The sequence below is a fragment of the Sylvia atricapilla genome, chromosome 16 (genome assembly GCF_009819655.1).
Source record: "Sylvia atricapilla isolate bSylAtr1 chromosome 16, bSylAtr1.pri, whole genome shotgun sequence".
Lineage (NCBI taxonomy): Eukaryota > Metazoa > Chordata > Aves > Passeriformes > Sylviidae > Sylvia > Sylvia atricapilla.
The window spans coordinates 13,065,986-13,136,247 of record NC_089155.1 but is presented as its reverse complement, the minus strand read 5'-3'; the positions used below and the strand labels follow the sequence as shown (position 1 = coordinate 13,136,247).

Genomic DNA, 70,262 nt, shown 5'->3' with positions numbered 1-70,262 from the left:
ACGTGTGACTCAGCTCTAATCCCTTTAATCTGAGGGTTTTGGGAGCAGAGTGTGCAGACAATGGGTGTGCTGGACAGAGCACGATCAGGAGATGGGTTTGACACATAAAGCACACGTCCCGAAGCCAAACTAATAACAATTAAAAAACCAAGGCAGCGGTGATTAGCAGAGAGAAAACTTACAAAAGAAAATGTACACTGCAGAATTTTTCTGGGGGTTTTGTACATCCCTCCCAAGTGATTTTCTGCAATGGGATCACCCTCTGTGGGCCACAAGGTCAGAGCACCTCCCAGGCAGGCTTTAAAGTTAAAGTTCCTTCAAAGGTGTATTTTTTTTTTTTTTTTTTTTTTTTTGGCGGGGGGGAACACCACAAGTGGACAGTGTGTGATTTGTTTGCTTTGAAGCTACTGAAACACACCTCTCTGTCCTCGCAGGCAGCTCAGGCTCCATTCACTGAAAAGTTCTGAGAGACCAGGCAGGAGGAGACAATTTGTGCACTCTGCCTATTTAAGGAATGAAAATGAACTCATTTGAAGGGTCACAGCTTCGTGCCTGTGAAACGCTGCCTTTGAAGAGTCTGGAACAGGCAAGTCGAGGCTAAACTGGGCACAGGTCAATTTTTCCATGTTCTTCACAGCTCCGGGGAGGAAACCACCCTGTTAATATGAAATCTTCTCCCTCCGAAGCTGTTTTCAAATGACAGGATGGAAAAGGTTGGGTTTCACTCCCGTGGCTGTGATGTGCAGCCCTGGCAGGGCAGTTTGCTGGGAGCTCAATCAAATCCTTCCTCAATTCCTGCTCAAAGTCAATCAAATCCTTCCTCAATTCCTGCTCAAACTCAATCAAATCATTCCTCAATTCCTGCTCCAACTCAATCAAATCCTTCCTCAGTTACTACTCAAACTCAACCAAATCCTTCCTCAATTCCTGCTCAAGTGCAAGTCCAAGTCTGCAGCTTCCCCTTCTTCCCTCCTTCTTGAGAGATCCCAAACCCAAGTTTTAATTTGCATTTGGGACCTTTAGAGCATATCAAAGGTTATCCCAAGACCAGTTCAGAGTTCTTGAGCTGAGTTTTGGGTCTATCCCTCCACTGGGGCTCCTGGAACTGTGAAGGTGTCACCGATGTCCATCCAAAAGCCTTCCCAGTATTTTCCAATGTAACAGCAAATGACAGCTGTGAGTGGAAAATGAAAAACCCCTTCTCACTTCTCCACTGTGGCAAGGAGGATTTTTTAGGTCAAAGACCAGGAGATGGCTGAAGATCAGAATTAAAGAGCTGATTGTTCTGTGCTTCTCTTTTCCTCTTGGTTTGACTTCTGCTCTCTTGGGTGTCAGGACAGAATATTCCTTGGAAAACCAGGTGCCAGAGGGATGCTTCTGTGGAAGATTTGCTGTGCAGCTACACGCAGCTGGCTCAGATGTTTTCACCACTAAATATTCCATCAGTCCAAGTTTTAGAGGTGTTTTCTGAGCTGATTCAATTTCCAGTCCTACCTTTTGGGAAACAGTAGTAACATATTTTTGGATAAAGGCTGGAAATCCCAACAAACTCAGAGCTCCTCCCCTGGATTTAAGGGACTGAGGTGTTCTTGGGAAGCTCATTAAAAACAACATCTCCACTTCCAGATCAAAACCTCAAGGCTCCTGCAAAGTGACCTGAGTGTTTTCATGTAGTTCCCTTCAAATAGCTCAAATATCACCGAAATAACTCCTCAGTGGGGAGCAGCTTTATGCTGGGAGTGGATTTCCATCCTTAATGCCTGTAGCTCCGGGAGGTTTGCTCTGTGCCACATTACACATCTCCTCTCTCCTGAGCTCTGCTCCTTCTCCTGGCTGGGAAAAAATTTTTGCTAATTTGGCCTTAATTTTTTTTTTTTTTTTTGGTGAAAACTCTTGAGTTTTCAAAATCGGTACAAACCCCTGGAGTGCCACAGGAGAACAAGAGGATTAACGGGAAAAATATTTCACAATGTGGGAAAAGACAAATTGAACTTGCAAACTCGGGTTGTTATTGCAGGGTTGGCTCGTGATTGTTTATGCCCTTTTAATTCTGTGTTAATTCTCTTAATTCCTTTTCCAGCTGAGGATCTTTGAGTTTCATACATATTGATGGGAAAGCAGAGTAATTCCCATTCTCCAGAAGAGAAACTGAAATGGCTCTGGAAACTGAGACCTCCAAATTATTCACGTTCGCCCGTGAAATGAAAGCGAAAGAAGCCTTTATTTTTTACTCAAATACAGGTTTTTAACACTAAACTCCTCTTCTTACCTCACCCTCTGGGTGATTGCTCCTCTCAGCAGGGTGAAGGTAAAGAAACTGAGGAAACTGAGCCCAAGGCAACCCTGAGAGAGGGATGCAGACAAACAGAGGGGCAGATGCAAACCCAAATTCCAGCAGCTCAGGAATCTTCCAGCTGGCCACGACCTGCGGGGAGATAAAGGCACAAACATTGCAACACTCCACCTGCTGAAGGAGCCCCTCCGTCAGTGCATGGCTCCAGACAATGAAGAGGTTTCTTGACTCAAATCGAGCAAAGCTTGCTTAAAAAAATTAAAATTGGACCATCTTTTGTTGTGAATAAACGTTTATGGTCTGCTTTGGAGGAGCAAGCAATGCCTCGTGCATTGCATCCTCTAGAGAGGAGCTTACGGGGAGAAAGTGGAAAGAAAATGAAATGAAAATGAAAGAAAATGAAAAGAAAATGCAAAGAAAATGAAAAGAAAATAAAAAAAAAAAAAAAAAAAAAAAAAAAAAAAAAGAAAATGGAAAGAAAATGAAAAGAAAATGAAAAGAAAATGAAAAGAAAATTAAAAGAAATCGAGATCCAGCACAAGATGCTCTGACATTCAGCTTGGAAATACTCAGAACTTGGCAGGTTTTGCATTTTTTTTTTTTTCCCTAAAAATGATAATCACCCTTTGGGCTGTTACAGTTCCTTGTCTCTAAACATGGTTTAGGTGACACCAGCCCCAGCCCCAGCTGCTGATTGTGCCACTTGGAGAGAATTCCTCCTGGATAATTCACCCCCGCAGGGGTTTAGAGAGGAGGGGTGCTGGTATTAATATTAATATAATCTAATATAACGACATAAATAAATATAATCTAATTTCATAATATTACATAATGATGATATAATAATTGCATTATTCTATAATGTTCTAATGTCATAGTGTTATGATGTTATAATATTAAATAAATATCATATGATATTATAAATAAAATGATATAATATTAATATCATCATCACCTTGCCCACAGTTACTATTTGCTATGAATTCCTGGTCTCTCAATTTCCAAAAAATAGCAAATAAACTGGGGATTTTTAATGTTTCTCACTATTAAGGAGCACTGCTGTTCAACTCGGTGGCTCTGGGGTGTTTTCTGCTGAAAATTGTAATAGAAATGTAAAATATGCCATGGATCCATCCTGTCAAACTCCAAGGACATGAATTTGGACTTTAGGCAGTGGATTGCTGTGAGCTGGGTGCATTTGGCTCCCTCTGTGTCCTCCAGAGCCAAAAGATAATAAAAATAAAAAAAAAAAAATTAAAATAATAAAAACTAAATTTAAAAATAATAGAAATAAAAAATAATAAAAAATAAAAATAAAAATAATAATTAAAAAATTAAAAATAATAAAAAAAATTAAAAATCAACCCATCCAAGCCCTGCCTGCCTTTGCCATGAGTCAGGCACGAGGCAGCAGGGCCACGCTTGGCTGAACTCAATCCCCTCTGGGCCACATCCTGGTTCCTCCTGTTCCTGCTCCTGGAGAGATTAGAGCTGCTTCAGCAGGTAAAAACCCTGCCCTGGATCTCAGCTCAGCCCTCTCCTGGGCAGGGTTTGCTTCCAGGTCCCCAGTGCTGAATGAATGAAAATGGGAAAATGAGAAAATGGGAAAATGGGAAAATGGGAAAATGGGAAAATGGGAAAATGGGGTTTATGTTTGTTGCTCTGGTTGGTGAAGCAGCAAATGAGATTTTCCCCGAGGGAAAATCTTCCTTCAGGGACTGCCAGCACCTTCCCCATCCAAAGGACAAAAATACACAGAGATAAAAGAATTAAAAACCAGATTTGTGCACGTTAAAAAATGCTGAGTAACGCCACAGGCAGGACACATTCATCAGAGACCTCTGAAAGTTTAGAAGCTTCAGATCCAGTAGGAAAAAACCCCTAAATTTGTTGTGTTTTAAGGTGATGGCTGTGCAGGGAGCACTGCTCCTCCTCAGGGGCATTTCGCAAGGAATACAAATTGATTTTGGAAACGGCACTGCCAGGGCTGCTCTTAGAAAGGAAATGATTTCTACCTGCACGGGTGGGACCGAGGTAGAAACCAGTGGAGAAGTGAGAAGGGGTTTTTCACTTTCCACTCAGGAGGCTGGGGAGCAGTTTTCATTGAAGATGAAGCACAAAAATTTAAAAAAAAAATAATAAAAAAATAAAAGAATGATGCTGCAGCTTCAGGCCCCATAGAGATATCTCCAGTAAAGGCCAAAAAAAGTTCCTGGAAAACTGAGATGTTCCAGCACTGGAAATATCGATTGAACAAGGTGAATTGTGGAGTAAGGGAAATACAGGGTTTAATATTTATATTAAATAGTTTTAAGGGTTTAATATTTATTAAACCTTTATTAACGCTTTCATATTAATATTAAATAATATTTAATATGAAAGTTAATATTAGACTTTGGAACCTGGAATATTCCCTGTTGATACTGGGAAGCCAAGAGCTGGTGAGGAAGGGCAGAGGCAGATTTTCCCCTTTTATTTGAAACAAAAGCAGCTCCCATCTGAGGCACAAAGAGCAGCAGAAACTCCCCTGGGCTCCTCAGGACACTGCACAAGGAGAATTTTCCCCCACCAGGGATAAAGTTTATTGTGGTGCCTTGCAGAAAGAACCGACTGGAATTTAATGATAATTTAATGATTATTAGGATAATAATAATAGGTATAGGTGTGAGTATAGAGGAGGCTGGGGTGGTGAAACGGTGAGGTTGTTTCTGACCAACACGAGGTATTTTGAAAGAATGAGGGCGGAAAGGTGAGAAAACCTGCCTGCCTTCCCTCAGATTACAAAAGAATTAAAATATTCTCATGAGGATTCGCCATATAAATAACTAGGAGCTGTCCCACTAAGATTTTTTTTGGAAAAGATCAACACCCTGAGAAAAGGATCTTTATTTCTTCAACCTCCATTCCCCCCGCAGTGCTGGTACAAGAAGGGCAGACATGAGAAACTGAACACAATAAATCATCAAATATTGGGAATGTCCATCACTGCCACCTCCTTTACCATACTGGCACAACTAAACCAGGACAAATTCATGTGACTTTTGCTCAGAGTGACCCCCTTCATGCAGGCTGAACCTGGAAAACCAACCACGTCACCCCCATGAAGTTCTCCCCATTTCCAGTGCACCTGGAATTCACAAACCCTGTTGGTGTGTGGGGGCTTCAAGAAAAGTCTGTGGGACTTCAGGGAAAGGGGAGAAGAGTTGGGGCACTCCAGAAACCTCACTGAGGCAGCAAAAGCACGGGAATGCTCTTCCCCACTGAGCTGGATGGCAAAAGGCTCCAGCAAGGACGGAGAAAACGTGTGAAAAGCCTCAGAGGAGACGTGAGATGTGAGATTTGAGATGTGAATGTGAGATGTGAGATCTGAGATGTGAGATGTGAGATGTGAGATGTGAATGTGAGATGTGAGGTGTGAGATGTGAGATGGAGGGCAGGGCATGGACGGGATCCCAGCGAGGTGAAGCCAACCCCAACAACAACAACACCAAGGACCAGAGCAAGAAGGAGCAAGTTCCTTTTATGCAACTGGGAGAGAAACGAGGGCACTGGGTTCAGTGGGTTCCTCTTACTCCACGCCGGGCTGTTTGCACTCGTGAGCTGTTTTCACTTTTATTTACATAAGAAAGGTCTGCAGTGAGTTGCTCTTGGCAGTGCTCACCACACAGAGCTTGCCTGAGCATGAGAGGGGAAAAAAAAAGAAAAAAAAAGATTTATTTTCAAAGCCTTCGAGTCATCGAATTCTTGTGAAATGCACTCCTTTCCTCTTGAGGGAAATTGCACTGGCTCCGTGGATTATGCAGTTAATCCAGCCAGGGAAATCACCAGGCTTAGGCTGCGTCCTTTCCTTGCAGGATCCTCAGGGAAGGGCAGGACAGTGGCCAGAGAGATGAGAGCTTCTTTTCTGGGGAAAAGAGAGGTTTAGAGCTGGGATTAGGTTTCTATAGAAATTAATAACAAAGTGCTTCTCTGAGGAGAAATCTGGTGATTAACTTCTTCCCTCAGTGGGAAGCAATTCATGATGATGATGCACCAAAATAAAATGTAACATCAGTCTGAGGGCCACCTGAAGTATCTTTTATTATTCTGTCTTTCCTACTGATTTGGAACAGGAGTTTTGAAATGAGCAGGCATTCAGAATAGTAAAAAACCCCAAAATTTTATTTCAGGCAATGTTAAGAATTAAGAATTCAGAATGAAGAATTAAGTATCTCATCCTACTCCATCCCATCCCATTATCCTTTCCCATGGATCCCATTACCCCATCTCATTATCCTAGTATCCCATGGATCCCACTATCTCATCCCATCCCATTATCCCATCCCATTATCCCACGGATCCCATTATCCCATCCGTTATCCCATCCCATGGATCCCATTATCCCATGGATCCCATTTTCCCACGGATCTCGTTATCCCATTACCCCACGGATCCCATTACCCCAGGGATCCCATTATCCCATTATCCCATGATCCCATTACCCCACGGATCCCATTACCCCACGGATCCAATGATCCCATTACCCCACGGATCCCACTATCCCATTTACCCCCCGGATCCCATGATCCCATTACCCCACGGATCCCATTATCCCATTACCTCAGGGATCCCATTACCCCAGGGATCCCACTATCCCATTTATCCCCCGGATCCCATTACCCCATTATCCCATGATCCCATTTACCCCATCCCATTACCCCCCGGATCCCATTACCCCATTACCCCCCGGATCCCATTACCCCATTATCCCATTACCCCATTATCCCATTAGCCCCCGGATCCCATTACCCCATTACCCCATGATCCCATGATCCCATTACCCCATTCCCCCCCGGATCCCATTACCCCACTATCCCATTACCCCATTCCCCCCCGGATCCCATTACCCCACTATGCCATTACCCCATTACCCCCCCGGATCCCATGATCCCATGATCCCATGACCCCACTATCCCACCACCCCCCGGATCCCATTACCCCATTACCCCCCGGATCCCACTATCCCACTATCCCATGATCCCATCACCCCATTATCCCATTATCCCATCACCCCCCGGATCCCATTACCCCATTACCCCATCACCCCACTATCCCACTATCCCATCACCCCCCGATCCCGTCCCGTCCATTCCCGTCCCCTGGCGCCCCCTGGCGGAGCAGCGCCGCCGCCCGTCTCGGGCCGTACCAATGGCCGCGGGGGTGTCCTCACCGCTGCCCTGAGCCGGGACATCCCGCCGCGCCCACAGCGGGCCGAATACAGCTCATCCCCGATTTCCACAGGCTTACGGCCGCTTCCTGCAGCTTCTCCTCGCCTTTTTTCGTCTTCTTCCGATGCCCGCTGCTCCTCCCCTGCGCGGCGGCCGATGGTGCAGCCCCGCGGGGAGGCTTCGGCGACAACATGGCGGCCACCATGAAGAAGGCGGTGAGTCCGGAACGGGCCTGAGGGGGTCATTTATTCTTTTTGTCGAGGATTCGGTCTCTCCCGGGGAGGTTCCAGCCCTCTGGGCCTCAGGGCCCGCCGCCACCCGCAGCTCCGTGGCCGCTGGGCTCGGCTCTGTCCCGGCGCTGGTGCCGCGGCCTTGCGGAGGGCAGGGGCACGGCGGGTGTGTGGAACAATGTATTCTCTCAGAGGGTGTTAGCTATGGAATCATCATCACGGCTTGGGTTGGAAAGGAGTTTAAAATTCATCTCGTTTCATCATTCCCCTTGCCGTGGCAGGGCCACGTTCCAGTATCCGGGCTGATCCAGGCCCTGTCCAGCCTGGCCCCAGGGCTCCGGGGGCAGCCGCGGCTTCTCTGGGGAACTGCCAGAGCCTCACAGCCTCACAGGGAACAATTCCTGCCCCAGATCCATCTAACCCTCCTCCTGTCAGTGTGAAGCCTGTATTTGCTCTATATGTCACTAACTGCGGCTGTTAATAGCCTCTCTCCAGAGCAAACTCAGAGCAGGGTTCAGCCTCAATGGCAAGGACCCTTTGGCTTTAGGCAGGACAATGTTTTAATTGAGTGTTACCCAGCTAAACATGAGTATTTCTGATCTCCTTGAAGAGGCACGTTGAGCAGTCAGCAGGATGTGGTGACTGTCAGATTTTTTTTTCCAGACACTTTGTAGGAGTATCCTTGCAGTGAGACTCAAGTGAATGTAAGAAACTTGAAATCCTCCTTTTGACCTCTCCTCCTCGCAGGCTGCAGAAGATGTCAATGTCACCTTCGAAGATCAGCAGAAAATTAACAAGTTTGCCAGAAATACCAGCAGGATCACAGAGCTGAAAGAAGAAATAGAAGTGAAAAAGGTATATTTGCTTCAGAGCTCATTAACTTTTCGTTGGCCTGAATTAATTTTCAGCTGGAAGGTGGAAAATGAGCAGGAGTGAGTTGCTGTGAGTTTAAGTAATACTTGGGTCTTGAGATGAGGTTTCTGAACTTACTGCTTTGGAAATAGAGAATGTTAAAAGTAGATCAGGTATTAGTGACATTTAAATCTGCTGTATTGCCCTTGCCTGGACAGTTAATTAGTTTGTTAATGATAGATAATGAGTGCTGACTAGGAGTTTCCACTGGATTGAATTGCTGAATCCCAGATTTCTTGGATATCCTGGTGGTGGGTGGGATTTTTTTTTCCCCAAATCCATTCTCTCTGAGTTTCTTATCCAGCTGAGTCCAATGAAAAGCTTTTACAAAGGAGCCTCTTCTTGTGTCTTTGCAAACAGAAACAGCTCCAGAACCTGGAGGATGCCTGTGATGACATCATGCTGCTGGATGATGCTGATTCCCACATGATTCCCTACCAGATTGGGGATGTCTTCATCAGTCACTCCCTGGAGGAGACACAGGAGATGCTGGAGGAGGCAAAGGTTTGTCTGGAGCTGCTCTCAGTGCTCTGGGCACTGGCCTGGGGCTGATCTGGGCATCCTTTGGAGCTCCCACAGCCTAAAATTCACATTGGATTTAGGATTTGAGTGGTCCAAAGTCACAAATCCTGCAGCCAGACCTGGGGATAAGTTGGAAAAGAGGCAGCTCTTTGTGGGTTCTGTGTTGCTGTCGGACCTGGCTCAGTTTATTGTACAGAATTGGTTGATTTTTATTTGTTATTTCTCTTTTTCAGAGGAGTTTACAAGAGGAAATCGAAGCGTTGGAATCCCGAGTGGAGTCGATCCAGAGGGTCTTGTCTGACCTCAAAGTTCAGCTCTATGCAAAGTTTGGAAATAACATAAATCTGGAGGCTGAGGACAGTTAAAGCTTTTCTAAACACAACACCCAACTCTTCCTTAGGTTATTAAATGTTTTGATAACATTGCTGCAGTTACATTCAAGAAAAGGAAATCCATCCCTTTCTTTTTATCGGTTTGATTTTTTTTCTTTTTTTTTTTTACTTTCCTGTAAAGTTCTGTATATTTAATAAGAACTTTCTTATTTTGGTTATTGCAGTTATTTATTTATTCAGGAAAACTCTGACTTCACACCGTTGGTAAAGCATCAAGATTGGAATATTTGCATTGTTAATTAAGGCAATAAAGGCAGGCATGTATTAGGAGTTTCCTGGGGTTTGTTTTCCACTCATGAAAAGGTTTAAAGCAAATGGAAAGAAGGAATTTTGGATAAAAGGGGACATGATGAAGGAGTAATGCTGTTCAGGTGTTTTTAAGAGCCCTCCTGGAGCTCCTAAAGTCATCCTCTGTGTTTCACCCTTAGCTCTGGTGTCAGGAATTTGCCAGGGGACAAACAAGGGCTCTTAAAAACACACTTGGGTAGTGAGGAAAAGCTTTTGGAAGCCCCATCTTCATTCATTTACTGCTTTATATTTGGGGATCCCCAAAAATGCTGCAAGTCACAGTGGTGAGTCTCAATCCCTGATTTCCCTGAACAGTTCCTAAACCCATATCTATGCAGCCAGTTGATGCCACAGTTGTTTATTGGTTTTGTTGCAGTGTCGGCATCAATCTGTAATCTGTGCCTCCATCACTAGGAGGAGCTGAACGTGATTTTAAAACGTCTTAATTGGCTAAATTTGTCTTTAAAACCAAAGAAAATACAAAACCAGGGTTGTTTTTTTTCCGGGTGAAAACTGCTGGAGTTTGACCCTGAACGAGGAGCACCCAGCAGATGGCATCAAAGATCTGAGAATCCCAAATTTGGGCCAGGCTGGCAGTGCCACTGCTGCTTGGAGTGAAGGAGCTTTGGCTGCAGGGATCCTGGGGGCTTTAATTGGAGGGTGATTTAATTGGTTCCAAAGTCACTGCTGTGCCGAGCATTTCACAGCCCTGCAGGAATTTCAGATGATTGTCACCTCCAGCCAGGCCACAGTGTGCATATGGCATCACTGGAGGGGGGAAAAGAAAGGCTTTTGGAATGGTTTGGGTTGGAAAGGACCTTAAAGATGATTTATTTCCAACCCTCCTGCCATGGCAGGGTGGGGAGGGTTTGCTGCTCTTTGACCCTAAAACTGGGATGGGCCAATAAATCATAAGCACATAAATCCAGTGCTGGTGTTCAGGGGAGGTTGCTCAGTGCCACAAATCTGATTTTTTTTTTTCTCCCGTCAGGGTTTTTATGTGTGTGATGCATTTCTCCTGTTGGCTTAATCCTTGCCACAAAAACCCGAGGGCATTTTTGCCCCTGGGATGTCCAATTTTCCTCCTGTGCTCTGGCCAGTTTTGTTTGCACAGTCACTACAGCTCCGAGTTTGTCAGCTCAGCCCCTGAATTTCTGTGCTTTGCAGAGCTCCTGTGCCAAGCTATCATTTGGTATTTTTATATGTGTAAAGCAGAACGTGCAGAAAACACATTTTTTTCTTTTTTTTTTTATTCTGGAGTTGTCATTGTAGAAGTGACTTTGCAGATGGTGCATCAGCTGCTTAGAAGTATTTGACAGCATCCTGCTTTTGCCTTTTAATAACCTTTCTGTCAGGAAGATTGGCAATTTGCTTTTGAGTTGGCACTTACTCTGTTCAGCACCCCGTGTTCTAAGGAGTTTTTATTTTTGGTAGATTGGAATCTGTTATCTCTAATAATGTTTCTTTTACCTGAACAAGAGAAATGCACCAAACCTTGGTTGCTTTGTTCACATCTCAATAATCATTTAGGTGCATTTGGCAATATAAATGTTTAAATATTTCAATATCCTGGTCAGAATGGCAAGAGTTTGTTGTCATTCTCTGTGTTGGTGGAGGTGAAATGTGTCCCAAAGTGCTGCTCTTTAATCTCAGGGCTTTCAGGGTGCTGGGCTGAGCATCCCTGACTGATGGAATCACCTCTTCAGCTGTATTTTTGTCTTAAAACACGATTTCACTTTTGTTGTGCAAGCCACAGAGTCCCTCATGGCTGGTTTTTCACTTGGCTGCAGCAATAAAAGCAGTAAAACACAGGTGGAATTCAGCTCATTTTGGGGCCTGCTCCCAAGGAGATGCCAGGTTTTTAAATCTTGATAAACCTCCGGCAAACACGGTGGGATTCAATTCCTGCCTTTAAGGTTTGTTTGGGATTCTCTGTCTCTGGGACAGAAATGTTCCCCCCAGGATGACAACCTTTATTATAAAGTGGAACCTTTATTAATCCCCATTTTGTCGAGCAGATCTGGGATCCCTTTACACTCCCCAGTACCAATGTGGTGGGTAATTATTCAGTAATTACAGGAAATGGTGTGTAGCTGAAGCACTGATAATTTTGTGGTAGTAAAATCACATCCAAGGGCAGGAAGAGACTGAAATCTGAATACTGAAGGCACATTTTCTGTAGGAGCAGCAGAACTGAGCAGTTTGGTTTGCATGAGTCAGTGGTTCAGATAATTTATCTAATGTTATTCTAATAGTCTGATTCACGAGAGAGGAAAAGAAATATGAATATATATATATAGGCATAATAAAGCCTGACAGAAATTATTTACAACCAACTTTGTCTTTATTTAGATTGCATGAGTCACGCAGAAAACCAAATTATTTTGTAATTTAACTTTAGCTGCTGGTGGGGCTGCACAGACACCAAACACAGGCCAGGGAGGATTCCCCCAGCAGGAGATATGGAGCAGGTTTGCACTAAGGGGAATTTCATCCAGTTGATAAAAGGTGGAATAAAAAACTGGAATAAAAAAAATTACAAACATGAGGAGAAAAGGAGTTCTCAGACTCCAGGCAAGGCCAGGACTGCTCCCAGCTGTTCCTTTAAGGAAAAACTCCTGTTGGGTTTCTCAGCAAAGTGAGGAAAAACCTGGTTCAGCAGAGTTTGAGAGTCTGACAAGTTTTACCCTTTAAGCACAGAACAGAATTCCATCAAATCATCACTTTTGGGTGTTTTTTCCTGCCTTTTCTGTGACACACCAGACTTACATTGCACAGCTTTGGGGGTTTTTTAAATTCTTTTTACAGTTTAAATCTCTGCTGCCTCTTGGGCTTCTGGGATAAATCTGAATTTAACCAAGCTCCTTTTGTAAGGCCTGGCCTTTGACCAACAACCTCCAGCACACAAATATACATTTATTTATGAGACAAAACCTGGCTGCCTTTGGCTACAACCAACTCAGAGGAAAATTATTAATCCCAACACACGTGGCCAAGGAACTGCTGGTAACTCCAGCACTGCTTTTTATTAGCACTTGGGGGGAAAATAATAAAACTTTCAGTTCCATCGCTGTTGTGGAAGCACTTTCCCCCCACCCTCCAGTTTTTAATCTTGCTGTTAAAAGTTCAGCCAGCAGAGCTTTGGTGTGCTTCTGAAAACATCTCCCAGCACCAATGTTGAACATCTCAGGGATCAAAGAGCCTCTGGGAAAGGGTTTAAAACTAAAGCTTGTCTCAGTTTGTAGATGTTCAGGTGGTTTTCATGTGTGTGCTGCCTGAAACAAATAACTGTGGCCATTTCAGCTCTTGCAGAGTCATGGGTGAGCTGGAGATGTTCAGGATGGCATTTACAGGAGTTAACTCTGCAGAAAACGCTGCTCCAACACCTGTGCAGACAAATAGAAATATTAAAAATTACTATTTAAAAATGGAAATATGAAAGGTCACTATTTTTGTCTAAAGGAACAAAATGGACTTCACTGGAGAAGAGTTTTGGTCCTAGTGACACGTTTTATTGCAGTCACGATACTTAAATTTGAGACAAGTGGTAGGAAAATCAACCGCAGAGTTTATTTTAACTCCTCATTTATCTGTTAATTTGACAGGTCTGCAGTTGAAGAATATATTTCTAAATATCTAAATGCAAATCTGTGTTTTCATCTACTGCCTGAAAACCCCGAAGGCGACACACAGGGTGCAGAGTGTGGGATCCTCACCGCCCCTGGAGCTTGGGCTGGGGTTTTATCTGGGTTTTTATCTCTCACCAGGGCTGTGTGAGCACTGAATGCACACTGAGCCTTGGCTGCCTGATTTATCTGCAGCTCCTGAGTGCCAGAGCTGGGCCCAGATTGATCAAAGTGGCAATAGAGAGAGAGAAAAGGGCTGGGCTGCAATCAGGGCTGCAGCTCCGGGCTGCTCACACGCCCAAATCAAACCTGTTCCACGCCTAAGCCAAGGCAAAGCAACAGTTAAATATTTATAAATGAAGAAAAACCACCACGGGTTCCTCTGGGCAACCTCCTCACCCTCAGAGGGAGGAATTTCTTCCCAAGATCCCATTTAACCTCCTCTCTGTCAGTTTGTCCATTGATTTGCTGAGGAGTGCCCCACCAAAACGAGAACATTCACAAAAAATAAACCATGAGGCTGCTGCTGAGCTCGACTTTAAACCGAGGCCTTTATCCCTGGCATTTTGTACCCCAGGCTGGCATTAGTCATTGGAACTCACAGGGAAATCTCTGCTGTTTGGAAATACATCATTGGAGGGTGTTCTCTTGCACAAAGAGCTGTCAAAGAGCATTAGCACAGCCTGTCCAGATTTTGTGGTTTGTTGTTTTTTTTTCAAGATATAAAGCTTGGAGCAATATGGCATCAGTCTGTAGATGAAATTAAAGGTTGCAAAGTAGATACTTTATCTGATTTTCTATACAAGAAGAAACAGATTTGCTACTGATAATTCTCAGGGCTCTGGAGAGATTTCATCTGCTCATCACGCCATGGATTGAAGAGGAAGTTTTCCCTTAAATCGTTGTTAAAAAGCACATCAGCATTCCAGGCAGCTGAAAGCACGAGGATCATTCCAGCTCTTCCCTGGGCTGGTGGATGTGCAGCGCAGGACGAGCTGAGATTTCCAAATCCGATGGCATTTGGTGAACTGGAAGAGGGAAATGTCAGCAGGGCAGAGGCACAGCAGAGCTGGGAATTCCTGACAGCAATTCCCCACAGGAATTCCTGCTGGGAGCAGAGCAAAGGCTCTGCCAACCCCCGGGGCAGAGGTTCCAGGACTCCGGTGGAAAACAAGGAATGCCATTCCCAGTGGGCACACCCTGGGGGTGATTCATGCCACTGATCCCACAGAGAAAAGGTCAAACCCACCTTCATTTATCACTCCAGTTTCCCCCTGCACACTCAGGTTGGGGTTGGGGGCAGTTAAAGCAGAGCAGGAATTGATTTTCTGGGTGCAGAATTCTGCTGGACAAAAAAGCAAATTCCCACTGTCACACACGGGCTTGGATTGTGCCCTTCATCCTCCTTTTGGGCAGCCTCCATGCCTTTGGGTTATTTAGAAAAAGCTTTGGTAGTTTTGCTGACCGAATTGCTTTCCAGTGAGAAAATGCCAACTTTTCCTGGAGAAGGAGAATGTATTTTTCGCCCAGTGCTCAGTTATGAAGGCAGAGTTTCATATTTCAGATGTTACACGGCCACCAAAAGATCTCCACTGGAGGAAGAAGTGTCAGTAACAAATGGTTCCCTGCAGTAAGAATCATTCTATTGCCTGTGGACTGTTTTAAAATCTGATTTTGACTTTTCTGGAAATAATTGTGCTGCAGGAGATCAGGCACCGAGGCAGGAATGGCAGTTCTGACACCTCAGCATCACCAGAACACTCCTGACTATCCCAGCTCCCACTTCCAGTTCATTATTTCACCAACGGTGTCACCTTTATTTCCTTGGGGACTGAAGTGATTTAGCAAGTTCATTGACACTCTTGAAATGCTGTGTTCAGAGAATCTGCAGATAGGATGGATTTTCTGTTTGCTGCTTTAATTATCAAGTTTAAAAATCTGTCTTTTCCTTCAAACACAGAACTTCTTGTGTTTGGTATGCAGGGCTTTAAAAAAACCTCAGCCAGCTACAGAAAAATCTGAATCCAGAGCTGGATTATTTTCATTTTTAGTGTTTGAGTTCAGTTGATGGCAGTGTGTCCATCGCAGATAAACAGATAAATATGCAGATAATCAGCTCCAGTAAGCTCAGAGCATTCAGCAGCACAAAGCTGGTGTTTCCAGGGATCTCATTTCACCATTTAACATTTTCTGCAAACCAGGAAACTGCTCCTGTCCTCTCCCTTTGCTCTTTGAGTTGCTCTGCTGTCTTTGCCCACTGCACTTTCCCCATCCAACTTCCCTGAGCCACTCCATAATTGAGCTGATGAAATGTGCAATTAAAGCTTAAGCACTATTAGCACGAGGGATTTGGAAATTAGGGGTGAGGCTGTCCCACTGACATCAACCTCCAACAGTAGCAGCGCAGGGACACAAACGTGACTTTCCTCTTGCCATGCAAATTCCTCACAGCGAAGAAGCACCAGGAACCCCCTTGAACCAGCCCTGGAATGGGTTTATCCACAGTAATTTCTGGAATTATGTCCGTGCTGACAGCACACAAATGGCACAGAGCAAATTATATTATTTTAACTTGTTTATCAACTTGTCATCGCTGCCCTTTTCTCTTATTTTTTTTTTCCCCCTCCCCAGTACAGCGGTGTAAATCTGACTCATGCAGAGAAAAGTCACAAAGATGCACTGGCCTGTGTGGATTCCCAGCAAGATTATTATGAGAAATACATTAATTTGTCTGTACGGAGAGGATTTAAAGGTTGTTGCATTCATTTGTTCCCAGAGCCTGAGCACTTAATCACACAGACTCGCTGCAGCAAGAAAATTATCTCTTCTTCTCAACTCCATTAACGGCACTTTTACAGAGTCCTGAAAAATATCAATATTGGAGGATGTTAATGGAAATGACACCTGTAGCTGAGGTATTGGCGCCAGGAAACGTGATTAAGTGCCCTGTTAATTAACTCCTTTGCTCTGGTGCTGGCAAAAGTGGAATAATTTTTTAAAAGGTAGCTGAACTGCCTAGAAAAGGGCACTGCTCAGATCTGGAGGAACGTGGGGGTTTTACCTGGAGAATTTCGCCTGCTTCTGATTTAAAACACTTCCCCTCAGTTGCACACGTGATTTCCAAGACCTCAGCAGAGATATAAAGCTGGAAAATCAGTCACAGCACCTGCTTCACTGCCTGCTTATATCCTTTGGCTGAAATACCTGAAATACTGTAAGGATCATTTTAAAACGTCCCATTGCTCCCTATATAAAAATATCTAAGATGATGATTTACTCTCAAAAATGAGATTGATACCATCAGGATTCCTCTTTTACTGCTCCTCCTCTGGCCCTGGCAGGTTGCAGAGCTGGGGACAATGACACTCATCATTGTGTGTAACTCGTTATTGGGTATAAATCATCCCAGATTTTCCACTGGATTTTCTGCCCAAGCTCTGTCCGTGTGTTTCAGAGTGTTATAACCTCCCTGAAGAGACACAGGCGTTTTTCCTGTATTAAAACAGAAAAAAAAAAAGCACTTTTTGGTTCAGGATATCAGAGCCAGCAGCGTTGTGAGTTGTACCTTTCAGAATAGCAATTTGTTGGCTATTTAACAGGGGAATATTAATTCCTGTTAGGGGTTTTTTTATTATTTTTTGAGCAGTTTTCACTGACAGGAGCGCTCTAATAGCAGCAGTTGTAAAGAATTATCAGCCCAGCTCCGAGCACTCTTCCCAAACACGACATGAGCTCGCCTCTGGCTGCCCTCATTTGCATCCTGCAGCTGTTAATGAGTTAATGATCGCTGCGGTTTAATGAACAGGGCACCAGTGAAGAGACAGGGCAGTGGATGGCAGTTCATGAAGCCACTGAGTGAAGGCTTTAATTACCCCGTCTCCAGGTCATTAGCTGCATAATTACCTGTGCGAGCTGATCATTAATTATCCTCCCATGGCACTGATGAGTTTGGGGTTGGTTTGGATCGGGAAAAAAACCTCTGAGATCCTTCCCATGAGCAGCTCAAGGCTGGAGCAGAGATTGAGAACACTTTGAGTGTCTTCCTTCACCCCTCATGCTGCTGCACGTTGGGTTTAATGATGATTTTCCGGCCTGACTTTCAATGAACTTTGCTGCAGGTGGACAGGGAACGCTCCAAATGTCTGTAAGGCAAAAAGAATCCGGCAAGGAGCGTTTCATTTTTCATCAAGGAGCTGCCGAGTGCTCTGACACTTTCTAGAGGCTGATCCTGGTTGTGTTGTCCTTGAACTCTCAAAATCACGTGTAAACCATAATCCCTGATCGCTTTGGAGAGGATTTTTTGGCAACTGTAAGACACTTCTAAAATAAATGGAGTTTATTTCAGCTGCTCTGAAAAAGGGTGGCTTTAAAATGTGCACGGGGTAATTTTATTTTTTTTTTTTTTTCTGAGAGGTTGCAAACCTGTTTAATCCATTTTCCCCTGCACTTTACACGTGTAATTGCACTCGGTTTGAGTGAATGCACAGATCAAAGGAGCTGACAGCTCACACAACAAATCCTGTTTGCTCCTAATAGAGCTGCAGGGCTGAGCATTTGCATGAGACAAATCCGGGGAAATTTTAAATATCTGAAGTTACACAGCACTCAAGTGGTATCAATCTCGTTTCTAACAGATAATCATCATCTCAAGTATTTTTATATGGGGAGCGATGGGATATTTTTAAATTATCCCGATAATATGTCAGATTTTTCAGCCAAAGGAAATAAATAGGCCGTGAAGCAGGTGCTGTGACTGATTTTGCAGTTTTACATCTCTGCTGGGGTCATGAAAATCAGGTGTGCAACTGAAGTCTTTAAAGTTGGAACCAGGTAAAACTGTTACCTGGTAAAACCAGGTAAATCAGGTCACAGGCCTGAAAGGTAAAGAAATAGTGACATCTCCAAATTCCATCTGACCTACACAGGACAAGAACAATGATTTTCAGCACTGAGTAACAACCCCCTGAGCAGTTTCCACAGGGGCTGAGGTTCATCCTTGGTGTGTGCTGAACACAGAACACGGGATGCTGAGGAATTGCTTTATTCCCTGTTCTGCCCTTCTGTTTCCCATTCTCCTGCATTTACCTCCAAAAGCAATAATTAAGCTAACGAACCTCTCTGCCTATTGCCTGTCTGACAGGGAAATCACTTTCAGACCCTTGCAGAAGTGAGCACAGGGGTTGCTCAGCTGGCTCCCAGCTTGGATCTCAGCTGTGCCTCACTTTTAAACACCACTAGGAAAAAACTCTTTGACACGTGGAATATTCGAGTTGTGACCCGATGAGGAGAAGCAGCAAAGCAAAGACAAGGTGCAGTCTGGATGCATTTACTGCCAGGGCTAAGCTACTTTTCAGCAGCCCTCATTTCCCAGAGAACAGCTGGTTGAAGTCCCTGAGCCAGCTGCTGATGAATAAATGCAAAATCAGGGGTGAGGATTGAAATAGGTGTTAGGCACCCTTCAGAATTCCACAGGGCAATTCCAGCCTCAGGGAAGGGATTTTTCTCCCAGGCTGGAATGCTCACAGCCTCGAGTTTTGGGGTGTTATGAAGCTGGGTCTTCAAAACGAGGTGAGGGAAGCAATGAAAAGACAGAGCAGAGGAGTTGGGAACTTGGTTTTGCAGCAAGAACTTGAGGCTCAGATGTTATTTCCAAAACTAACCCCGGAGCTTGTTGTCCCCATAAATTCCCATCTTCCCATTCCCTTGTGCATTGAAAATCCTGTTGTTGGTTAAACAGCTAATTAATTAATACAGGAGATAAATTAATAAAGGGCTGGCCTTCTCCAGCCCTCCAGGTCCAGGGATTTGCTGTCAAAAAGGCAATTTCCAGCCTGATTGCTCCCCTCAGTGTGAGAAACTCCTTTGCAGCCCCACAAATCCTCCTGGTTTTTGTTCAGGATGTCCCTGACCACATTTACACCCTGCCCCATCCCCGAAGGGCAGCACACAGGGCAACATCCCCACTCAAATATCGCAAATATCTAAAATCCATGAGAGAAAGGGCTGTTTGTGGGGCTGGGGGAGGATCAGAGGCACATCCACCTCAAACAGCTCATTCTTCACCTCAGCCTCTTGCTCTCTGGTGCTGCCTGCCCATCCTGGGAGGGCAATTCTCTGGGTTTGAGCCCATTGCACCTTTGGAGCAGCGCTTCTGAGAACATTCCTCTCGATTCAGCCTTTAACATTTGATTAAACTGCTCCCACTTCCTCAGCTCGCTGCGTGTGAGATGCTGGCTGGTTAGCAAAAAACACCAAAATTGGATTAACAGAATGCTACATCCATTTTTTTTTTTCTCGAACTTCTGGGTCAAATTTAATCAGCTTACAAGTCAAAGAACGCTTTCTGCAGTAAACACAGCTGGGATCCAGAGTGGAGCTGTTGGGGCAGGAGAAAAGGCTCATGCAGTCGAATTGTCAGCTAAATTCTCCTTTCAGGCTCTTTCTCGCTGCTTTGGTGACCCTTGGGAGAAAGAGGGAATTTTTAATTTCAGCAGGCCAGGCTGCCCAGGCCCCAGGTAAAAAATTTTTTGGGGAAAAAAAACTTTTTGAGGGAAAAACCGATTTTTGTCAAATATTGACGACATATAATACATTATTCTTCAGGGATGTATGTTTTTTTTTTCTCTCCAATTGTTTGTAAAGCAGTGAATTGTACAGCATGTTCTGAATATTAGAAAGCATTTCCTTGCTTGGTCAGGAGCCAGTAATAAAGGAAATTATAATGAGCTAATTTCAATTCCAAATGAACTCGTTCCTGTGCTGGCTGCTGAAAATGCATGAGCCACTGGCACGAGCAACTTGGATTCTCTCTTTTTCTTCCTGCAAGCCCACAGGAAAAAACCATCCAGGCTGGAATAGTTCAAAATGAACAGGCTGGAGAAGAAAATTCATTAACACCTGTTACAGTATTGGCGTTGTCTGGCCTGGTTTTGAACTCCTGATTCACCCAGAATGCTGCAATAAAAGGTTTATAGGCACGAGAGCAGGAGTGTGGTGCCTTGGGCTGTTTAAAATCCATCAGGGGTAAAGGATGAGGAAAATCCTGCCCTGTGCCAGCCTGGGCTGGGGGCTCTGTTCTGGTCAGGTCACACACTGGACAAATGCAAAAATCACTTTGTCAGCTCAGTTTGTCTCTGATTCAGGTCTGACACACCAGAAAGGAGCAGAAAGGTGCTTAAACCTTTGAATTCCTCCCTCTAAAAAAAACATCATTTGGGGTAGTGGTAGCTGATCCTTTTTAAATTGAAGTCCCTGAAGGAGCTCTTAAAAACCCACAAAATATCCCCCTGCTCCTGTCACAAAATTGCCAAGATCGAGGTAAAAAGATACCGACTCTGTTTTCTGCTCCCCTGTTTCCAAAGTGCTTCAAAGGATTTTTCTGTATCAGTATTCAGTGCTGCAACACAGACTTTAAATGCTTCGAGTTCTTAAAAGAGCTTCTTTTATCTTTGTTTTTTTAGTTTGGGGAGTCTTGTGGCAATCAAAACGTGGATCTGCTGAAATCTCTGGCAGCACAGCCTGGTGAGTGTCAGCAAGGCTGTTCTCTGTGGGACAAAAAAGTGACTGGAGCTGGTTAAATTGGGATGCAATTCCATGCAATAATCAAATGTAAAATATTCTGGCGGAAGGTGTCCCTGCTCATGGCAGGGGGTTGGAACTGGATGGTCTTTAAGACCCCTTCCAACTCAAATTCTATTATTTTGAGGATTTTTTTCCTAAGCTAAAACTCCCCCAGAATCCTCTTCCTGCTCCTTCCCTCAGTGCTGTCCTTCCCAACCTGCCCTCCCCATTTCCTCTACATGCTTTTAAACAGACACCAAATATTAATTTTTGAGAGCGTTCAAACCCCAAACTCACTCGTCCCAAACAGCTCCAGGTTCTCGTGCTAAAGCTGAGACAAAACTGATGATGAACCAGCCAAGCCAATGACTGGAAATGTGATTTTTGAGTCAGCAGCCTCAGTTTCCTACGCTCAGAGAGGAAAATAAATCGACCTTTCTACCTGCCAGACCCCGGGGCTGATGTGCCCTGCTGGAAACACAAACCTGGGCTGAAAATCCCTTTTTGTTTTGCCTCAGCGTTTCAGATGGCCGGGGAAGTGCCCCAGGCTCCTCCTGCCTCATCCCGTTATTCCCCAGCACTGGGAATGTTGTCTCCAAATAAATTCCTCACTGTGGGGTGAGCTGAGATGACAGCTGGAGCTGGGCTTTGTGCTGGGGGGGATTGGGAATTTGAATTGTGTCCTGGAGGTAACTGGGAATCTGGGCTTTATCCTGGGAGTAAAAGCTGACTGGGAATCTGAGTTTTATTCCGGGGTTGATTGGGAATCTGGGCTTTGTCCTGGAGGTGACTGGGAATCTGAGTTTTATCTTGGGGCTGATTGGGAATTTGGGTTTTATCCTGGGGATGACCGTGGATTTGGGTTTTGTCCTGGGAATGAAAGCTGGCTGAGAATTTGGGGTTTGTGCTGGAGGTAACTGGGAATCTTGGCCTTATCCTGGGTATGATTGGGAATCTGGCCTTTATCCTGGGAGTGAAAGCTGGCTGGAAATTTGGGCTTTATCCTGGGAATCTGCTGGGACACAGCAGGAACCTGTCCCTGGGCACTGCTGGGATGGGTCAGGGTTAGGTCCCATCCTGCTGTCCCTGATCCCACTCCCTGGCTGTGGAAGAGGCAGAGAGGGAAGAAGCTGAGGGATGTCTGTGCTTCTGTCGCTTCTCTCTTCTTTTTAAGATTAATTTTTTAAAGAATCAAATTCTGCCAGAGTTGGAGGGGAAATTCAGGCAAAAAGCAGCAGAAAGAAAAATTCCCGTTGGCAGCACACGCCCAGAGCAATCCAGAACACCCTGAGGATGCTCTGGCACCCCAGGCTGGATTCAAATATCACTTCTGGTCTAAAACAGAAAGCAAAGCAATTAACCTGCAAAATGAACTGCTGGGGTTATTCAGTGGAGCAATCCAGAACTCCCAGAGGTGAGGATTCCACACCCCGCTGTCGCCCTGATCTTTTTCAGCCTTCTGATGTTTGCATTTTTTGTAGTAGAGTTTTTCCACAGATTTTTATATAAACAGAGTGATGTTATTGCAAACTGTTTTCTTGTTTATCGTTCCTCTCTTGAGGAGGGACAACTGATGGACTTCTAGTTTGACCAGCGGGGTTGGAGAGGTGGAAACTTCATTTGTCCAGTCCCTGGTCATTGTCCAAAATCTCTATAAACCAAAGTAAGAAAATAAACTTCCCTCTTTTTGCCCTGATGACCTGTCTGCCTGTGAATCATTTATTTCGTGTCCTATAGAGACACTCTGCTCCATCTCCAGCTGATCCCAGCAAAACTTTCTGGAAAGTTTGGGGTAAGAACACTCTGAAAACATGATTTTACAGCACAGAATGTTTTGGTCAGCTCACTTTCCCTCTCCCCTCTCTTCAAATCTGTGATTTAGGTGTGACAGGCCAACGTGCTGAGGTAAAAACTCCAATTCCAGCTGAAGTGAAGGATTCTTCCCTTTGTTTCTTCTAATTCAACTTAATGGCAAAAATATTTGGTGCGATGTTAAGTTTGGCTTCAGAGTGGTGTCAGGGAAATGGTTTTAATTTTCTCTCTCAGCTTGAAGACTCATAAACACCAGCTGACAGGTGCATCTTCCATCTCCCTGACAGCAAAACTGATCTGTCAAAAATCCCAGTTCATATTCCGAGGGGGAGGAGAAAAGTGATGCCATTCAAATCAGGTTAAATCGCTCAAGTTAAGATTTGGGATTCCTCCCTCTGAATCTCTCAGGTGCCTCGTGAGGGTGTCATTGTGCACGTGGGGTGTCCAGCTCCAGTGAGACTCTGCCCTTTTGTGCCTCCAGGAGGAGTTCAGGGGTTTCTTTGCAGCATCCCTGTCACTGCCCAGCTCTGCCCTGCCTGCCCAGTGCTCCTTTCCTGGGTCCTGCACTGCTGCTTCCGTCACTCCTGCCTTTCCCTCATCCGTGATTTCCATGCATTCCGTGAGCTGGAGATCTCTGATCATTCCTTATTTCTGTTTTAAACGCCCCCAAGTCCAACTCACAGCACTTTCTGCACGCTTTGAAGAGGCTTTTCTGTGCCCAAACCGCTTCTCTGCTGAGCTGGGGATGAAATTCGGGGATTGCAGAGGGCCAAGTGCTGCTGCTGCTATAAATTTCCTGGCCTTGTAAGGCAGCTGAGCGCGGGGTTTGAGCCTGTTGTTAATCACCATAATGGTAAATAAACCCTAATGTTGGGAATGCATTAAAGGCAATGGAAAAACAACGTTGCAGAGGAAAGTGGCGGGTGGTTGCGTTTGCTCATTATCCACTGAATAACCCCAGCAGTTAATGCCTTTGGAGGCTAATTGCTTTGCTTTCTATTTTAGACCAGAAAAGTCATATTTGAATACAAATTGGGCTGCCATGTTTATCGTGGAGGATTTTTTTTTTTTTTTAATGACTAATTAACTTTCTTTCGCATTTAAACCACTAAAGCCAATTGAACTCCGGGCTCACAAGCGCTGCTCTCTGCTTTGGGGAACACATTTAGAATTCCAGCAAGGGATCCCAGATGATCTGAGATGCTTTACTGGCTCTTAGACCCTCACTTCAGATCGCTCAGAAATCAAAGTGATGCCGCAGAAGATTGATTGCTGTGTGACTTGCAGAGTTCTCTGCTGTTTGCAGAGCAAACCGATGAAATACAGACGTGGCTGTGAAATGTTGTTCAGGAGAGATCATTTCAGACTCTCCAGTTAAACCTCTCTATTTGCCACAGTAATTGTTCTTTTACAATAGCAGTGGGGGGTTGGAAAAGAGCAGTTTGGTTTCTGCAGATTGAGTTTTGGGTTGGAGTTTTTTTCCTCTGTAAATCACAGAATCTCGTGGCTTTTGCCTTATCCCCACCTTGTCCCCAGCGCAGAGCTCTGAGGGCCACCTCCAGGAATTCCTGGGACACCTCCAGGGATGTGGATCCAAACCTCCCTGGGCAGTTCCAATCCCTGCCCACCCTTTCCATGGAGAAATTCCTGCTGCTGTCCCCCCTGAGCCTCCCCTGGCCCAGCCTGAGGCCGTTCCCTCTGCTCCTGTCCCTGTTCCTGGGAGCAGATCCCAAATCCCCCCGGCTGTCCCCTCCTGGCAGGGACTTGTGCAGAGCCACCAGGTCCCCCCTGAGCTCCTTTTCTCCAGGCTGAGCCCATTCCAGCTCCCTCAGCCCCTCCTGGGCTCCAGACCCTTCCCCAGCCCTGTTCCCTGCCCTGGACATGTTCCGTGTCCCTTCATGTCCCTCTTGTGAGGGCCAGAAGTGGACACTGTGACCTCCCCAGTGCCCAGCACAGAGGGACAATCCCTGCCCTGCCCCTGCTGCCCACCCTTTAGCCCTGGTTTGTGCCTGAGATGTCTTGGTTTTCTGAAATTCTTTTCCCAAGGAATTTTCTGTAAACAGGAGAAATGTTTTTGTAGCTGTAACTTTGTTACTCGTTCCTTTTCCCAGGAGGGATTTCTCCTTGATGTCCCTCTGCTCTGACCAATGGCAGTGAAGAGTTTTGCCTTTGTTTCACCAATCAAATTTGTTTCTGTAAAATAGTATAAAAGGGATATTTTGTAGTTTGATATCCCAAAAATAAAGGAGTCATTTTCAACCTTCTGAAAGTTAAAGTCTGCGTTGTGGTGTAAAACAGCATCACCACACCATTTCTGATAGTTTTATATTATTTGTTTATTTATTCTTTTTATGTTTAGATAATTCTTTTTATTTTTTAGGCCCATGGCATCCTGGCTTGTCCACAAAGGTGAGTTCAGTCCCTGCAGATGGTTTTCCCGTGAGGGAATTCTGCATTTTTAACAAATTGTAATTGCAGCACCCATTTCCACGGCAGAGAGCTCAGGCACAGCTCAGTGCCTGAAGACACTTTCTGATTTTAGTTCATCTTTTGGTAACTCTCTTTTGCAGCTCCAAATGCACAGCACTGAAAATCCTTTCAAAGAGGAAATTATCCTTCATTATTTGTTATCCTCTCCCCTACACAACTTTGCTCACTGGTGAGTTTTATTGACCGAGAGGCATCTTGGGCATGAGGAGGATCCTGCATTTATTTAAAACCCCCAAACACATCCCAATGAGGCGTATCCTGAGATGACTGCCACTTTTATTTTTTCTGTGGGGTTATTTTTTGGGAAACGAGTGCCATAGGGGCGGCAAAAGCAACCCCTTTTGTTCTGTTTAATTCTGCATTTGCTGAATTCCAACATAATTCCTGCCAGGTGTTGCCAGAGAACCTGGACCTGCCTGGGTGTGCAGATGTTCCAGGCTCTGCTTGCCAACTTCCAGGAAGATTTTCCTCTCTCGCACTGGGTTACTAAGACAACAGCTCCACTCGATTCTTTGAAGCCAATTCATTATTTGAACGAGCAGAACCAGTCCTTCTGCCACTCCTCGCAGTTTCTCCAGCCTTTTTTAGCTCTCCCTTTGCCTCGGGGTGGTTGCAGGGCTCTGACTTGTTCTTTGTGCAGCCTCTGTGTTCTCCGGAGCTGCTCAGGAGGTGCTGCTGGAGCAGCTCTCAGTGGGATGCTGCTCTGGGATGCTGCTGGGTGACAGCCCCAGGAGGAGCAGCTGGGGCTCAACAGGCAGATTCCAGGTTTCTGGTACATATTCATGAACAAATCCATCCCAAGGAGGCGGCAGCACGTTGAGGTTTCAGGTTATTGTGGTTCACTTGGCTGTGATCTTTGTAACGTGTGCTGGACTGAGAATCAGACTCTGGGAGGAGAACAAACACATTTGGCTTGAGAAGAATTCCTTTAAATATCCTGGAAAACAAAAATGGATGATCCTCAAGGAGCTCAGGAATGAGGCTGAGCTGCAGTGTTACAGAAATTCAGCATTCCTACATCGTTCTCACTGCTCCCTGAGATGGGTCTGTTAAATTACATTATTGAGCCATTAGGAGGGTTTTTTCCCCCTTTCCTATATTTATCACTAAAAATATTTCTCAACTCAATGAATCCTCTGCATTAAGCTACAAGGAGCGATTTAGTTTCCATATGTGCAAGGTATATTTTATTAATAATTGATTTTTTTTTTTAATGTGTAGTTTGTGCTTCCTTAAATCCTGGGCTGTTGGGGTTTTTTGGGTTTTTTTTTTTTTTTTTTTTTTTTTTTTTTTTTGTGGATTTTTTGTGGGGTTTTTTTTTGTTGTTCTTTTTTTTTTTTTTTTTTTTTTTTTTTCTGACTCAGCTCCAAAAGTGCACCCAGAGTTTATTGCTTTGCCTTCCAATCCTTCGGTGTAATTGTTTCTCTTCTGGAATGTTTGGGAAATCTCTCCCTGCCAGATAAGGACACATCAAAGCCTTAATAGTTTATTTTACAAGGATACTTTGGAGTCTCTCTAATCTGCTGGCACCATTGCTTATCTTGTGCACTGCCACTTGTTGAGTGAAAGGATAATCTTCTTTTGGATTAGGTTGGGAATTTTAGAGCAAGAAGTGCCCATGTGAGAGGAGTTTATTGCTGCTCCTGCTGAAGTCCAGGGGAGTTGCTGAGAATAGATCAGGTTTTCATACTGCTCAGCCCCAAAGTATTAGCTCTCCCAAAAGAGTCAGGAAAGTAAAATCAACAGAATTTTATAGGAAAAAAAAAAAAAAAAGATTTTCTGCCTTTCTTCCAGAAATGAAGGTACAAGCAAAAAAGTGAATCAGGTGCAAAATGTTTTCAGGGATTGCTGAGGTGCTCTGGGCTGAGGTGTCCTTTAAGGAATGTTAAGGACTAAATCAAACCTCCACTCACATATTCTGATTCTGATAACTAAAAGCTGCTTTAAATCAAACTGTCCTTCAATGTCTTATTGTTATTCTGAAATTAAAATTCCTAGAAACGTAATTTATAAAATTAATAAAAACCAACTGGTGATGTTAAAAAGGGGCTGGGGCTTTAAAAAAGTCAGATTTTCACCTTTTGAATCCAGTTTTGAGAGGTGGCAACAACACCTGAATGTATCTCAAATGGACTTCGAGATTCCACTGGATATAAATTTCATTCTTTCCTCTCAGTGGTTTCAAGGGTTTGTTACAATGCAGTGGAGTCAAATTCCTTAATTTAATTTGGATGCAGGGAAAAAAGCTCCAGGAGAAAAGCCACTAAAGAACTTTATTCACCCAAATCATCAACTGCTTACACTTTTAAAGCAAGAGATGTCACAAACCCTTTAATAATAGCAATAATAGGTTTGTGTTTTGCTCACTAAAACACCCGGTTGCTAAGCACATTTATAAAGACAATCTGTGTAATTCGATTTGCAATTATCCATTTTGTTTGGTGGCAAACAGTGGGAAACAAAGCAGAAAATGTGATGGCGACATGAAATATTACCCAGAGATGCCTTTTTAGCAAAGCTGCCCAAAGGAGGGCTGAGAGAAAGGGCTGATTCTCATCAGAGGAAAGAACATTTGTTAGAGTTCGGTTAAAACCTGGTTAAACCTCCCAAATCCACTGCAAAATGGGAAAAATCCTGCCCGTGGCAAAGCCTCATTGCAAATGTTAGGGAAATGAAGTGTCCCAGGGAGTGAGGAGAGGTGACAGCAGAGCCCAGCGCTGCTCCAGTGCCATGGAAACAAACACTCATCCATGATTTATTGCCGTGCCTCCATCCAGGCATCACTTCTGTGCCCTGGGCTGAACCACAGCTGGGAATTGGAGTTGTTTTTCACCAGAGTTGATCCATCCGATGCCTGTCCATCCTGCCAGGGTGAGATCAACCCTCCTGCAGCCCTGGTTTGGGCCTGAGGTGTTTTGGTTTTCAGAAATTCTTTTCCCGGGGAATTTTCTGTAAACAGGAGAAGTGGTTTTGTAACTGTACCTATGTTTTTATTCTTTCCCTAGGAGTGACTTCTCCTTGATGTCCCTCTGCTCTGACCAATGGGAGTGAAGAGGTTTGTCTTTGTGTCACCAATCAGATTGGTCTGTGTGGAATAGTATAAAAGGGAGACACACCCCAAAAATAAAGGAGTCATTTCAGCCTTCTGAAGTCTGAGTCTGTGTTGTGTACAACAGCGTCACCCTCCCAATTAACCCTCCCAATTAACCAAGTGTCCTGGTTTAGGATAAATTTGGGAGAAACTCCCCAATAAGGTCCCTACAGGAATCAAACCCAAATGGTTTCTCCTCCCCAACCAATCCAGGAAAGAACCTCCAATTAGAGTTACACACAAAGTCTGTAAAAACTGTACAAAATAAGTTATAATGGTAAAGAATTCCCTTTTCCTACACTAAGATAACAGAGTCTCAGCTGAATTATTACAATAGTTTTCCATCCTGTGGGAATTCCTGCAGCAGAAGATTAACTGTGGAGAAGAACTTCACGTGGTGAGAGCCCACCTGGATTCCTGCACCCAGCCCGGGGTTCCCAGCACAGGGAGGAGCTGGAGCTGCTGGAGAGAGCCCAGAGGAGGCTCCAGGATGAGCAGAGGATGGAGCAGCTCTGCTGGGAGGAAAGGCTGGGAGAGCTGGGGCTGTTCCCCTGGAGAGGGGTGGATTGGAGAAGATTTGGGGTGAGCTCAGGGTGGCCTGGAGGAGCCAAGAGGAAAGATGAGAGAGGATTTCCAAGGGATGGAGGGACAGGACACAGGGAACGGCTTCAAACTGCCAGAGGGGAGGGCTGGATGGGATCTTGGGCAGGAATTGTTCCCTGCTTGGAGAGCACGAGGAAAACTCCCACAACAAAGGACAGACTGAGGTCTCCATGAGTGCAGGTTGGGCTGAAGGGAAGGAAATTCTGCCAGTTTGGATTTACTGAGCCTCCAAACAAGGGTCACAACAAGCAGACAATAATTCCCCCAGAAAAAATAAACCCAAAACCCTCATAACTGCGGTTATTGATGGGGAGTGAAACCAGGGCTTTGGAATGACTCATCCATCACTCAGGGAACGAGGCGTGGAGCAGCCACTGCTCAGGCATCATTCCATGAGTAAAGCCATTAATTTGTAACGTCACCACGGGAGTGCTTTAATTGAAGTTCACTCCTGATGAGTCAGAGCTGCACCTTCCAGTGCTCATGGTCAGAAATTCCCAAAAACTCCAGGAGAGGAACAAATCCCTGCCCTCCTCCTCCTGACTGAGGGCAGGGCAAGGCCTGGCACTGCTGTAAGCACAATAAAACCCCCTGCAATCTGCTCTCCTTGCCCTGGGAAATATTAAATGTAAGAAGACTTTCAGAAAGCTGTGAAAGCCCAGAAACAGAGAGAGCAGAACTTGGAATTAGCTGCAACTGCAAAGCTTGGAAATAGAAGATAACAATAAGTACAGCAAGCAAGGACATGAAACAATAGTTCGAGTTTTTAGGCTTGGCTAGAACAGATCTTGAGCCTGCCGAAAAATCTGCTAAGGAAGACAGTAGAAGGTTTTAAACTTAATAATGGAATATTGTGTATTGTTAATAGAAAGCATCCAAACAAGGATTGTTTGAAGCAGGTGTATGTGTGCTTTCAGTGACTGGCTGGAACACTTGTCTGTGAGCTTTAACATTATATTATTGGCTGGAAAACTTTTTAAATGTCCCATAACAAAGAAATCTTTGGCTGCTGCAGTGAGCTGTTGCCATCTCTCAGTTGTCTCGCCCTGTGATGAGGCTGATGGTGCAATAAAGGCACGAGGAACACCTCTGTCCTGTTCGTGCAAAAACCTCCAACACACTCTGTGCTTTATACCTGTGCCCAAAACCTCCCCAAATCCACTACAAAATGGGAAAATCCTGCCCTTGGCAAATGTACATCCAAATGTAATAACCAAACTCCCCCAAACCCTGCAGAGGGAGGCGGCCAAGCCCCAGTGAAAGTTCATTCAGAGCTGGGTTTCCTTCTGAAAATCCCAAAGCACACAGGTGATTTCTGGAGCAGCACAGCCCTGCCCACACATCCTGCAACAGTGCCAGGAGCAGGATTGCTGCCAGATTTTCCAGCCCTGGAATATCTAAAGGGGCAGATAATATTGCTACAGCTGTGATTTAAAATGACTTCTCCCATTCTCATCTTCTTTTTGCTCACGGTTTGTTTTGAGAGAGAAGGCTCTGAGTGTCTAAATTCACAAGGACTCGCCCTGAATGATCAAAATTTGAATTTCAATACACTTAAGTAATCCTTAAGTGTCCTATAATAATGACATTATGTGGTTTTAACACAATATTTGAGTTTCAGCACAATTTGTTGTGGGTTATGGAGAACACAGGTTCAGTAATTCCTCAGCACTGGATTTCATAACCATTTCTAACCTTTTTGCCTCAGTGCTTTTTGCCACCCAAAGTCACTTGTTATTAATATTCATATAACATTTAAACTGCTTTGTAAACTACTGATTGGAAAAAATGTGAACATGAAGTGAGATAGATGTGTCTGGCCACAAAAAATGACAGAGTGAAATTTGAATTAATGTAACATTTAAATATCAGTGAGGAAAGAGGCACTGCTGACAGGACTCATTAATGTTGGGCAGGGCAGGTTTCTCAGGCTGGCTTCGTTGGTTTAATTCAGGAATTTATGAGTGCATATTTTGTATTTTTTGTCCATTTATTTTATATATCTATAGCTGTGTGTCTCTGCTGCTGTGTGTGTTCCCCCAGGACAATGCTGAGTCCCCAGAGCCAGGTGAGCAAAGTCACCTGTGTTAATGAACCCTCGTTTGAAATAATTTACAGGAGACACGCAATTTGCAATATTTTGTGTCAGCTGCAGGGAAATCAAGGATAATTGGGCACTGAGTGGTTCTCCTGGAAAGGGAGGGGAAAGGAAAAAGGGCTGCAAATCCCACCCGCTCCAGGAGAACGCTCAATTCATGTCAGCTTTGTTGGAAAACTTGGTAAACTCTGGGAGATAATAAAAAATAATGCGATTGAGATATTCTCCAGTCAGAGCCCCTGAGTTCATGCATTGCTTTTGGATGACCTGGCACAAAATTAAAATAAACTCTGGCAAAATTTCTGTTTCCTGCACCTTCTGTGAGGGTAGGAAGGCTTCCTCTTCCAAAAAGAAAAAAAAAAAAAATCCACCTTCCCATTGGGACAGCTTTGGCTTTTCCTGCCTGGGCAATGCTTTTTGTTCTCCAATTCATTCCTTTCATTCAGGTGCCTCGTGCAAATTTAACCCTGCCCAAGGAAACGGCAAAATCTGGCCCCCAAATCTCCTGCTCCTGAGGCAGCACAAATTTACAAACTGCCTGTAAATTGACACTCTGGTGCCTTTTCCAAATGCCATCTGCAAGGATTATAATTAGAATATCTCTTTTTCCCCAACTCGTTTAGCAGCAATAAAAAGATCGAAAAAACCCAAAATTCCAAGCATAAATTTTCTGTAGCAGTTGTGCAGCAATAAATGCTTAGAGCTGCACTGAGGCAGGAGAAGGATTTGCCTCGCAGCTATTTGGTTAACACAGACATCAAATTAGCTCGATGTCAGCTCAGGAACGAGTGTTTAGGGCAAAACAATAGGTAAGAAATTCCACTGGAATCAAGTGGTATTGTGGAATCTGTAAATGTGTGCATTGAAGTCTGATTTAGAAACAGCTCGGGGTTATCCAGGTAGGAACTCTTGGCTCCTCCCCCTGGGTGGAGCATCTCCCAATGGGATGATGGAATTTTATCAGTCATGTGTCGCTGTAGGACATGAAAGAAAGATGAGACACTCCAAATATTTCAGCAGGCAAAGAGCACAGAAAAAAGGCTTTTATTGTCTAATTCTCACTGCCTTTTATAAGGTGTTCCCACACAGACTGACCATGGCTGGGGAATGGGAACGACACCTCTCTGATCCCATGGGTTAAACCAGAGAAACAGCAAAACACCACCTGGAGAAAGATTGTTCTGAGAAAGGAGAGTTGTCTGCCAGGATTGTTTTCAGAAGAAGCTTCCTTGAGGAATTTTTCCTTGGGAAAAAGTCAGCAGTTGCCAGCAGCTGAAATCTCTCAGTCCCACAAATATGAGGCCCACAGCCCTGCAGTGAGCCTCGGTGGCCCATGAACAGCAGATATCCCCTGCAGGGAGGATGGGTCCTGGAAGGGATAAAGAACACTGCCCCACCTGGTTTAACAGCTGGTAACAAAATACAAAGGGCTGGTTACATCCTGCACTGCAGCCTAAGACACCCTGGGACATCCCCCAGCCCTCTCTGCAGCTGCAGGGAGCTCCCTGGGTGTGTCTGCAGGGCAGCAGGGGCGAAAAAGCGTTGGAATTCTGGCAACTTTGATTTTTGATATATAGTAATAAATGTGGGGCAAGGCGGAGACTTTAGGGTGGAGGTTAGTTGTTCTATTTTTTTTTTTTTCACCTTCTTCTTCATGGGTTGGGGAGGTTTTCTGTAATCGGTTAGTAAAGTCCACATTACAGACTTCAAGTGACTAGTTACTGGGTTTAAAGTAAAAATAATTTAGGTGGCATTTCACAATTGGACGGATTGTCCTTGAAAAGACCTTGCAGAGATAGAGAGGTGCTCTGTTTTATCTTCATTTTCTGACCTGCTAGTTAGAGCTCACAACTCGTGAGGCTGCAGTTAGATAAGAATTAATAAACACCGAGTCAGAACACGGAACTGTGACTCCCATGTATTAATCCTGGCTCAAACACAGAGAAAAGAAGATGAGAAACCCAACAAAAATGCTCAAATGCTTCTAACTGTCACCAAAAACCCAAGAGAAATAAATAAATGTTGGGTTTCTCACTGCTCCCCGTGGCTGGCACATCCACCCAGCAAATATTTATCCCCACCTTAGCATTCCCTGTGCTGGCAGGAATTCTGTGAGGGGGAAAATATTCCGACCAGAGCAGAGTTTCCAGTGGAATGATGCTCCTCCCCACGCTCCCTTTCCCTCTCTCTGCCTCTCTCCAGTTTGCTCCACACAAAGCAGAGATGTTGGGGTGAATCCTGCCATGGCAGCCAGGTTAATCGATTATTTATTGTCATTAAATATTGATTATCAGCGGTGCCTGCTGGCTGCACCACGAGCTCTGTGCCTTCCTCCTGCAAAGATGTTTCTTTTTTTAAAAAAAATAAGTTAAATGTTCAGTCTCATGAATTTTCATGTTTTGGCACTGACTGACATCTGCATAGTAATTTCTGTGTGTGCATTTCCCTAATGGAATTTTCTACCTGATGTATTTAAAAATCCCTGGAGGGAATAAAGATGTTTTAACCGAGGGTCCTGCCCCCACTTCACCAGGGAATACCGGATTTTATGCCCAGTTTTAGGGATCTTTCCTGAATTCTGTGACCCAACAACTGCTCAGCCTGAAGCCTGACAGAGCTGGACATTTCCTCAGCCTTAGGAACAGACTGTGGGTGATGTGCAAGGAAATCTGTACAGCAGGAGATGGAAAAGTACCTGAGAAATCTTCATTTCAGCAGAATTCATTCACTCACAATTAATTAGCACCATGACACGTAAGTGGGGAAGGAATTTCTGAGCAGTTTTATGCTGCAGATCCAGCATTTGCACCAGAGGAGAACAAGCCAGAGTTATGAGGCAAAATTAATCAAATCTCTGAATTTTAAAAGGAATAAATTCGGGATGAATTTTTTTTTCCTTTCTTTCTCCAAAATTAAATGATCCAAGGCAGCGCATTGCAAAAGGAGAATAAAAGATTTTTAAGTCTGCAGTAACATGAGAAAACCCATCAATTTTTATAAAGAGTTAGAATTTCTTATTTCACTTATTGTCTGTTGGATCTCACGGATAAAACTCATCCAAAATCACAATTCCCAGAGCAAAAATCAGGAGGAAATGTCAAAAATGTACCTCACACCACAACAGAATCAGATACTGGAATGGCCAAAAGCTTTCCATGGGGATCCTGCAGATGAAATATTGCATTCCAGTAACCTCTGAGCACTGGAAGCAGTCACAGGGATGTTGTCATCTCCAAACTCCTCTGGAAAATCAAAACAAAGGCAGAAAAATGTTATAATCTTGACCTTATGGAGGCAAAATGGTAGGGAAGCATTTCATAAGAAAATATTGATGCATGTTACAGATATCCAGAAAATTATTTCAGGGTGAGATCAAATGAGAAACTTCCTTTTTTTTTTTTTCCTTTTTATTTTTTGTTTTTTTCTTTTTCAATCAGGAAATGCTTGACTAGTCCCAGGAAATAACTTCCATGGTAAATATTGCTTCCTGCAAATAAGCAGTTCTTTATCCTCTAATTTGGGAAGTCCTAGAGATGTTTGGCAGATTTCAGCTGTGATGAAAAAATATCCTGAAATTCTTTTCCTTTTGACGCCAATATTAGTGCCAATATTATTATTAGAAATAATAATTTCTTAGGAAGAGCCAAGGGTCTCGTGCTGCAGATAAATAAGATGAATGTAACCTCCTTTTCAAATGTCAGGATGGCAGTTTGGGGAAAAGTGAGTTAAAATTTGCCATTTGTGTTTGCAGGGGGCTAAAAGCAACGAGCTCATCATAGGGCAGCACAAGTTTTGATGAGACAAAAACGCAACAATAATCCACTCAAATTGTTATCAACAGGCTGGTGCTTCAAAGTGACCCTTGGCTCTTATCTTCCCGAGAAATAACAGCAATAACGTTGGCATTAAAGGGAAAAGAATTTCAGTGGCAGCTTATTAAAGAGGCTTTTGACAGTTTGGAATGTGGAGGAAGATAAATTCGGCGCTGCATTTCCTTGTGGTGAGGGCTAATGGTCAGCAGACCCCAGGGAGAGGAAAGGATTCCTGTCAAACCAACCAGAGCCCACGTTCACAGATTAAAAATGGGAAACAAGGTTTATTTTCTGGAGACAGCACCAAGAGGAAAACCCGAACAATGAGATTTTTTTCTGGCACATTCCTGGGATGGATTGCCCACACGGGAATTAAAGTGCATTTTCTCTTTGAACCGTGGCGTGTGTAAGGGATTTGTGCTGTTCAAAGGGAAGATGTAAGTGGCCTCTAATATCCTAATTCATCAAAGAATAAGCACAGGCTTAAATCCACCTTGACTGAGCCGAGCTCTCAGGAATGTGTTTACCTGCAGGAATATGCCAGTGACTGATGAAACCAGCAGTGAGTGTCTACAGGTCCTGCCAGGGATTAGAAGAAACGTTTAAAGTTGTTGAAAAGCCCTCTAAAGTGGCCCTGTCGTTTATTCCCTGCTCCAAACGCCTTTGAAACCCAACCAAGCCTGGCTGGGTTTATTGGTTATTGTTATTTTTTAATCTTGGGTTTAGAACTGACTTGTTGCTTCCAGCATTAGTAGGGAAAAAAAGAAGTGCATTTCTTGGTAGTTGCGCAGCCTGGGCTTTGCCATGTGTGTGGACTTCATGGGTTTGGGCTGGGAGGGATCCTAAAGCTCATCCTGTTCCATCCCTGCAGGGGCAGGGACACCTCCCACTGTCCCAGGCTGCTCCAGCCTGGCCTTGGGCACTGCCAGGGATCCGGGGGCAGCCACAGCTTCCCTGAGAATCTGTGCCAAGGTCCCTCCACCCTTCCAGAGAACAATTCCTGCCCAATATCCCACCCAAACCTCCTCTCTGGCAGCTTGAAGCCATTCTCCCTTGTCCTCCATCCATCCCTTGTCCAAACTCTCTCTCCACCTTTCCTGCAGCTCCTTCAGGATGACTCAGGTCATCCTAAATCTTCTCCTCTCCAGGTGAACAACTCTAATTCTCTCAGCCTTCCTTCACAGGAGAGATGCTCCAGCCCTCTATGTGGGAAACGTTGAGAATTCTCAAAGCCTCACAGAAGGCTCACAAAGTGTGCATCAGTATGCAAACTCCAGGATAGAAAATGCATAGAAAATGCACCTCTGATCAACCTGGTGGCCTCATGGTCACACTCCAGACTTATCTCAGAATATTCCTCTAATTTCTGGTGTGTTTTGGCGCATGGGCCTGGAAGGTTCAGCTGTTCCTGGCTGAAACTGTTTTATTTAATGCATTCCGTAAAAAAAGCTCCAGGAAAAAGGAGCGGGAAGTGTAAAATCCCAAAGTGAGGAGTGCAGCCTTGCCTCCTCTATCCTCAGTGAATCAGCCCTTCAGCTGGAGAGCCCTCCGAAATCCACTCCATCAATTAACACTTCGCAAAAGCGTAATCACCTCTTGAAGGAAGAGCTGCCAGCACATCACTCCTGGCTGCCCAAAATGAAGGAGCCGCTCATCCAAACCACACAGGGACCACTTTTATCAGGGGCGGGTTTAGCCTCGATCATTTTTCCCAACCTAAATGCTTCTTTGATTCTTTGATCTGAATAAACGTGAGCATCTCTTCCCCACAGCTGGGTGCTGCTCTCCCTGGTGCTTCCCCCGCTCTGCCATTTTTGCTGTCCCGTTTGTAACTTCCACAACGGGATAATTCCTCAAGTCAAAGTCCTTGAGCTGCCCGAGTGTGTGACTCTATAAAAAGCTGTTCTGCAGGGATGAGCAGCCCCCTTTTCCAGGACACGGCATTTATAGCGCGGCACTGGCAGGTAATAGTGTGGAGCTCCTCTCTCCTGCATCTCTGGAGTAGTTGGCAGCGTTTGCACATTCTTGGAAAAGGAGCCGCAGAGGGCAACCCCAGGGCCCGGTGCCAGGCGAGGTCTGTCCTTACTGCAACCACATATTGTCCCTAAAAAACACAGCTCGGGCTGCGGTGACAACTCGAGCCGGCAGCTCGAGTTACGGTCCCTGGTCCCTCGGAGGAGATTCCGAAGAATCCTGCCTCAATTTCGGCCATCCCAAAGACTTTCTGGGAAAGCCGCTTGTCTGGGGAAGAGCCCAGCACGGTGGGGCTGCTCGGGGCGCAGAGCGAGGGGTGTGCGGATCGAGGTGAGGATGCGGGATGTGGCAGGCGGCGGTGGCACGGGCAGTGCGGGCTGTGACAGCTCCGTGCCCGGCCCGGGGCGATCGGGGCTTGGTGCGGGGACGGGCGGGGGGAGCGGATCGTTCAGAGAGGGCGATCGGAGCGGTGCGGGTACTGCAGGAGGGGTGCGGATCCCTCAGGGGCGGTGCGGACCGCTCCAGGGGAGGTTCGGATAGTTCAGAGGAGTGAGTTCGGATCGTTCAGAGGAGGAGTTCAGAGTGCTCCGGGTCGCTCCACAGCGCCGTGCGGGGCAGTGCGGATCCCCCCGGGGTCGCTCCGGGGGCGGTGCGGCGGGCGGTGCTGTCGGTCCCGGGGCGGTGCTGTCGGTCCCGGGCGGTGCTGTCCTTACCGGGGCGGTGCTGTCCTTACCGGGGCGGTGCTGTCGGCACCGGGGCGGTGCTGTCCTTACCGGGGCGGTACTGTCCTTACCGGGCGGTGCGGCGGGCGGTGCTGTCGGTCCCGGGCGGTGCTGTCTCTCCCAGGGCGGTGCTGTCCTTACCGGGGCGGTGCTGTCAGTACCGGGCGGTGCTGTCCTTACCGGGGCGGTGCTGTCAGTACCGGGCGGTGCTGTCTCTCCCGGGGCGGTGCTGTCTCTCCCAGGGCGGTGCTGTCGGTCCCGGGGCGGTGCTGTCGGTACCAGGGCGGTGCTGTCGGTCCCGGGGCGGTGCTATCCTTACCGGGGCGGTGCTGTCCTTACCGGGGCGGTGCTGTCGGCACCGGGGCGGTGCTGTCTCTCCCAGGGCGGTGCTGTCAGTACCGGGGCGGTGCTGTCTCTCCCGGGGCGGTGCTGTCGGTACCGGGCGGTGCTGTCTTTACCGGGGCGGTGCTGTCCTTACCGGGGCGGTGCTGTCAGTACCGGGGCGGTGCTGTCGGTCCCGGGCGGTGCTGTCGGTCCCGGGGCGGTGCTGTCGGTCCCGGGGCGGTGCTGTCCTTACCGGGGCGGTGCTGTCGGCACCGGGGCGGTGCTGTCGGTCCCGGGGCGGTGCTGTCGGTACCAGGGCGGTGCTGTCTCTCCCGGGGCGGTGCTGTCGGTCCCGGGGCGGTCCTGTCTCTCCCGGGGCGGTGCTGTCGGTCCCGGGGCGGTGCTGTCGGTACCAGGGCGGTGCTATCCTAACCGGGGCGGTGCTGTCGGTCCCGGGCGCGGCTCCGGCGCTGCTCGGCCATGCGGACGGGCTGAGCGGCGCCTCCGCCGCCTGTCCCGGGCAAGGATGGCTTCCAATTTCAACGACATCGTGAAGCAGGGCTACGTGCGCATCCGGAGCCGGCGGCTGGGGGTGAGTGAAAATGCAAAGCTGGGCATTTTGCTATTTATTTTTTTTTTCCCTGCCACTCCTTTGTCTCCTTTTCGCAAACTGAGCTCGGTGGGTTTTTCCGCTGGAAACAAAAGGATGGGGAGAGCGGAATGAACGCACCTGTATATGTATTACCTATAGATGTGTTTATGTATTTATTTCGTCCTCTCTCTCCCGTGGGGATCGGGGGATGCTGCGCTGCCCCGGGCGGGACCGGCGGCTGCGGGGGCTGTGCCCGGGGCTGGGGGTCGGGAGGGCTCCGGGCAGGGCTCAGCTCAGCCCTCACAGCTCTCCGGAGCCGCAGGTGCTGCTGCCAGTCAGGCTTTGGGGTCCTGAGTGGGACAGGTGAAGCTTTGAGGTGTCGCCGGGGTTTTTGGAGTGGCTTGAGGTGAGCCAAATGAAAAATCCACGCGGTTCGCTTTTTGCTGCTGGTTTATTATCAAGGTTATTTTCGGGTTGTTCGGCTGCCGTGGCGCGTTCCCGGTGCCGGCTGTGGGCGCTGGATGTGCCGGGAGTGGCAGGGCAGTTCCCGCAGTACCTGGGCTGGAATGAGCTCTGGAATTCCAGGGCTGTGCCTCCGGTGCTGGGGCTCCCCGGAGCCCCCAGGGGATGGGACTGGAGAGCTCCGTGTCCCTGAGCGAGCCCGGCTCAGGGGATGCTCCCGGAGAGAGGCTTTGTGTGAATAAAACCTTCTCCTTGGTGTGTCTGCCTCTCAGGAGTGGAAACGAGCTGATGGATTGTGTTTATTAAGAACTGATGGGTTGGCAATTCCGAATTTGTTCGTTTCAGGGGAGTGTCTGTGGTCCTCTGACAGCTTTTGCTGCCTCACTGCAATTACAGTTCCCTTCTCTTGCTGCACCCATGGGCAATGACTTCTCCACAGTTTTGGGAACTTGAGCCTCCCTGGCTGCTTTGGGAGCAGGGAAGCAGTGAAAAGCCTTCCAGCAGGCTGGATTTCTCATCCCTGCACTCGCAGGCACAGTTCATTGTGTAAAACCAGGACGTTCTGTGACATTTTGAGGGGATGTCACCCGGAGAGCACTCGTAGTAAACTTGGCACAATTGGTGTATCGTGATTCAGTCTGATTACTGAATATATATCAGTGTTCAGTTTGCTGTGGCATAAAGGATGAATAAGATTAAACTATGATACATTTTCCCATGCTGTAACAGTGAAGCTCGATGAATAAGGTTTCTCTGAGTCCACAAGAGGTGTAAATGCTGTCAGTGCTGGTGCCTTGCCTTTGCTAAAGCCTTCCAGACCACTCTGAGGCTGCTGCTGGCGAGGAAATGTTGGGTGCTCTCTTAAGAGATGTGTATGTGACAGCTGAGTGCAAAACCAGAGAAATGGAGAATGACACCGACTCCATGGAAATGGAACAAATGTGAAACGTTTCCTTGGAAAAGACAGTTTGGGTTTTGTCCCAGTTCCAAAGGTTTGTATCGTTGTCAGTGGCTGCGAAGTGCAGAAGGGCTGATGCAAAAAAAAAAATAAATAAGTGCTTTTGAGAAGAAGCCCAGGCTGGCTCCCAGAGAGATGCTGTGGCTGAGGACGAGCCCTGAGGTGCCCCCAGCTCTGAATCTGAATTTTCTGTCCTTCTCCAGCCTTCCCCAGCTGTGGAGGGACCCTGGGAGGTGCTGGCATCTGGTGCTGCAGCTGTGACCTGGTCAAACCCTGCTCCGTTTGTTGGGAATGCCCAGCCCGACCAGCAGCAAAGCTTTTCCCTCCTGGTCCTTTCCAGCTTGAGAAGTCTTGGCCCACGACTGGAGAGCAGATGTGGCTGCAGATTCTTCCTGTGGCATTTTCTGTAAGCTGCTCACGGCCCAGAGCCCTGATTTGCAGCAGAAATGGGTAATTCTGATCAGTCTGAGCTCTCCAAAGGCAGGGTTGGAGCAGATCCCTGCTCCTTGGGGCACCTTTCTCCTGGCTGCAGGTGGGATGTGACGCCTGGAGCTGGAGCTGGCTGAGCTCCTGGCTGGAGCAGGAGCCTGAATTCAATCCCACTCCGTGGCTGGTGAGAGCTTGGCTCCTTCAGAGGGTGAAGGATTTGTACCAACAGGTTGTTTTTGTGCTGGGGAGGGCTGTGGGACACCCAGGAGCTGCAGGTGGGAAGGAAAAAAAATACTTTAGAGCATAAATCAGTCACTTTCAAACAACTTTCCCGTGCTGTGCACACATCAGGAAGGGCTGCTCCAGCCCCGTGCAGGATTGCAGTTTAATGGAGAGGGATCTCAGGCTCCCTGTGTGGCAGGATGTGAGTGGGAGTCGCTGAAATCCATTCCCATATTCTGGTGGCACAGCTGTAATCAGAGCATTGTCTCCCCAGGCTGAATGCAGCTCCTGCCTTTGACTCTCTCATGTCAGTGCTGTGGCAATTCCATCTCCAAGGGAACTGGGAGCAGAGCTTGGAGCCACAAATTACCTCAAGAAATGACTTTCCTGAGTAACTGGGGTGCAGCTGCCACGTTTGGAACGAGAGGGGTGCAGAGAAGCAGCTTGCTCAAACCCAAACCTCCTTCAAAAGGAACGTGACAGTTCTGGAAGGCCCGACTTTGTCATTCCAAAATTGAATTTGGGCTAATTAGTTTTGCACCTGAACTCATCCTGCGCTCGCTCGGAACGTGCGGCTTTAATTGAATATTATTTAATAGAATAGTTCCCATGGCAACATTTGTATCGAGTGTGTCTTCTGCAGAGCCAAATATATTCAGGAGAAAGCTCACCCTTCCCCACTCTTCCCGTCCTTATAGGGGAGGAAAAGGATTCCCTCAGCCAATGGTGTGGGTCTGGCGTGGCATTAGCAGTGACACACAGTGTGCTGCAAAACTGCTGACAGGGCACAGGCACAACCTCCCCAGGGTTCTTGAAACCAGGAAAAAAAAAATAAAATCAGCTTGGCTTTGGGAGGAGGGATTGTGGCCCAGAGCACCAGGACCTGTGTTTTGGGGAGGAGGATGCTCAGTGCCTCTGCAGCCACCTCTCAGCTGATTGAGGGATTTTTATCTATGGGTGAAGCTGTTGCTTTATGGCCTCTCTCTCTGTCTAAAAAGTCATTTTTGTGCTCCTGATTTTCAAATCGTGCCTCATTCTGTGGTACAGGCGTGACCTTTCTGAGGGGGAGTGCATCACAAAGATGTTTCCCTGATGGAAAACCCTCTTCTGGTCTTGCCATTTTTGGGGTGGGTGTATGTGAACACACCTGAGCTTTCTTTTTAGGTTGGGCTGGGTCAATCAAAAAACAAAAAACAACAAAAACAACACAATTAAAATGAAAACAGGAGCAAACCTTTGGAGTGAAGGAGTTTGTAGCACTGGTGAGCACAAAGAGCTGTGCAAGGGAAAAGGCAGCTGAGGCTTTGTGGAGGGTGGGAGGCCCCCAGAGGTGTGGGAGCTGTTCCAGTCTGTCCTGGTTTGGAAAGACAGGTGTCTGCAGGGAAAAGCCGGAGCTTCCCTTGGAATGGAGAATGTAAACCCCCTCCCTCTGAATTATTATAATTTTGAAATTAAGGAGCTTTCAGGCAAAAATATGGGAATTGGAATAACAGTTCTTTAGTAGGAATATGAAAAAATACAAATGTACTAGTACAAAAAAAACCAAAACCAAAAACAACAACAACAAAAAAAACCAAGCAAACAACAAAATCCTAGAAACGCTGCCAGAGTCAGAACACAGCTGACCCCTGTTGTCAGGCTGTTGGTGTCAGCCCAGCCCAGCCCTCCTGCAGGGCCAGCCGTGGTTCTGGTGGAGCAGAGATGATCCTGGAGAAGGGCCCAGTGGTGCTGAGCTGGGTCTGGTCTCCTCTGGGAATCCAGTGCACACAGGCTGTGCTGGGTTCTGAACCCCAGCGCTGATCCAGGTGGGAATGCTGGGCTCCTCCCCCTGGGCAGGGCCTCTCCCAATGGGATGATGTAACTGTCTGAGCCCTGCAGTGAGCCTGGCTGACCCATGGACAGCAGATACCCTGGGGGAGGACGGGTCCTGGCAGGGATAAAGAACACGGCCCCACCCGGTTTAACAGCTGGGCCATTGACAGAAGGACACCTGGGCCTCCCCTATGGAGTTATGAGATAAAGAAAAACACCTCTTCAATGGGTTTCAACAGCTGGGAATAAAATGCACCTTGCATTTGCAAACCGCAGTCTCACACTTGGGTCTCACTCCCTGTTGAGGCTGAGCTTCCCCTTCCTGCATCCACCCCTGAACTCCTCTGGGAGATGTCCCTGCTGGGACTGAGCGGTGGAATTGTTCCCTCTTTAGTGTCACCCTCCTTGAGGACAGAAACGGGATCTGTGAGGGTCAGGTTTCTGTGCTCGCCGGGCCTGACTGGCCCAAAACATCTTCATGGCATCAGGGGGAAGGAATGTGGGGTCAGGGGTCAAACACTGGATCAGGGCACTCCTGGCCAGCCCCTGGGAGGGATCTGTAGGAATTCAGTCTTCAGCTTGTGACAGGAGGGAGCTGAGCCTGCCACAGCTTTGCAGCCAGCTGCTCCTTCCTAGGAAATGCTGGAGTGGTGTCAGCAGCGCTCAAAGATTTCTGGATTGATTAAAAAACTCTAGGGAAAAAAATAGTTGTTAGTTTTCTGGGTTGCCTGTTTTGCTTTGCTGAGTGATTTGCTGGCAATATTAAACTTTCACCTAAAAAGAGGAGGATGTAAAGCCTTGCTGTGTGTGTTCGAGTGTTGGGTGAGGAGTTCCCTGTTGCACAGTGGCCACGTGCAAGACTGAAGTGGGAAAAATCCAGCAGCTTTGTCCTGTGTGGTGTTCCTCAGGGAGCAGAGCATCAGTGCTGGCTGCACACCCTCATTTCAGATGGGAAAACTGATTAGAAACTTGGGGAAACTCCTGCCTAAAGCTCAGGGCTTGTCCACTTCAGCAGGAACGTTTTGATTGCGAGAAGAAGCCGCAGAGAGATTGGAGCTCTCAGGGTTTGGTTTTAATTAAACTGAGTCCTGTGGCAGCTTCATTGAGGAGACTGGTGCTGCACGTTGCCAGTGACATGTACTTTGACAAGTTCTGCACAGCTCTGCTTCTGTGAAACCCTGTGGGAGGAGAGGTGGGGTGGGGGAGAGACAATCTGCGGGACTGGAACCATATGGTGGGAGAGATTTGGTGCTGGAATACATGTGCCAGCGAGTTAACGTGGGGATCTGAGAGCCTGAGCTGTGAAAACTGGGAAGAAGGATGATGTAAGGCTGGGGGAAGGGGGGAGGAGAAGGGAAAAGTTGTCTGTATCTCCTCTTGAAGCAGCTTTATTAATAAAACTCCGTTCACCTATGCAGCTCCTTTCAGTCTGGAAGTTGGAGCTGGGGAAAAAAAAAAACAAAACTGAACAGATTTCTCAGGCACCAACTTCAACCTGCAGGATATTAAACCCACTGGAAATTCAGAGTTCTGGCGAGCTGCTAGATAAGGTGTTAGAATATATTCACAGATATTAAAGATTTCTTATTGCTTGGAGCTTGTCAGTGGCAGCAGGGATGGGATCCAGAACATTCCTTGGGAGAGTTGGGGTGTTTTCCCCGAGCTGAGGAGGGGAGGGATCCCAAAAAATGCCAGGCAAGCCTCGAGCAGCTCCCTTTGGGCACTGGGACGAGAGCCCTGTGGGATTTGTGTGGCACAGAGTTCATGGGGTGAGAGTCCAGGTCAGTCTTTATGGGGTCAGTGCCTTTATGGGGTCAGCCCTGGCGCTGGGGTTGGAGAAGGATTTGCCATCTGGGTGCTGTCACCTCCTGTCACCCCTGGGCTGGGCAATCGGGGTGCTCAGCCTGGCTCTGGAGGAAGGAAAAGGAAGTTTTGCAGCTCCCATGGGGGAATTGCATTTCGTTTCTTTTAGTGTTTGTGGAGGGGTAAGGGTCTCAATTTGTTCCCAAAGAACCCCACCAAAATGTAAAGAGGACAAAGCTCAGAACTGGTTTTATTTTATTCCTGTTTTTTTTATTATTCCTGTTTTCCCCAAAAAAATTCTACCGATCATGATTTGGAGTGTGGAACTTTTGTTTTGATGCTGGCCCATTTTAGGAGGAGGAATGGCTTTTTTTGGTGCTTTCCAGCCTGTTCTCAGATAAATTACCTTCTGTGCTCTCCTGTGGAAGATGAGCTCAGTTTGTGAAGTAAAACAATCAATTCCAAATGTTCTCATGGACTGAACTGACTCCTGAACAAGTGCCTCTTACCCTTTTGCTATCTTGTTCTAAAGGTGTTTTATTGTGACCAATTTAAAGCAAATCCGACCCTTTTCCCTTGATCCCGAGCACTTCCCTGCCCTGATCCTGGCTCTTTTTTCCCTCTTTGCTCTTCCTTTGGTAGAAAAAGCTGAGATTCCCAGCGGTGACAGCACCAGCCCTGCAAGGGTGTGCCAGGGATGATCCTACAGGCAGCTGAAAGAGAAAAGAAACCGAATTATAAACAGGTGAAATCGACTCTTGGGTGATTCTGACGCCTTTCCATCAGCAGCTCCTTTCCCGGTGTGAAATCCTCTCAGTGCTGTGCCCGGGCATCGCCCCGGAGTGAGATCAGGGATAAATGACATTTCACAGCGCCTGTGGAAACACTTGAAAGAAAGTAACAGATGCAAGGGCTGCTCCCGAGACTGACATCTTAATTTGAGCCTGACATCTTAATTTGGTGTTTGTGTAGCTGCAGGAATGCCGTGGAAGATGATGGACTGCTCCATTATCTTTTTGTCTGACTTCATCAAGCGCTGTCAGAAACACCACTGAGAGTTCAGGCTGTTGAAATGAATATTGGTGGGGTTTGGGTTGTTTTGTTTTTGTCTTTTAATTTTTTATTTTTGTTTTATTGATAATAATGTCCCTCGTTTCAATTCAGAAGGTCGATGGGGTAAAATGAGTGTTGTTTCCCCTCAGTAATATCGATGTAGGAGGTTAAATTGGGTTAAAATCCCTTTATTTGCCAAGTGATGTTTGTCTGGAGGACCATCCGTGAATTCTCTGTGTTTGGCAAAGGCAAATTCCCTGTGATGTCCCCGGGAGGGTGAGGAGGGATGTTTGCTGATGTTCTGAATTTACTCATCCCGTTGAGTGGCAGACTCCTGGCACGGTGCTTGTGCTGGAACACGAGTGCCTATCCCCTGCTCAATGTTTTTAATGCAGCTTTCTCGAGTTTGGATCTTCCTAAATGGGAATGAACTCCTGAGTTCTGTAATTGCACAGATGTGAGACGTTCATAGCAGCCGGGTTTGCCCATTGGAGCTGATGTGGAAAGCAGCCTGGAAAAGGGCAGGAACACTGCAGGAGCTGCTGGAAAAGGGAGTTCTACCAGGCAGATATTGGCTCTGGAATCCGTGTTTCATTCAGAGTTTCTTTAAGTCAGGATTGGTCCGTTCCTCTAGCTTTAAGAAAAAAAAAAAACAAACCAAAAAAATCAAAACCAAACCAAACAAAAAAAACCCCGACACCTCCCCACCCCAAAACCCACCAAAGCAAACAAAATAACAAAAAAAAAAAACCCTCCCCAAAACAAATGAAAGGGAGCTTTGTGTCCTGAGGGGCCCAGAGCTGGACAATGCACTCCAGATGTGCCTGCCGGGCTGGGCAGAGGGACAGGACCACTCCAGATGTGCTGGTCAGAGGGACAGAATCTGTCCAGATGTGCTGAGAAGAGGGACAGGATCACTTCAGATGTGCTGAGAAGAGGGATAGGATCACTCCAGATGTGCCAGAGGGACAGAATCTGTCCAGATGTGCTGAGAAGAGGGATAAGATCACTCCAGATGTGCTGATCAGAGAGCCAGGATCTATCCAGATGTGCTGTCAGAGGGCCAGGACCCTCTCACTGCTGCCCAGGCCCCGCGGTGCTGCAGCCCCCTGCAGGGGCTCCCTGGAGCAGGATTTGCCCTCTCGGGCGGCTCCAGTTGGTTTGAAGCTGCTCCTCAGCAGCAGTGACCCGGGCGGGATTTGTGCCAGTCCTAAGGGGAAATGTGGAGGGAACGGGATAAATTGGTGCTGAGCCAGTACCACATCTGGACTGACCACCACATCTGGAGCTGTCTGCAGGGATGCCACAAGCTGTTTTATTATTATTATTATTATTATTATTATTATTATTATTATTACTATATTTTTGTCACAGAAAAAGCTCTGCTGCTGCCTGGAGCTCTCAGGTGAATGGCAAAGGGCAGCAGCAGGCCGGGAACGGGGAGTCATTCCCATTGTCCCGTCGTTAGTGGGATGCTTGCAGGGCATTTGTCACCTCGGTGCCGAGCAGCTCCTAACAAGCGTCACTACCCGAGTTTTGCCGGGTTTTTATCCAGTTCTCGGGCACAGCTGAGCTGCCCAAGGCTGGAGGAGCTGCAGCCCCTCTCCCGTGGCTGGCTTTGGATGCTGGAAAAATCACTTTGCTGACAGAAAGGCTCCACTCGAGTGCAACCTCTGCCTTTTTTTTTTTTTTTTTTTTTTTTTTTTTTTTTTTTTTTTTTTTTTTTTTTTTTTTTTTTTTTTTTTTTTTTTTTGTGTGTGTGTGTGTGTAATCTTAAAAATCACGAATCCAGCTGTGAAACACAAGTCCAGCTGTGAAATGCAGCTCCTGCAGATGACGGTGTGCTGTGGGAGGCTGAAAACCTGAGTTTTGAGGCAGTCCAGGCGTGGAGCAGGTCCCAGCTGTGCCCTGGCTTTAGTGTCCTTGTCATCGCTGGGGGTGACTCACCCAGAGCAGCCTCTGTCCTAATTAGTGAGCTGTGTTAACGAGCTGTCGCGTGGAATGGGAGTGACCCAGTCCGATGCTCTGTGGCACCCAGGAACCATCCCAGACCCTGGGTAAATGTTCTGCAGCTCCCCAATCCCTCAACCCTGCTGGTTCCTGGGGCTGTGCCATGGCAGGGCAGCTCAAATCCAGCTGCAAATCCAGCTGCAAATCCAGCTGTGCCCGCACAGAGCGCAGCTTTAGCCACCACTGGAGCCTCTCCTATTTCTCCTCCCCAATCAGTTCCAGGCTGATCCTGTCCTCTCCAGTTCCCAGCTAACTGTGTCTGTGTGCAAAGCTCAGCAGATGCTCAAGGAGCCAGATCTGACACTTAGCTCCAGCCTGGCTGCGTTTTTTCAGCTGTCACTGGCAAGGGAGGGTTTCTGTGTAAGTGCTTCTTGGCTTTTAAACGTTTTTTAGCCAACTAAAAATTGGGCAATGCTAAAAGCTGACAAGGGTCTATTAAGCCAATCATTAAACCTCACACGTGCACTTTACAGCACACAAGAGTTACTTGGTTTATATTTTTTGCAGCTTTCTACACTCCAAATATTTTAAGGTCTAAAATTGAACTCTGTTTCAAACCTCTGTCTATGTGAGTTTGGGAGGAGCTCAGAAAATACCAATCCTCAGGCTCAGAAAATATCTGGTCCACAGGTTGGGGCTGAACAAGGTGCCAGTGTGGGCGTGGGTCGGAAAAGGAGAGGCAAGCCGGGGTTTTGTGGAGGAAATCATTCCAATGAAACACTTTGGGAGCTCTTGGGAAGGTTGTGGGATGCTCTCCAGGGTCACCCAGTTCTGTCCAGGTGAGGGTTTGGTGCCCAGAGCTCCTGGCTGAGGAGCAGCTCTGCAGCTTTCCATGGGAACAGATTCCTGCTGGGATCTGCTGCCTCAGACAGGGCTGGGGAGGGGATGGAGGAGCTGCAATCTGTCTCTCTTGGCACAGCAACATTCTAGATCCCGTCCCCTCACCAATTCCCTTTGAACTGAAAATGATCTCAGGGCTCATTTCCCACCTTTGGACTCTGAAGTGACAAATTAAAGCAATTTTTTTTTTCCTTAAATAGAAGAATGAAGGCCCAAGCCCTGGTTGTGTAAACAGCTCCCTGCTGGAAGGACCTTGGCCCTGGAATTCCAGCCCAACCAAAGTCCAGCAAAACACTCCAAAGATTTTCCATCTGCCCCCTTCAGGGTGTGAGCTTCCTGCCAGCCTTGGGTAAAGGGGCAGCGTGGTTCTCCTGTCCAAGACAAATAAAAAAAGAGACAAATTTCAGAAGAGACTGAGGAATTTCTCAAGCATTGTGCTGTGTCTTTGCTGCTTTATCTGTTTCTGGAGGTTACCAGAGTCACAAAAGGCGAATTCCTGCCAATATCCCAGAGGTCCTGGAAGGAATCCCAAGCTGCAGGAGGCAACTTGCAGCTCCTGCTTGGAAAGAAGGAAAAAAAAAAAGGCAAAGTTTGTGTTTATTTGACAGCAGGTTCAGTGTCCCTGTAAGTGCAGCTTTTGGGATTCTTTGGTTTAGGGCAAAGTGCAGAGAAACACGGCAGAGGAACAAACCAGGGCAGCTTCCCCTGGAGGGTCAGAGGAGAAATTTGCCAGATGAGACTTTGTGCTGCTGTTTGTGACCTCTGGGCTCCTGTGAAATAACAAACAGGGCTGGGATCCTTTGTTCCAGCAGTAAAATCTCTCTGCTCTCCTGCAGTGCGGTGGAAACCTTTTATTTCAGTTTTTAAATCAGCCATTTGGACCCTCCTCTTGCCTCAAGATCTGAAAAATAACCTTCCCCCCTCCCATTTCTCAATATTTGGCTGTTTTCAGAAGGTTTTTTTTGTTTGTTTGGGGTTTTTTTGGGGTTTTTTTTAGATTGATTCCTGAACAAAAATCGTGAGTGTTGGGGCAAAGCATCAACAGCATCCCCTGGTTTCAATTTCCCTCTCAAACCCCAAAGCTGAGAAAATCAGAAGAATTTTTTTTTTCCACTTTGCCTGAGCAGCCAAAAAGCTGGAAAATAGGGGGGAAAAATCCTGGAAAATAAATTAATAAAAGGGGAAAAAAATCCACTTTCAGCTGGATTTTTCAGCCCCTTGGCCATGACCTGAATGCTCCTGCAGCCACATGAGTCTGAGGGTCCATGTGTGAGATGGGAAAAATGATAAATCCGGGAGGAACAGCTACAAACTGGTGAAAAAAAGCCCAACCAGTCAGCGAACTACCATTTTTTTGGGGTTCAACAAAGGAATTACAGCTACTTTTCATGGACATAAGGACTTTTTTGGCCCCTCAGGGGTCAGAGGATGATGTTGTTTTTCTGTTGGGGCCGTGAGATGTTGTATCACTGGATTTGGGGATTTGCTCATGGCCTGATTATATTTTGTTGTTGTTTTGCTTTTGAAATCAGGCTGATTTTGGTGGCAGGTTTGGATTTGTTTTGGAGCTCCCAGGTGTTAGTTTGGAGTTGCTGGAGCAGTGTGGGCTGGGAGCAGTTGGCAGAGGCTGGGGATGCTCTTTGCAGCAGGAGCTCAGAGCTCCAGTGCAGGAGCAGCAGAAAACTCAGGGAGGATTGCAGGGAACGCTGGAGAGTTGGGAAAGTGGCTTTAAAACCACTGAATCCACCCCAAATTTAAGGACTTGAGTTCACTTTAACCCTGGGAGCAAAGCGGCAGGAGGGTCCTGGGTTGTGCGGGTGAAATAATCCGCTTTTTTTTTCCATGGTCAGTAATTCGGTTCCTGCTCCTTTGTGTTCACAAAACACACCAGAATTCCTGGCTGCATCCAAAGAATTCCTGGCTGCACAGTGTGTGTGAGCACTTCCAGCTCCCTGGGAAATACTGCATTTATTTCATTATATTTATTTTATTGTAACTCTGCCAGTTATTGATGCAATGCTGTGTTTTTTCCATTGTGTCAATTCAATATATGAGCAGCACTTTGGGTGATGGAGATGAAATCCAAGAGGGATCTAGATGAGGCTGGAATTTCTTTTATTCTTGGATAAAATTCCATAGGTCAGCCCCTATTTCCAGGAGTTTAACCCAGCAGCTATTTCTAATAAGTCAGGCCCAGAAATAATTCAAGTTTCTATTAGGAAACTTTCAGAAGTAATGACTTTTTTTGGGTTTTTTGTTGTGTGAGGGCTGCACAGTGTGTGTAAGAACTTCCAGCTCTATGTGAAACACTGCATTTATTTTATTATATTTATTTCATTATATTTATTTTATTGTAACTCTGCCAGTTATTGATGCAAATCTGTGTTTTTTCCATCGTGTCAATTCAATACATGAGCAGCACTTTGGGTGATGGAGATGAGATCCAAGAGGGATCTAAACGAGGCTGGAACTTCTTTTATTCTTGGATAAAATTCCATAGGTCAGCTCATATTTCCAGCAGTTTAACCCAGCAGTTATTTGTAATTTCGGGCTCAGAAATAATCCTGGCTGCATCCAGAGCAAAGGGATGAACTCCTCAGCATCCTGGGTTGTGTTGTGTCTGAACTCCTGAGAGCACAAAGCTGGGCTGGGGTTTAACTTCTCTGGGGTTTTTGGGGATTCTGAGGCCAGGGGAGATCCCGAATTTTATCCCTTTGTGTCTCCAGATTTACCAGAGGTGCTGGTTGGTGTTCAAAAAGGCCTCCAGCAAAGGGCCCAAGAGGCTGGAGAAGTTCTCAGATGAACGAGCTGCTTACTTCAGGTGCTACCACAAGGTAAGGCAGCAGGTTTCCTCAAACTTCTATCACCTGATTATTGTCAAGGATAAAATCTTATCTTATAAATATTATAAATAGTATATTTATTTTATTGATACTTCAATCAATATGATTTATTTATTTAAATAATTATTTATTTTAAAAATATTCTTCTCTTTATATTATTTATTTCTTTAAAATATTTAATTATTCTTCTCTCTTTATATTATTTATTTCTTTAAAATAGTATTTCTTATTTAAATAATAATATTTATTTGCTATATTATTTATACTATTTATATACTATAGATATAATATAGATCCTATATATAATACATGATGTATGAAATTATTTGTATATTCATATTATATCTATTATTTTATATTTAAATAATATAAATAAGATATAAAAATAAATATAAACAATAAACTTTTTGTGCATTAGTTAGCCTGAAAATTGATTTTTTTTTTAAACTCTTAAGGTTCTAAATCTTTGTGTGTGCTTTCATTCAGTGAAGTAGATTGAAAAATAAATGGGTTTTTTTAAGCAAACATCTTGCTAAGCAAGTGAAAAATTATTTTATTGTTGAAGCATTTATTTTATTGTATTTATTTTATTGTAACTCTGCCAGTTATTGATGCACATCTGTGTTTTTTCCATTGTGTCAATGCAATATATGAGCAGCACTTTGGGTGATGGAGATGAAATCCAAGAGGGATCTAAACGAGGCTGGAATTTCTTTTATTCTTGGATGAAATTCCATAGGTCAGCCCGTATTTGCAGGAGTTTCCCCCAGCAGCAGCCTGGATCTGCAGAGGGAAGGTCTCACAAAAAGCCTCAGAGGGATTTAAGCCAAGTTTAGTCTCTGCTAAACAGTCACGTCATTTCCAGCCACTGCTTCTCCTATAAATTTGATTTCTGGGATTTCCCTGGGAGCTGATTTGACAGGAATGAACGATGATCAGAGCCCAGAGTCAGTCACTGAGGATTAACACAAAAATTCCGGGTGGTTTTGACCAGAACTTTGCCAATCCTAAGGACAGGACCCCCAATATCCCCCAGTTCCACTTGGGGACACCTTCCCGTGTCCCTGCTGCTCCAAGCCAGGCCTTGGACACTGCCAGGGGTGCCTCTGGCTGAGGAAAAGTGGGAAAAAAATTTGATTTTCTGGGATTTATTTGGATTTTGAGAACATCCTCAGGCAGAGAGGGAACTGAGAGTGAGGCTGTTCTCTGGTTTAGAGTCATCAGCTCTCCAAACTGACAGGTCGCCTTTATTTTTAACAAACCTCACTGAGAGGGAGCTAATGAATATTAAATGGCATTTCTGGGCAAAATGTGCTCGTTTATAAAGAGCACAGGTGGATAAAAATCAGACCTTTTTTTTTTTTTTTTTTTTTAATAAGCCTTGTAAATGTGTGAAATTTAAACGTGGTGAATGATGGAGCTTCTGAGAGTATTAAATATGAGCTGCTGGGGGAAAAAAAAAGTGTTAAATATGAGCTGCTGCTCTGTATTAGGCTGTAGTTGAATGATTCTTCTGAAAATCATAGTTAATTATTGATAAAAACACCTGACAAAAAATATGGCAGCGTCTTCAACGCTCACTGCTTTCCACCTGCTTTTTATTTATGAAAAATTCTGTGCTATAATTCATGGAAATGTTGGGATTTTGGTGCTCAAGCCCCTGTGCAATCTCAGCTCCGTGCTGTGACAATCTTGGTGCTGTCACCCGTGGGCAGGAGAAATAAATCCTGCAAAAAAAAAAAAACACCAACAAAAAAAACCCCAAAACCAAACCCAGGCAGACCCTGCGCAGGTGTCAAGTGTGCCATGAGCCTGTGCTAGTAAATCCAAGGCTCAGGGGAGAGCAAAACCTCACCTGCACATCCCCAGGGCTTCAGGAATTCAGCAGGATGCAGATTTTTATTGGAATATTCAGGATTCTACCAGCACGTCACAAAGTCAAAAGAAAATACAATTTTTTTTTCCTTAAAATTAACTCCTGCCTGGGCTCTGGAGTGACTCTGGAATGCTGCTGAAAGCAGAATCGTGTCTAAAACCCACCTGAGGAGCCCTCACTGAGCCCAGCAGCCTGGGGAGAGGTTCCATCCATCACAGAGCCGTGGAGGGTGGAAAGGAAGATGATGAATGGAGCTCATTTCTCACCAGCACCTGCCTCCTTCACTCCAGGGTTTTTCCTTCTGAGCCTTCCCTTCTTATTTTTGTTTTGGTTTGTTTTTCTGGGATGGATTCAAGAGTTCTTGGATTTATTGGTGCAGAGGGGCTGGCAGGATGTGGTGGCACTAGTCCCTGGGGCTGAAAATGCAGCTCCTTCCTTTGCCCACATGAATTTTGGGTCCCCAGCCCTGTCTTGGGTGGTGCTTCTGTTCTTTTGGAGAGTCTCCATTTGTTTGCATTTGAGCATTTATCAACGTTCAAGACATTTGTCCTTGTCTGCAGCTCTGAGCTGGGACATCCTCACCACTGGAGGTGCAAAACAGAAATAAGCACTTTTTTTTTTGTCTAATATGAAGCTTTAAATCCTTTCTAACCTAATCTTGCTCTATTTTTTAGAAGCAGAAAGTTCACAGTGCAAAACAGAAATAAGCACTTTTTTTTTTTTTTTTTATCTAATATGAACCTTTAAATCGTTTTGAATCTAATCTTGCTCTATTTTTTAAAAGTGGAAAGGTCACAGTGCCCTAAAATAACACATGAGAACAGTCATCTGCAGCTTGTGGAGTGAACTGGGAGTTTGCATACACAAAGCAAATTGCCCACTTAATTCCTTTGGTCCCACGAGGGAGGGAAAATAATTAGGCTACAAAAAACCTGCACAGAAGAGTTGCTTTTCCAGGTCTGATTCCCACTCGTCAAACGTAAATAAGCAACCACAAATCGCCACATTCTTCAGCAAAAGAAGACTGGAGGAAGGAAGGAAGGAATTCTGATTTCTTTTGGCTTTGTGTCGTGCCAGAAGAATCCTTGATATTGCCATAAAAACTGAACTAACTGTGTCCTGCTGACAGGAACACACCAGGCCCCTGAGGGCTGCTGGGTTTTAATCCCCTTGCATTAATCTTGCCTTGAAACTGCAGAAGTCATTGAGACACTCTTTTCTGTCTGGTTATGGAATAATCCCTTTGGAAAATTGGATTGTGGGACTTGTAATTGTTTTCCAGGCAAAGCCAGATAGGGAGCAAATGAAATGTTTCAGGTCTGAGCTCTCGGCTGGACATTTCTGTTCACGATTGTTATCACTTAGCTAATACTGCAATTAAATAGTGCAGCTTAGCTGGGGGTGAGGAATCATGGGCAGGGCTTTAAGAGAATTAAAGGAACTTTTCAGGGCGCTTTAAAACTAAATTCCACTAAAATTCCACCCAGTGGGGCTTGAGGAATGTTTGTGAGGAGGAGAGGAGAGGAGAGGAGAGAAAAGGAGATGAGAGAAGGGAGGAGAAGGGAAAAGAGAAGAGAGAAAATAGGAGAAGAGAGGAAAGAGGAGGAAAGAGAAGAAGAGCAGAGAGAAGAAGAAAAAAATATAAGAAGAGAGAAGAGAACAGGAGAAGAGAAAAGGGAAAAAAAAAAAAAAAAGAAGAGAAAAGAGAAGAAGAGAGAGAAAGGAGTGGAGAGAGAGGAGAAGAAAGAAGAGAGAAAAGAAGAGGAAGAGGAAGATTGAACTTGGGCTTTTGGGTCCCTCCAACTCAAACCCTCCCATGGTTTTATATAAAGTTTAATCTGTTTTTATCCTCAGCAGGCTCGAGGTGTGCAGGCAGATCTTACAAGCAGGAGTGAGCAATAACATTTTCCATTAAATGTCCCCCTGGGCTTTCCTGGGAAATGTTTTATCTCTCCTCATCATGGGGGCAGTTTTCAGTAAGCCAAGACAAGAGCCATGAATCCTTAATTGAGATTAAAAGCTGAGGTGCTTGGGAACCATTGTGTGGGTAATAAATATAATCCCTGGTGTTCTGCTCTGAAATGCTCCCCATGTTTGGGAATTTTGCATTAATTCAAACAATACTTGGAATGCTGAGGACCATTTTTTAAAGGTTTTTTTGTGTGTTTTTGATGGGAATGGGAGGGATGGAAAAATTTTTGGCTGAGTGGATGTGTCAGGCTGAATCTCTGCTTGTTCTGTCAGCTGGGAAATGACTGATTGATTAATCCCTGGTCCTGGTTCAGAACTCTCTCACTGCACAGGTCTGCAAGTATTTTTTTTAAATTTTTATATATAAATAGAAATAATATAAAATATAAAAACTAGAAAACTAACTATAAAATAAAAACGTTTTCCAGTCATTGTTTAGCAGCCAGACAACAGAAATCTCTGTTTCTAAACCTTTAACACTAAAACACTTTGTGATAACAAAAATGTGATTTTTTTTTTTTAATTGGAACATTCTAATAAATCCTCAACTTCCCCTCAAAAAAACCCAAAACCAAACAACAAAAGGTATAAAATAACTGGTTTTTTCCTCCGTGCTGAAAGCTGTGCTGGAGCCGGCAGTGCTGGAATTCCAGGTGGGTGAATCCTTTCGATTTCCATCTCCACCTGTCTCTGGTTCTGCTGCACCAGGTTGGTCTTGCTCGTGCCCCTCGTGTGAACATTGCTCAGGCTGGAGGGAGCTTTGGTTCCACCTCTCTCCTGGCCGAAATTCCTTGAGGATGGTGTCCCACTGATGTCCTGCAGAGCTGAGACAACTGCAGGGCATGGCTGGAAGGTGGAATTTCCCATGGAGTTCCCGAGGTGATTCCTGACAAGGCTGTGTCTCCTCAAGAGCCATCACAGAGATTCAGATGCTGCCTCACCTTCTCCTCCCTCTTTTCCCTTCTCTCCTCCCCTTGCCCAAGCCAAGAATGGACAGATCTCTTCCCAAGCTCCTCGTTAAAATCCCCAATTGTGCTTTTCCAGGTCACGGAGCTCAATAACGTGAAGAATATCTCGAGGTTGCGAAAAAGCACAAAGAAACACGCGGTGGGCATTTATTTCAGTGATGACACCTCCAAAACCTTTGCTTGTGACTCAGGTGGGTGAAACGGCCACGCTCCTCAGAAAACCTCGGAGCATTCCTTGTGGAATTATCAATATTACATACCTACACGAGGATTTTCTGGGCATTTATACAGAACTCGAGGCAGACGAGTGGTGCAAGGTGCTGCAGATGGAGTGCCTGGGAACACGAATTAATGACATTAGCCTTGGAGAGCCTGACTTGTTGGCATCTGGAGTAGAGAGGGAGCAGAGTGGTAGGTACAGAAATATTGACCTTCTGAATTTTTGATCGCGTTGTTTTCAAGCCTTTTAAGCCGGATCTTGGAAATAAAGAGGAGCAAAACTGTTTTTCCAAGCCTTCTTTGCAATTTTGGAGGGGGGAGTTGGTTTTGGGTTGTTTGAGGGTTTGTTTTTGGCTTTTGGTTTTGGTTGCTGCCTGAGATAATAAATAAGTTATCTAGAATTATTTTGGAGTAGCACTTCCCTTTCTCAGATGAATTAGCTGCTCTTGGAGATGGGAACTATTTGTTGTGTAGGTTTTTTTTTGTGAGATGTCAGCGGCTGAGGCTTTGTTAAGAGAATAATGAATAACAGTAATTACATGCAGAACCTGAGCCTGTGGCTACTCCACTTTCCTGTGCAAATGAGCTCATTACCTGCACGAGCAATGGATTTATTCACACACACGACTCCATGAGCTGTTTGCAAATACCAGGATTATGCTGATGCACTTCTCCTCAGGCTCTGAGTGCACACACAAATATTTGGTGCCCTTTGGGTGCAGCATTTGACTGCCCCAAACGTGGAGCTCACGGAGTTATAGGAAGGAATTCTTTGTGTGGGAATGAATAGCTCTAAGTGGTAATTAATAGAGGTGGAAAAAAATAGGAAATTCCTTGATTGACTTGCACGATGTGCGGGGCAGGGATTTTAGACTAACCTTTTGTTTTTCTCCCAGAGAGATTCAATGTGTATTTGATGCCATCCCCTAATTTAGATGTGCATGGGGAATGTACCTTGCAGATAACATTTGAGAATATCTGTCTTTGGGACATCCACAATCCCAGAGTCAAACTCGTCTCTTGGCCATTAAGTGCCCTCCGGCGCTACGGGCGGGACCCGGCCTGGTTCACCTTCGAGGCAGGCAGGTAGGTGGGAGGATTTGCTCCTGAACCACTTCCAAAGAGTTCTTTTCCAAGGACAAGATGTGGGAAATTGCGGGGGGGTTTATCTTCCTTTCTGTCATTAGAGCTGGGGTTAATTGCTCGGGAGACGCAGTTTTCGTGTTTGAACTCAGGTTAATTCTTACCCATGTTACAGCCTCACAGGCTGTGAGTTCTGGCTAACAAAGTGGAAAATAGCTCTGTCTCTAACTCTTTCCAAGGTCTTTTAAGTACAAATTGTCCAATTATGAAATGACACCTAAATTGTTTTTACTTTTAACCCAATAACCAACCACCCGTGGCTGCAGTGCAGATTTTTCTACCCAGTTACAAACACCACCCAGAGCCATGGAGGAGAAGGTGGAAAAGGAAGGACTGGCCTCTGCCCTAAAACCTCCATCTTGTTTTATAAGTATATTACTATATTCTAAACCCTTAAACTCTGAGTTTTCCACCCTGTGACATCACACACTTCTATTCAAACCACACACACATAATTCTAGTTCTAATATTTAATTTTGGGAGCCTTCTCCAAGGGCTCAGGTCAATGCAGTGTTTTCCCGGGGGTCAGTGCCTATCAGCACAGAAATGCTGAAATTCTCAGTGCCCAGGGCTCCAACAGTGTGGGAAGTGGATTTGTAGGGAATTCCCAAAGGCTGGCAGAAGGCTCACATGGCTTTGTGCACCCCTGTGCAAACTCTGAGATAAGAAATGCTGATTTAGAAATGCCATGGGACAGGACAGACATTGCTGAGAGAGAAATGGAACTGGAAGCAAATTCTAAATGATGACCTTACAAATAGACTGGACACTTTGGAGAAATAGAATTATGAAAGGTGAATCTATGGAACACTTAAATATGAAAATAGAACTATGAAAGATGTATTGTAGCAAGACACATGAGGGGTAATTTTAGATGATTGACTTAGAAGCATTGGCAGCATTGTGTGGCAAAAGCTGATAGGCCAAAAAACAGTTAAAATGGATTGGAATTAGGGAATAGTTTGGCTTCTGATTGTGATGGTGGAATTGTAACATCTGCACTGTCTCACCCTTCTCATGGGACTGAATATAGAATAAAAATCTTTTAAAATGTCTCTCAGCTGACAATAAGGGAGCTGATCTTCAGCCAGAGGCCAGTCTGGTCTCGCTGCTTAAAAAAACCCCTCCAAACAATTAAAATATTGAGACAACTATAAGTCCCCCAAAAAACCCAATTAAAACACTAAAACAAATATAAACCCCAGTTAAAATGCTGAAACAAGTATGCACCCCCCAAAAAACCCAGCTAAAATTTGTATTTATTATTTCAAGGGGAAGACAAAACTTCTGCAGAACTCATTAAAAGTCCAAAGGAGGAAGACAAATTAGTCCTGCCTGACACAGATTCCACATAGAGCCTAAATATAAAAAAATCTGGGTCTTGTGCAGGAACTCTCCAGAGTGTGAAGGAACCAGCTGAGCCTGTTTGGAGAGAGTAACCCAAACACGGCCTGGGACAGCAAAAGGCACTGGGGCTGCCAAGAGGCACAGGCAGAGATGATGCATTTTCCTTTTTACCTTTTTTTCTTCTCTATGTTCCCTGAATTCTTGGCATTTGTAACTATTTGTATTTATTTTTGCCTCTGTAGCCTATTGTATTAGTGGCTACTTTTCCCAGTAATTTTCCATGGCCTTTCCCTCGGCAGAAAAACAGAACAGATTCCAGAGCTCCAAGCCCCGGGGGTACAAGGCTGTCTTGGTTCTTCTGGGAACCAAAGAACAATTATTTAAGATACGTTTCATGGACAAAGTACATCCAGTGCCAAGGGGGGGACTCCAGAGAAGGAAGCTTGACCTGGAGGGGATTGCATCAGCACTTGTCCTCCTAATTGAGACTTTTCATTAATTATGTTAATTTTCTGAAACCTATAAAATGTACTCACCCTTGTGGGGGTGGGCTTTATGGGCATGACTGCCCCTGGAGGCCCTCAGATAAAGACCCTCTTTTATATTCCCACCTCACTGAAAAGATTTCAAGTTTCATTTCCAGGCTGGGGAAAGGCAGCAGAGAGGTGGGAACAATAACTCTGTTCCCCCTTCAGCCCTTTGCTGCTCACCCCTCGTGCAAGAGCACTTTTAGAGCAGCACAGGGGAGGTTTTTCTGGAAGCTTGTTGCTGTTATGGACACGAAAGAATGAAGCAGGCAGCAGAAAGGTCAACAGGAAAGTCCTTCACTTTATTTCTCTGACTATATATGTATATATACACTTTGAGATTTATTGTATATCAAAGATTGGCTACACAGGTCGCCACCTCTTCGACCTCACTGGTGAACATCACCACCAATCATCTTTCTCCTCCCAGAGGAGAAATATGTAAACCAAATAGATAAATTCTAAAAACGCACCTAGTTTCCTTGAAGCTGCGTGAGAACAAAACGCAAACGGTGAAAAGCAGACAAACTTGAGGCGACACGCTCCCCCAGCTGTCTGTGCCCTTGCCTTGGCAGGATGTGTGACACGGGAGAGGGGCTGTTCATCTTCCAGACCAGGGATGGGGAGGCCATCTACCAGAAGGTGCACTCGGCCGCCCTGGCCATCGCCGAGCAGCACGAGCGGCTGCTGCAGAGCGTCAGGAATTCCATGGTAGGGGCACTGCTGGGCTGGGATTGGGAATGGGAATGGGGTTTCACACTGGGAATCAACCAAATTCGTGCTGCTTCAGGGGGATGATTGTTGTTGTTATTATCATCATCATTATCATCATTATCATCATTATCATCATTATCATCATTATCATTATTATCATCATCATCAATATCAGTATAATTATCGTTTATTTTTTATTGTCGTAACCATCATTGTCAGTATAGATTTCTTTATTATTATTATCATGATCATCAATATCAGTATAATCGTTGTTTATTTTTTATTGTCGCGATCATCATTGTCAGTAAAGTTTTCTTTATGATTATTATTATCATGATCATCAGTATCAGTATAATGATAATTATAATTTTTATTGTCATAATCATCAATATCAGTATAATTTTCTTTATTATCATTATCATCAATATCAGTATAATTATATTATAATTTATTCTTTATTGTCATAATCATTATTGGTATAATTTTCTTGATTATCATCATCACCATTATCGGTATAATTTCCTTTATTTTTTATTATCATTATCAGCATAATTATCTTTTTTATTATTATCATCAACACCACTATCAGTATAATCATCATTATCATTTATTATTATTAGCATAATCACCATTACCAGTATAATTATATTTATCATTTTTATTATTAGCATAATCACCTGCATAATTATCTTTATTTATGATTATCATCATCATTATCACAATTATCAAATAAATTGTCATTATAATTTTTTATTATAACTACTGTTATTAATATAATTATCTTTATTATGAGAATTATTTTTGTGATTTATGATCATTTAAATATGATTATTATTACAATGATAGTTCTTAGAAGTGATTATTATGATGATGATTATGATTATGATTATGATTATTATTATTATTATTATTGTATGAAATTCTGCTTGATTATACAATTTAGGGCAATATGTATAACTGAAATTCCTGCTGAAGGATAAAAACAACGAGGACACACACAGTCCTCGATGTTTGTGGCTAATAAGTGTGAAAGAATACAGAGAAATCAGCTCCTGTCAGTGCAGTCTCACTAATTTCCCGTGATTAATCAGCGCCATGAGTTTGTCAGCAATCATTTCTCATCAATCTATTTAAAAAATGGGGCTCCTGCTCAGTTTTCCGTTTGCTGAGTGGTGTGTGTGCCCTGGGGAAGGTTTGGGAAGGGTCAGGCAGGTTCCCTGGGAAGAGCTGGACACTTTGATCCTTTCAGAAACCTGAGAGGAGCTCACCTGAGCTCACCTGAGCTCACCAGCAGTGCTGCTGCTGGGCCTTTTCCCAGGAAAATATCATCTGACACCGTCTTTGCTGGGTTTGGCTTCTTCCTTTAAAACCAAAAACCTCTCAGTTCTGGTTAATGAAGAGAGTTCTTGTTCAAAAATATCTAAATTTATCTTCAGTGGAGACAGATGGATAGATGAGACGAGCACTCAACAGTGCCTAAATTAAGCAGATTAAAATTAACTTTAGGCTGGGTCAGCATAACTTCAGTAACTTTTGCAGCCCAGCAGGGTCAGAAGTGATGGAGGAACCTGTTGAGAGAACAATTTCATTTTCACAAAGCAGGGATCAGTTCTGAGAGGACAGTGGATAGGTTTACAGGCAGTTTTGAGTTTGTTTGACTTGCATTTATGGAATACCACCTTTAACATCTTTAAATCTCCGTCCTCCGAGTGCCCACAGACCCACCAGAGGCAGAGCCGCTGCAGATTTCAACAGGCAGCAGCTGCACAACCTCTAAAAAAAAAAGCTTTTTCACCAACACTGTGTCCCACCACAACCCCTAAATCTAATTTTATGGATCCAGAGATGGGGGAACTGAGATGGGGAAGTTTTTTAGACCCTGCAGCAGCAGCCCCTTGCTGTGCTGGTGCTGTGCCACTGCTGCAGGCTGTCCCTGGCTGTGGGGAACAAACAGCAGAAAACTCCCAGAGCTGTGTGAGACGCAGAGCTAGAGACAGAAAGATACAGGAACAAGGACACACAGTAATAAAACTGTGTTTCTGTGCTCTGGAGGGGTAGCTACAGCAGAAAAATATGTCAAGCGAGATAATGGAAAAGTTTAATAATGAGGCTCCGTGCTTTGTTTATGGAAGTTATAAAAAAGTTTCTGAATAGCAAGAAATATAAAACTTCCATGGAATAGGACAGACATTGTTAAAAGAGAAATGGAACTAAAAACAAGTTTCAAATGATGGCCTTGCAAATGAACTGGACGCTTTGGAGAAACAGAACGATGAGAAATGAATCTATGGAACATTTAAATATGAAAACAGAACATATGAAAGATTTATTGTAGTAGGACCTACGAGAGGTGATTTTAGGTGATTGGCTTTAAGGCATTAACAGCATTGTGTGGCAAAAGCTGATAGGCCAAGCAACTCTTATAATGGATTGGAATTAGGGAATAGTTTGATGATTGTGATGGTGTGAATTGTAACACCTGCACTGTCTCACCCTTCTCGTGAGACTGAAAATGGAACAAAATCTTTTAAAACACCTCTCAGGAGCCCCATCTCTGGGTCAGAAAGAGGCATGACCCGACATAATTGTACTTTTAATGATTGGTTTATGGAGATGTCTGTAAGCTCTTAACAATTTGCTATTGCCTAGAAAGTTTTTAAGAACCCCGTAACCCCGGCTGCTGCTGGCAGACGTGAGCTTTCAGCTGTCTCACCCCGTGACGAGGCTGATGGGGCCATAAAAGCTCCAGGAACGTGTCCCAGCAGCCTTCTCCTGTATTTTGGGGGGCAGACCCACGAGCTGACGCTGTGTCCTCCTTGCAGCTGCAGCTGAAGCGGAGCGAGCGGGCCGTGTCCCTGGGCACCGTGGTGCCCCTGCCCCGCAGCGCCTACTGGCACCACATCACCCGCCAGCACAGCACGGGGCAGCTGCTGGGCCTGCCAGGTAAGGGACACGCCCTGACACACCCTGTCACCTGCCAGGGGTGGCACTGGGCCCAAACCTCTGCTCTGCACCGAGTGTCACACCCTGTCACCTGCCCAGAGGTGGCACTGAGCCCAAACCTCTGCTCTGCACAGTGTCACACCCTGTCACCTGCCCGGGGTGGCAGTGAGCCTGAACCTCTGCTCTGCACAGTGTGTCACACCCTGTCACCTGCCCAGAGGTGGCACTGAGCCCAAACCTCTGCTCTGCACAGTGTCACACCCTGTCACCTGCCAGGAGTGGCACTAGGCCTGAAACACCGCCCTGACACACCCTGTCACCTGCCTGAGGTGACACTGAGCCTGAAACACCTCCCTGACACGCCCTGTCACCTGCCCGGGGTGGCACTGAGCCTGCACTGCTGCTCTGTTTGCTGGGGACAAGGGTGTGTCACACTCTGTCCCCTGCCCAGCTCCAGGATGCAGAGAGGGAAGGAGGGATGCTCCAGGATAGGATAGAGAGGGATGGATGCTCCAGGAGCAGCTCTGGGATGCAGACAGGGAGGGATGGATGCTCCAGGGTAGGATACAGAGAAGGAGGGATGCTCCAGGAGCAGCTCCAGGGTAGGATACAGAGAAGGAGGGAATGCTCCAGGAGCTGCTCCCAGCGGTCCCTCCGTGCTCTCCAAGGGACACCCAGCGGTCCCTTGGGTGTGTGTGGAGGGATCCCGGCACACCGGGAGGCAGCAGGGCTCTGCGGGGAGCAGCTCTGCCCCTGGGCATCTCAGAGGGTTCAGATCTGAACTCCGGGCTCCTGAGAGAGAGGGGAACCTGCAGCACCCGATGTGCAGCACTGACAACTTTGTGCTTCCCCTCCTGGAGCAGGAGATGCTCAGAGTCGGAGGAGCTGGGCTAAAGTCAGCACCGTGGAGTTGTGTTTGTCTCAAGAATTAAAACCAACCGAAAAAAGCGGGAAAAAAATTTAAAAAAGCCTTAAAGGAAATATTTTTCCTGGTTCTTTCTTTCCGACGCTAGAGGGGGCAGGCAGCACGAGGAAAGCTCCATCCAGAGCAGGGATGGGAGGTGAAAACAGCAATTCCTCACCTGGTCAGAGTTGTTCCGTGATGAGGGATGGGAAGAGGAGATGCTGCTGGCCCAGTCTGTGCCTTGGCCCCTTCCTTTTCCCTTTACTGTGCCTTTCCACCACAGTAATAATAATAAATCATGAATAATAATAAATCAGTAATTCAGCATGGAGCTGACCCGGGTACAAACCACTGCATGGGTACAAACCACTTGTTTTATATTTAGAAAAATATCTTGCTTGCTAGACTGGGAAAAAAAAATATATCTGAAAGAGCATTTTTTGCATTTTAAATGCAAGTTAGAGCTTTGAAAAAAAAAATTAATTTGCTTTGGACAAGTTCCTGTTCTGAAGGAAGCAGTAAAGAAGATATTTCTGATCTGGAGCAGTAGGTGAAGCAGGGTTAGGTTTAATTAATGAATCTGTGTGTTAATCACTGACTGGGCTGTGTTTAACTGGGCTCGTTCTGTTTTTTCCATCTGGCCCCGTGAAGATGTTTCCAGCCCGGTGAAGCTCCATCGCACGGACACTTTCCCAAGCTACAGGTCAGAGCACCGATAAAAACCCGGGAAGAACTTTACAAACTCTTTGTCCTCTGACTCCACTGCCCCGGGGGTGACAGTGCTGATGAAATCCGAGGATGGACGTGCAGAGAAGTTCAGCTTGGACAAAAAAAAAGAAAAATAAATTCTTGCAATACGACGGGATGTTTTTTAAAAAGCAGAAACTCTTGTGTGGATACTGCGGAGAGGAACCGAACCACCAAACCCTCGGGTGTATCTTTTATATCTCACAGCTGGACAGAGAAGAAATCCCTCCCTAAACACTTCCCACTGATTTTGTATGATAGGTCTGTTGTAAATATGTGAGACCTCTGCTGTGGTGTGGTTATTTTGTCACCCTGGTTTGTGGCGATGCTGATCTTCAGTTATTCCCGTGGTTGTTACCCTCCTCCTGACCTCTGGAATGGTGGCCAGTTTGAAGCAGCTCTGGGACACAATTTTTCCTGTTTGAAGACTTGATTGATTTCTTTTCAAAGCATCTCCTCTTTTTCCTGTATTTATTTCCAGCTCTGTAAACACTGAAAATAAACAAAAAACAACAAAAAAGATCCCATGCAACTTGTGGTGCGGTGTCTTTTGTTACTCAATCAGCACAATTTTTAATTTTTAAAATTATTTTATTTATTTATTATTTTAAAATTTTTTTTCTAAGACAGAATCATGGTCTGGGGCTTTGAGGTAGAAATAAAAAAAGGTAAATGTTGGATTTCCCCGTGCAGGAGTGTTGTAGGAGCAGAACTCAGGGGAGCCAAACCCTGGGAGTGGTGCAGGGAAATGTGATTCTGCAGGAAATGAAATGAATCTTCCATCGTGGAAAGTACCCCACAGTGCAAAGATGAGCTTAACTTACTGTAAATAAGGATTATGTTCGTCTCAGAGCTGAGCTGCTCACACAAACCAGGCAGTGAAAGGCACGTTGTGACTAATAAATTTTTATTTTCCAGGTTTCCTTCTGCTAATGCATTCCCTCCCTGGCAGCAGCCGTTGTTTCGTGGTGGATGTGACAGTTCAGTAAATGCTTCCACTCACCTTTCCCTCACACAGTGATGGACAGAGCACAGCTATGTGTGCCTGAACACTCCAGTTACAAAGGAGACAAAAAAAAAAAAGCCACTCTAACCTTGGCCTGAAAGTGAAGGGTCAGTAAATCAACCAGCTCTGGGATTTTTCTTGCCTGGGAAGGTTGGGAAAGCAGCCTGGAATTCACTTTAATTGGGATCACTGCATGTGGAGGACACAGGATCCAGAAGCTGCTTTGGTTTGGGTTTTGGTACCAGCACATGGAGTTATCCTTGCGCTTCTGCTGGCTCAGTGAGCTGAGGGAATCTGCTGCTCCTGGGGGGGGAATGGCTTTTTGTGGCAATGGAAAGGGCTCTCTGTTTGGAGCTGGGTGTTCAGGCACACCTGGGGAGGACTGGGCTGGATCCTTCAGGAATTTCTGTCTGAGGAGATGGACTCCAGGGAATGTGCTGCAAAGCCTTGGTGAGGCTCAGGGCTCAGTGGTGCCACATCCTTGAGGATTCCTCATCTCCAGGGTCTGCTCCAAACGTGAACCCTCCCCAATAACAGCCCCTCACAAAGGGGTTTGGAGCAGCTCTGTGTGAAAAGGAGAATAAAAACCCAATTTACAGGTTGGTTTCAATGCCCTCAGAATTCCAGCGTGGCCCTTTTTATATCCTTCAGCCTCATGGAAATGCCTGAGCCCTGAACCATTTCTTCCCACAAAATCCACCTGCAGCTCAGAACAGTGGAGAAGGAAGGATCTTTATTTGGGGGAAAAGGGAAAAGGAGCAGGGGGAAGTGTGGAGCTGCTCTCCCCACTTTTCAGACCCGTGCTGGGAAGTTATCCCAGGTTTTGAACCAACAAACTGTAATTACAGCACAGTGGATAGAGGGACAGGGTCCAGACCACAGCAGGTAATGATCCTAAAATCAATCTTGGAATCAAATGCATTAGGAAAAAACCTCCTAAATCTAGTATCAAGATTTCCCATTTCATTTCTTCTTTGTAGATGTTTTTATTGCAGGTAACCAAATGCAAGCCGGATGATTTAAATAGCACAGAAGGCAACACAACTGCTGGAAATAAATCCTGGTGCTGCTGGGAGAAATGGGATGGGTCACATCATCTCCATTCCCATTTAAGGGGATGAAGGGACATGGATTTGCACCAGGACTTGCTCAAAGTCGCTCAAAACTTCGAGGTATTTTTATCACACTTCAAACCTCTTTTTTCTTTTTTTTTCTTTTTTTTTTTTTTTTCTTAAATAAAAGAGATCTCCCATTTTTTTTGCCTGACTAAGATTTAATAGAGCAATTTTTGCCTCCTTGAGGGAAGGCAGTGATTGAAGTGGGTTGGTTTGTCTGAGCGAAACACCTTTTATTTTCCCAGCTTTCACTGCTGCCAATGCTTACTCTTATATCTGTGTTTAGTTTTCCTTTCCCCTTCCACCTCGGAGCAGAAAAGCACCATTAATACTTGAGTCGACTCTTGAAGTCTGTGACTCTCAGCCCGATTGGCATTAATTTAAACAGTGACACGGATAAAATGAGCTCCATCAGAGCTGTGTGTGAGCCCTGCTGTGGGCAGTGCGGAACAACCCTGCAGCCTCAGGCTCTGACACCAGGGCAGGACGTGAAAACCTCCGTGTACTCATTAACTCTCACAAGGGCAGATTGATCCTCGCTTTCCACGAGCGCTAATGAAGCATTCTGTGATTTTTAGGGAATATTCTGCCCCTACCACCGGCCCTGGAGTGTTTGAAGAAAAGCTGGTTTCAAACACAAGGCTCTAATTAGAACTCAAGCCTCGGCTCTATTGATTGCCCCACACTCCTGGCAATGTGGATTTACAAATGCCAGGGAAAAGTTTGTTGTGGTTGCTGCTCTTTTTGTTGCCTGTGGGTCCTGGGTTTTGGCAATCCCCCCAAAAAATTAAAAAAAAAAAAAAAAAAAAAAAAAAAAAAAAAAAGGAATTAAGTGCTGAGGCATTCGAGGTGGTTGGTTTGTCCATGAGTGTTTTCCCAGCTTTTAAACACTCTGGGAATCCTGCAGATAAAAGGAGGGAGTGGTTCATCTGCTCTAAGCCATAAAAAGCCTTGTTTTTTTTCATGCTGTTGAAACGAACTTTTGGTTTTTCAGCCACAGGATTAAAGGAATAAGCAAGAGTAGCTGAGTGTGTTTCTGTCTGATTGCGATGCCTTGGGAGGGCTGAGCTGGAACAGAGACTGGGCAAAGCTGGAGAATAAAGGAGAGATTTATTAAAAAGCCTTTAGGGTCCACCTTGAGCAGGACAAGAGCCTGGCCAGGGCTACACCCAAGGTGGACCCCAAATGCTCACAAAATGGACACAAAATGGACACACGGTCACCAGGTCTCACACTTTGATAAGTTTTGGTCCATTTTGGGGTTGAATTGTCCCATTCCAGCCCCAGGCTGTGAGGTCCCATCCTTGTCCCTCCCTCCAGCCCACCCTTGTTTGTGCTTTGGGGCTGAAAGTTGTCCTTGGTGTGCAGCAGGAGAAGGATTTGTTTTGTGTCCCTGCTGTGTGACATTGAGTGACACTGACTGTGAGCTCAGAGCTGCACCCTAGGCACCACAGAACATGAAACACATGAAACCCAAAATCTGAGGCATCAGGGGACCACAAATCCTTCACAAATTAATTGCAATTTTAGGGGAAGCAGGGTGAGAAAACGACCAACGTGCAAAATCTTTTAATTAACATCTCTAAAGCATTTCTGTGGTTTCCACAGGATCCCAAAGGCACAGAAGTTAAAACTCCAGGCATCATCCAGGCGCGATGCCGGCGGCTGCCGCGGGATGCCAGCCTTGTCCTGGCCACGGGATCCGCACCCGGCACCGCGCCTCGGACACAAAGGACACAAAAACCCCAAAAAGTGTCACACTGGGGTTGGGTTATCCCTTCTCTGTGACCCCTTCCAGCGTCCCCCGCCCGCGCTCTGCGCTGCCCCGGCTGCAGCACCGTGGGGACAAAGCGGGGTGTTCCCTTTTGGGGTGTTCCCTTTTGGGGTGTTCCCTTTGGGGTGTTCCCTTTGGGGTGTTCCCCTTGGAATATTCCCTTTTGGGGTGTTCCCTTTTGGGGTGTTCCCTTTGGGGTGTTCCCTTTTGGGGTATTCCCTTTTGGGGTATTCCCTTTTGGGATGTGCCCTTTTGGGGTATTCCCTTTTGGGGTGTTCCCCTTTGAGGTGTTCCCTTTTGGGGTATTCCCTTTTGGGGTGTTCCCTTTGGGGTGTTCCCTTTTGGGGTATTCCCTTTTGGGGTGTTCCCTTTGGGGTGTTCCCTTTTGGGGTATTCCGTTTTGGGGTGTTCCCTTTGGAGTGTTCCCTTTGGGGTGTTCTCTTTGGGGTGTTCCCTTTTGGGGTGTTCCCTTTGGGGTGTTCCCTTTGGGGTGTTCTCTTTTGGGCTGTTCCCTTTTGGGTGTTCCCTTTGGGCTGTTCCCTTTTGAGGTGTTCCCCGAGGGATTTGGGGTTGGGAGGAGGTTTTATGTGCTCAGCTGATGTTCTCATGGACCCGGCATTCCTGGCTCTATTTCCAGTTCAATTCCTTCACTCTCTGCTGCCCCTGGATCCCTGGAAGTGTCCCAGGCCAGGCTGAACACATCCCTGGAAGTATCCCGGGCTTGGGGCACCCAGGGACAGTGAGAAGTGTCCCTGCCCATGGCTGGGGTGGCACTGGGTGGGCTTTGGGGTCCCTTCCCACCCAAACCATTCCAGGATAAATAAATCATATTCAATTTTCCCCATCCTCACAAAGGGAATGTCACAGCTGCAGTCCCCAGTCCTCCTGCACTACGAGTCCTGCCATTTCCAGGCACAAATGTTATTTTTACTCCCAGTCACTGTGAAAGTCCAGCTGATAAATAAATATCCCTTTCCTATCCTGCAGCAGAGGTTGGGGATAGGATTCCTTCCATCAGGGAGGGAATTCTGGACTGTCAGCCCCAGCAGTGCTGGGTATGAACCACCTCTGTCTCTACAAGTGTTTGTGCCATTCCTGACAAGAGCCTTTCATCATTCCACAGTCCAGGGCAGGCAGGAATATCCTGCATTCTCCTTCTTTCCTGTGCAGATATCGGTGTTGTGGCTTTTTGTTCCTTATTTTAAATGAATAATTTGTAAGTCCTATGAGGAGCCACTGAGGGAGATGAGGGGGGGCTCATCCTGGAGGAAAGAGGTGGAATAAAGATTTATAAATACCCCACAGGGAATTGGTTATACATGAATTAAACACTCCTGGTCTCTGCTGTGCGCTTTGGTTTTGCCCATGGTCAAACACGGAATGAGACCATTTAGCCAAAAAGGGATGAAAAGCAATGTAAGCCACAAAAAAAAAAAAAAAAAAAAAAAAATCTGCAGAGTGCCAATAATTCAGTCACACCTGTGCCTGCTACATCAAATATCCCCGTCTCTTTGCTCTGCAGTGAAACCAGGAGATGCAAGCAGAAGGTGTGCTGAGAGCCAGCAAATTGCTGAGGACCTAAAATCAGCTGCTGCTTCAGTTATTCCTGGCAGGGAGATGGAGCTGTGGTTAAAATAGATGTTAATTTGTGGCTGTAAACAGGAAATGAGAAATTAAAAAAAAACCCACAACACGTTGGGACAGAAAAATAAAAGCAGCTGATTCTGATTGATTAAGCAAGGTGAGACAACTGCTGAGAGCTGATTTTGGTGACTGGCTGCTCTCTGGTGGGGCTGGCACCTCCCTGGGCTCTTCAGGGATTATGTTGGCACAGCTCTCACCATCCACCCTCCACTTGTTTTCCACGATGGAGCCATCCGGATGCTGCTGGGAAGGGAAATTTGGAGGGCAATCCCCTCTTTAATCAGAAGAACAAACCCCAGGCTGTCCTGCCAGTGCACACACGTTGATTTTCCCGATGTGCAAAGTGCAGAACTGCCTGCCCACATATTCTCCCTGTTGCTGTTC

At 45.6% G+C, this 70,262-nt stretch overlaps 2 protein-coding genes across 2 annotated transcripts; both read left to right on the top strand.

Annotated features, from left to right (window-relative positions):
* Positions 1-7,598: 7,598 nt before the first annotated feature.
* PFDN4 (prefoldin subunit 4) lies at positions 7,599-9,820 on the top strand. Its single transcript, XM_066330985.1, has 4 exons — positions 7,599-7,715; positions 8,478-8,585; positions 9,003-9,146; positions 9,398-9,820. Exons 1-4 carry the CDS (start codon positions 7,692-7,694, stop codon positions 9,527-9,529), a joined length of 408 nt encoding a protein of 135 aa, XP_066187082.1. The 5' UTR covers positions 7,599-7,691; the 3' UTR covers positions 9,530-9,820.
* Positions 9,821-38,422: 28,602 nt separating this feature from the next.
* DOK5 (docking protein 5) lies at positions 38,423-64,412 on the top strand. The gene is made up of 8 exons (XM_066330978.1): positions 38,423-38,548; positions 50,864-50,971; positions 55,872-55,986; positions 56,087-56,206; positions 56,911-57,100; positions 59,607-59,742; positions 62,568-62,688; positions 64,244-64,412. The coding sequence occupies exons 1-8, from the start codon at positions 38,483-38,485 to the stop codon at positions 64,309-64,311; spliced, it is 924 nt and encodes a 307-aa protein (XP_066187075.1). The 5' UTR covers positions 38,423-38,482; the 3' UTR covers positions 64,312-64,412.
* Positions 64,413-70,262: the final 5,850 nt, after the last annotated feature.

Coding starts and splice junctions, on each gene's coding strand:
- PFDN4 (XM_066330985.1), top strand. CDS start 7,692: ATGGCGGCCACCATGAAGAAGGCG. Junction 8,586..9,002: donor AAGAAATAGAAGTGAAAAAG/GTATATTTGCTT, acceptor CTTTGCAAACAG/AAACAGCTCCAGAACCTGGA. Junction 9,147..9,397: donor AGATGCTGGAGGAGGCAAAG/GTTTGTCTGGAG, acceptor TCTCTTTTTCAG/AGGAGTTTACAAGAGGAAAT.
- DOK5 (XM_066330978.1), top strand. CDS start 38,483: ATGGCTTCCAATTTCAACGACATCGTGAAGCAGGGCTACGTGCGCATC. Junction 38,549..50,863: donor TCCGGAGCCGGCGGCTGGGG/GTGAGTGAAAAT, acceptor TTGTGTCTCCAG/ATTTACCAGAGGTGCTGGTT. Junction 56,207..56,910: donor AGTAGAGAGGGAGCAGAGTG/GTAGGTACAGAA, acceptor TTTTTCTCCCAG/AGAGATTCAATGTGTATTTG.